Source organism: Medicago sativa, chromosome 4 (genome assembly GCF_051527215.1).
Source record: "Medicago sativa cultivar Bolivia chromosome 4, Bolivia_mono, whole genome shotgun sequence".
NCBI classification, from domain to species: Eukaryota; Viridiplantae; Streptophyta; class Magnoliopsida; order Fabales; family Fabaceae; genus Medicago; species Medicago sativa.
The window spans coordinates 4,611,730-4,683,136 of record NC_140752.1 but is presented as its reverse complement, the minus strand read 5'-3'; the positions used below and the strand labels follow the sequence as shown (position 1 = coordinate 4,683,136).

The window sequence follows — 71,407 nt, the reverse complement described above, 5'->3', positions numbered from 1 at the left end:
AACAAATGTTTCCATAACATCACTATTAAGTCATTAATGTCAACCATAGTAATCAAAAGATTGCACCATATTTGGGCATATAATTCAACAAGTCATTACATAATTATTCAGCAAAATATTAAACAAAATATTGCACCACAGTTGTGCTTATAATTTAGCAATTTTGATACATAAATAAACTAACAAACATCACATAGTTGGCCTCGGACACATAGTTGTGCTTATAATGATTCCATAGTTTAAACTAACAATATCAGACACATTCAGGGACTTGTAAAGTACTAAAACAAAGTCAATTGCAGTTAAAAAACAAATTGTATATCCCTTAAACTATATTTGATTTCATAGAAATATAAGGGATTTTATCTTTAAGATAGTTACAGAGCAGTGTCTTCACTGAGTTCTATGCATCTTTAAGTTTGCTATTAATGCTTATTTGATTTAAGCGAGTCTGCATACCAAGAAATGAGATTTTGGTATAATATATTACTACCTCCAGTATTTGTTATAAAAAAAACATGTTACTTTTTATCCTATGCTTATTAATCCTTAACTACTTATTAGTGCTTATTATATGCTTATTTCATAGAAATATTAATGGTTAAACTATGTGTCCGAGGTCAACTATGTGATGTTTGTTAGTTTATTTACTTTCACTTTAGTCCCTGTGACACGTCATACTCCTTGTCAGCGTGTCACATCATCACTTAACAGTTTTTTTTTTAACGGCAGGGACTAAAGTGATAACGGAAGTGTAGAGTCAGGGACTTGTTTGTATTTAATCCTGAGTCAGGGACCTATGTGATAGCGAGGTGCAAAGTCAGGGACTAAAGTGACTATTTAATCATTTTATCACCATCATTTCTCAATTTGGAGTTTGCTTCCATAGGTATGCATGTTGAGTTGCAACTCAAAATATTGAATCTCTTCAATATGTCGATGATGTACTTCTTTTGATGAACTATCATTCCCTTTCTACTATTAGTAAATTCAAAGCCAAGAAAGTATGTTAATCCTCATAGGTTAGTCATGTAAAAATTTATCTACAATTCAAATTTTTCAATCTCACTATGATTGCTCCTATATATGAGTAAGCCATCTACATATAGGAACACTTTACTGAGATTTCTTAGACTTGAACCTTTGATATATATTCCATGATTTACTATGAACGTGAAATATCCCATGTGCTTAAGGAACTCATTAATCCTCTTATGATAGGCTATAAGGCCTTATTAAGCTTTAGGACATTGTACTCCTCACATTTCACAATGAATCTCCAATGTTTTTTGACACACACTTCCTCCTCAATGCTTCCATTGAAAAATTTGGACTTGACATCTAGTTGAACAAACTCATTTGCAAGTAATTGGCCAAACCTACTACTAATCTGACAGTTTCTATCCTTGCAAATGGTGCAAAGATTCATATGAAGTCAAGGCCAGACTTTTGCAAGAATCCCCTTGCAACAAGTCTTGCCTTGTGTTTTACAACAGATCCATATGGTAGGTACTTCACCTTGTAAATCCATTTGACAACAATTGGTCTATATCTTACTAAGTTACTAGTAATGAAACAAAGTTCCATGTTTGTTTTGTTTCAACTGCTTGAATGTCATCATCCATAGCCTTCCTCCATTCTTATGTCTTAGATGCGTGCTCTATGTCTCCATATTGCCAAGAATAACATCATAATCTTGAAGGCTTATGGTTAGAATGCTTGTCATCACTAATCTTCTTAGTTGCACTTGCTTAGTAACTTCTCCATCATCATTAGTACCTATTTGGTCATCATGAAATTCAAATGTGACACCTAAAGATGGTTTAGCATTCTCATTGTGCCAACTCCAGTACTTCTTCTCAACTAATCACTGGGTGGGACTTCTATTTAACACAAATCATGCATCAATAATTGCTAGCTTCACCCCAAAATCTATGTAGTAACTTCTTTTCTTTTAGCATTCATCTTGTCATGTTAGTAACAATTTTATTCATCCTCTCATCTAAACCATTATGTTGAGGTGTGTAGGGCGCAATAACCTCTTTTGTTGAATGCTCATCTCTTCATAAAATTACTAAAATTTATTTTGTGTACTCACCCCTCCACCAATTTAGAGTATTTTTTTTAAACCGTAAATTTGAACTTTATATTAATATTGAGTAATTCGTAAGTACTAACCAAGGTAGGCATGAATATAGAGGACTGCAATTTGAGATGGTCAATGACCCTTACATGTTTGCAATGCTACAAGGTGATGTGTTCCCCTTCTCAGTGTCCTCATGACTTTCTCATGTTACCTCTTCTCCATCTTCTATCTTCACACCACTTATTCTTTTATTTGAAGTTGTTTTCTCTCAGAACCTACAATGGAAACAAAATAAATTGGAAAATGCATCATGGATAATGGTCTAGACCAGCCCAAATCTCAATCTGCCACCAATAAGGGCCCAATTACACAGAGGTCCCACAAGAAAATCCTTCCTTCGAGCATCAGGTCCTCTCTGAATAACAATAAATCCTTCCTTCGAGCATCAGGTCCTCTCTGAATAACAATAGCTCATAATGGCTCCTAATGGTTTGTAACCCCCGAATGGTCATTCAATCTCAACATTAATGGGTGTCTTCCATAGCAGCTTCACCATTACCCCATAATGGCTCTCCTCGACTCCTATATAGACGAGCATGCAAGGTTATTTTAATATAGGCTAAAATATGGTATTGGTCCCTGCAAAATGGGCCAGTTTTGGTTTTAGTCCCTGCAAAAAAAATTTATAGTTTTTGGTCCCTGCAAAAATAGGCTAGTTTTGGTTTTAGTCCCTGCAATTTTTTTTATAGTTTTTGGTCCCTGCAAAAATTGGCCAGTTTTGGTTTTAGTCCCTGCAAATTTTTTTTTATAGTTTTTGGTCCCTGCAAAAATTTTTGTTTTTGGAAATAGTCCCTGACCCCAATTATGTGATGATTTGTCACTTTTGTGCATATGTGGCATATGTGTTTACTTAATAAAAAGAATATTATTTTTTATAATTTATATAACAATAATTATTATTTAATTAAAAAATAATAATAAAACAGATACAATAATTATTTTTTAATTTATAAAAGTGACAAATCATCACATAACTGGGGTCAGAGACTATTTCCAAAAACAAAATTTTTTGCAGGGACCAAAAACTATAAAAAAAAAAAATTGCAGGGACTAAAACCAAAACTGACCTATTTTTGCAGGGACCAAAAACTATAAAAAAAAATTGCAGGGACTAAAACCAAAACTAGTCTATTTTGCAGGGACCAATACCATATTTTAGCCTTTAATATATCATGCACGGAAGATATATAGATAAAAATAGGATAAATGTATCCTGCCTATTTTTTTTTTTTTTTTGATATGCAGTTTTGAACTTGACATAAAAAAAATTATAACTGATTTGTATTTTTCCAATTATATGTGGTCTTTTTATCTTGGCACCTTTATATGCATGTATGCTAGGTTATTTTAATATATATCATCAAGTGAATGTTTGATAATACTATTGTTTTGTACGAGAAATTATTGTATTTAAAATTGACGATCTCATATCATATGCGCAAAATAACGTGAAGGATTGAATATTCATTGTGAAGAAGATAAGCTATTTTTACATAAAATCTATTATTTTCCTTATATTACGATATGTTGGATTTTACTCTTTTTCTTCTGTTTGATGATGTCAAAAAGGGGAGAAAGTGTAGGTTTGTGTTTTTTTTTTTTTTGAAGTGTTTTGTGCTTAATTATTTATAGGGTATCCTAGTGCAAAACTAAAGGGGAGACATACAAAATAGGGGGAGTACCATTAAAGGATCCATGTCAACGATTTGGTTTGTCAACATCAAAAAGGGGAAATTGTAAAGAAGGTCTCCTTCTGACTTTGGTTGGGATTTGATGATACAAAGGCCACATCACATAAAAAAAATGATCATGGAGGCTCATGTCAAAGAATGAAGATTAAGGCCTAGACTTCTTTGTTATACTCTTTGTAAGTATGGTCTTTATCCTTGACACTATCATTCTTAACATTTAACAAGACTTAGAATGCTCATAAATCATTTGTGAACTTATCACTAACATTTTTCTAAGTCCCCATACGTAGAAATGCCATAAAATCTTTTATAAAATAAATCATACACTCACAATGATTTTCATTTAAATGTAATTTTACATTAAAATATTTTTGCATAAAAAGCAAGAATTAATTTTGAAAACTGCATAATTTTTTTTGACATTAAAAATGTTTTTTAGCATGTATTTTATTTTGCCATAATTGATTATCGGTTATTGATCATTTCTCTTAACCATAATCAAGTATGATAAATAGGAATGATATTTTTTATTGTTAACGATGGCATATGTTTTTGGTAATGGTTAATCATGTTAATTAGCAATCCTTTTTTTTTATGCAACAACTATTTGATTTTGACCAACACTTTTTTTATGCAACAACTATTTGATTTTGACCAACACTATTTGATCATTTCTCCAAACTTTTTGCCGTTGGTTTTTTTAAGAGAAAATATATATGTTGTCTATTTGATCAATTCTCTAACGGCTTGCTAATTGATTTCTAACGGCTAATTTTAATTTAATTGACAACGGTTAGTATTTCCTTAAATGAATTTCATATTATTTTTATGAATAGGTGTCATTTCAAATATGTTTTTATTAATTTGTTATCCTTTTTAAAAAGTAGTATTGCTTCATAAATATTGTTTTAGCCTCTATAAATTTAACTGAGAATCAAAGCAATTAACACAACAACTTTCATTATCTCAATTGACATTCTCAATATCACTTGATTTTTAAAGCTCTCATTCTTGGAATACTTTGTCCATAATTTAACATTCATTAAAATTTTATGAGCACTAAGATTCTTATTGTGTTAAGAGTAATATTGATCAAAGATACAACCATATATTATTATTATTACAGAAATGATAAACAAACACAAATTTTGACACAAATACAACACCATGGGCAATTTTGTAATTTCCAGTTTAAGTGTAAGGACAAAACTGAACTTTCAGCTGAACATGAAGGGCAATTCTGTAAACTCACTCTTCTCTCTGTTTCCTCTACCCGTACGCAAAACACCCTCCTCTTCTCTTCCAATATTCTTTCTTCGGTCACCGCTGCAACCTCCCCCTTTGCCGCCGATTTATCCATCACTACCTCATATCATCTTTCCTTCACTCTCGTTTTCTTATTCATCTGTCTTATTTGATTCCATTTATCTTTATTTGATTTGCGTTTGGTGGTGACAGAGAGTTTAACGACGACGACTTTAACGACGGCAACAGAGAGAGGAGGTGTGAGATCTGATCACAAAAGAGAGCTACAAGGCAGAGTTTAACGACGGTAATGGTGGTGTGAGAGAAAGAAGAGGATGATGGCGGTGGTGTGAGAGATTAGAGAAGATGGGTGGTGGTGGTGGCGCGAACTGAGAAGAAGGCTGATGGTAGTGATTGTCGGTGGTCAATGGCCGGAGAGAGGGAGGAGCAGTGGTTGGTTGGTTGGTGGGTTGGAGATGGGAGAGAAAAGAAGCAGTGGGTGAGGGAGAGAAGAGAGAGAAAGAAGGAAAAAATTAATATAAAATTCTATAAAATACGGTGTCTGTATTGTGTTAGAACACTTGTGTCCAGTTATCATAATTGTTATTATTATTCTTCAATTACTTTTGTAAAATATTTCTCGCCATTGTTGGTGGTGTGAGTATAATGACAATCAAGGACTATTATTTGTCTCCTTAAATATCCATATTCATTCATAGAACGTTACGGAATAAACCATACATTCAATCCATCAATTTCATTGCCATTAATGAATTTTATATTGTTGGGAAATGCTGCAACGGATATGAGGCTATTTATTTTAGTTGTGTCACTTGCATCATATATGCTCTTGTCAAAGCGGCGCGACGCAGCCACCCCAAAAATCAACACGGCGAGGTGTGCGGGCGTGTTGCGGGCGCTATTTCATGACGCGGACTCTAATATATTTAATATTAAAATACCATACTATACAAAAAATATACTAAAATAGCTTAAGTATTACTCAAAAGAACGGAGTTAAAAAAATAAAAAATAAATAAAAGAATGCAAAGTTGTACAGCAGTATCCCACTTTGGTTAAAAGGAAAAGTAACAGCTGTATCCACTAGTAAAATCAGTATTCAGATCTCATTAACGATAGAGATCTTCTTCTCTTTCCTCTTTCCTCTTCTTCTCTTTCCTCTTCCTTCCTTGTCTCTCTCCTGCAACTCCATCTCAAACCAGAAACCACCTTCAAAAGACCAAAACACGGTCGTTTTGGCTCTCTCTCCCTCACGTTTTGTGCTCTGACCCGGAATAGCGGCCGCTTTGACCTGCTATCGACCCGCTTCGCTCCACGTAAAAGCGGCCGCGAAACCCGCTTTTCACAAACGCGCTACGCGTTGGCGTTCTGACGTGGTAGGCTGATTTTGGCCGCTCCGCGCCGCGGTAGCGCGGGAGCGGCCGCGTTTGACAACAGAGCATATATGTACTCAATATAAAAGAGAATGAAGGCACGGAGAGGCATATATATCCAATTCATCAAGCTTGCAATTAACCTCTCTTATTTTCTATTGTTCTTTTGTAATTATGGGCATTGTTTGTGAAACTCCAACGTGTTGGCCTCGAGTGCACGAGTTCAAACACGTAGTTGTGTAAACCTTGGGGAGCAAAACCGGATATTGGGTTGCACCGGAGGTCCACTGAAAATTTGCTTTCAGGGCAGTGATTTTTGTCACGGCACAACAATTCTCTCTTCAATCTTTCCTAACTCTCTCAATTCTAGTTTGATCTTAATATTTCGAACAATCTGAAAGAAAATTTTTATTTATTTAATTTATATTCGGAAATATTAACTTTGTGATTTTTCTATGTTTCATGTTGGTTCGAATTACATGGAAAGTATCACTCTATAACTTCATGAAATGGATGGTTAAGAATGTTGTGGGTGAGAGTTCAAAAGAATCATCATCTAATTTGAGGTAAAAAGATGAGCTTTAAAGTCCAAGTAAGTGCCTTAAACTCAAGGATATGTATGTAGATATATTCTTGAATCTAATGATAAAAGAATTTTTATGTCCATGATTGCCAGAAATTATATAAATATATTTTGGCTCAGTGATAAATTGCGAGAAAATATAAATTGAAATTTCTATGTGATGATAGTTTGACTATAATTTGGGACGTGTTATGAAAGTTTGATACCTGAAATTCTTAATAATGAATCATAGGTTTGAGACCTTCATGCTAAGCTTCTTGGTGTTATGGTTATATTTATACAACTATGAAAAAATATTTGTGGAATTTATATAATAAGTGGAAGCAGAAATTTTATAATTATATGTTAGGAAAATTCTCTTGCAATTTATGGAATTTTCTAACGATATATTGTGGCCTAAACATATGACTATTTTTACGGTTGCTTCAGTACTAAAGTTAAGAACTTTTATGGTTTATTTAATTTTTTAGACTATATGATGATAGCTAAAAATTAAACTAAATTTATGTGTGTGATAATGGATATGTTTCTATATATCCATAAATATGCTATTATCTTTGGAGTATGCATGTTTTAATAAACTTGCAAGGTAATAAATTTTGTTGCATAATATACTAGAAATTTCTTGGAGGCCGGTGATGTATCGTTGATGATTTATATGGTACATGCATGTGGGGGTAAAGACTCATCAAAAAGAAAATTATGAGTAGAAAATTCATTCTCTAAACCTAAATTACTTAAATGTGGGGTTATGAGAAGAAGGACAAAAACAAATTTGTGGATGATGTTTATTCAACTTTTATTCTTGTTATTTTTGAATGTGCGCAAAGTTTTGAAACAAGGGAAAGTAGAAGGATTAGGAGAAGGAAAAATTAAATCTTGTGGACATAGAATGTATAATTTTCCTCTTTTAGAAGGAGTAGAAAAATTTGATAAATTACGAATAAAAAGCTATGCTTAAGATAATTTCACTATCCATGAGTATGTTTGGGTTAACCAATTTTTTTGAAGGAAAGAGTTAACCAATGCTATTTTATTATTTAAATAAAAAAAAGGCATTAGAAGTGAACTAAATTTCATGGTGAATATGGTTTAAAATTAGTGAATATGCCTTAAAGTACCAATCTCATGAATACCAAATGAAATTTTAAAAGATAGTATCTCAATTCGTGTGTGATATAATTGATTGTGTTATGGATTTTATGAATTATAGTATACATGATACTGCATGTGGTATAATGAATAGATGAAGTGTGTGAATTCATAATTTCAATGGTGATCTTTTAAATGATCAATTATTTTTTCTAATCTATTCAAATGATGTTGTTGTCTGGATATCATGTTCTTCTAATAGTTGATCTTAGAAGGATTGAATAGTGTAAATTGGATCTCAAATAAAGACGAGGTAGGTTCCATTGTGAAACACTTATTTATTTTATGATGATATGAAATATCTTGGAAATAAATAAAGAAAAATACACATTGTCAAATTTACTAATGGAATAAAAAATTTAGCTCTTGAATTTGCAGATCAAGAAGCATAATTGTTGAAAGACTCAGGGTGACTGATATACCTTTATGGAGGAGATCAATGCATTCCAAATCTACTGTGATCATAAGCTTCAAGCTATGTGACTAATAATAGTGTCTATTGATGACATGCTGTCATTACGTAATTTTTAGGACTTATTGTGACATTTTGATAGAGTTCTCATGCAATCTATACTGTTCTGGAGTGCAAAAAGCTTAAATATTGAAGTATGTTCGAAGGAAATCGCGCCACGCCAATTTCAAGCCGTGCTGCGATTTTTGAAGCAAAATTACATCCTCCCTGTTTGAGGGAAATCGCGGCACACCTATATACATGGCGCGGCGCGATTTTGACGGGTCAGGGCCATGACTTCTATAAATACTGCACTCAATCTGAAGAACAAGGGTTACGATTTTGGAGAGCAAAGTGCGATTTTGAGACATCGGAGACGGCTAGAAGGGCGATTTCTTCAACCTTTTACCAATTCATGTATGTTTTAATTATTTCATTGATTATGCTATTTGTAAACTCGATTATGAGTAGCTAAATCTCTTAGAGATTAGATCCGAGATGAATCTTTGTAACCCTAATTGACACATGTTGCTGTGAAACTCTATTTTGTTTATGAATTCAATTCTAGTTTATTCAATTCAATTGTTCTTAATGCTTTTTATATCTTGATCACATATAACTTGATTTCGTGAGAACGAATGACCACTGACCATGGCTTTCGACTTAGACCTAATTGAATTGTTCTAATAAACAGGGTTAGTCTAGGAATAGATAATCGTTTGTTAGTGATAATAGGTTAACGTTCGGTAAAACCTTCAAGAATTATTAGACCACCTAAGGAATTAGGGGCTGTAGTTTAAGAAGAGGGTCCTAACTCAAGGGATTGATTAGGGCTATTTTGTTAATCATCGTAAATTAGAAGAGGATTCATAACAAATAGGTGCAGTAGACCAATTAGGGGAACTTAGAGGATTCGACGGATCTGATCTCATCTCTCCCATATTTTCTTAACAAATCTTTATTTTCTGATTCTTGATTTAATTAAAATCAAATCAAATCTACTGCCTAGTGGCAAAACAAAATAAATTTTATACATCCTACTTTTATAACGTAATTGAATTATTGAAGTTAAAAACAGTCCTCGTGGGATCGATATTTTTACTACTTCGATAGTATTTGGTGCACTTGCCAAACATCTATCAAGTTTTTGGCGCCGTTGCCGGGGACTGTTGAATTATTTCAACAAGGCAATTACGTTATTATTTAGGATTTATGTCTTTTATATTTTTGTATATATATTTAAAAAAAATATTATGCTCTTTGTTTTCTTCTCATATTGTACTGTGCTACTGAAAAGTTTATCCAAGTTTTGCAGCTATGATAGACAGGGTACTCCTCTATGACACAGAAGAGATTGCTAAGTTGCAGTATGAAAAATATATGCTATCTTTTAAGATCAAAATTTTGGACAACAAAATCTCGAGTTGTGGTCATTATGAGGCGAATCAACCATGTAGTGATGGTGAAGGGAAGAAAGAGGTGATCAACATCGATTACAATACTCAACTTCAGAATATTTTAGATGACTTCTTGGTGTCAAATCAAGTTTCATTTGAGAAGTTTGATGTTCAGTGTGGTGATCTTGTTGAGAAAGCACATGAGTCTCAGAGGAAGCTGGTTCAGATGGAGATTGAGTGTCACAAGGTTGTGGTGGAAGAAAATCCAAAAGTGAGGAGTGCTGACATTTTCCCGAAGTCTGAACAAACAGGGGTTAAGGAAATCACTCGTGTGCAAATGGATGCATGTCCTTCTCTAAGGTGGGAGAGCTTAAATTCCAAAGGTTTAACTGTGAGCACATGGGAGCATCTACTTCTTTATGCCAAGTTCATGGATTTCCTGCCTAACAAGAGGAAGAAGAAGGGTGATGTGTTCTTTCTGACATATTTGCCACCCTAACAGTGGTTGAAGCGTCAAGCTCAATGACGTAAAAGAAAGCGCTTGGTGGGAGGCAACCCACTAGATTTAATTTCAGGTAGTATTTATTTTTATTGTTTTCAATATAAAAAAAATATATTTTCAACAACAAAACACAAAACAGGCAGGAATTTTTCTTTCAAATTTTTAGTGTGCAAGCCATGCCAAGAAGATTGTGATACAATACTGATGTTGTGTCACAATCTCCTCTTCAAAAACTTTTGTTTCTTAAAAGTGGAAGTCCAGGAAAAAATTGCAAACTTTAAAATTTTTTATTATGTCTTCAAAGTCGCGTTACGATTGTCAAATCATAATACGATTTTGAAGTAAAACTGCCTGGACTTGACCGCTTAAATTGTATTACGATTGGGGGATCGTGGTACGATTTCAGAAAAATTTTGCACCCCTTTCTGCCTCAGCCAAATTGTGTCACGGTGGTGACAATCGTGATACGATCCTTGTGATAATTTGAAAAAGGTAACCGTTACAAACTGCCATCGCACCACGATTTCCCAATCGTAACGCGATTTTGCAAGAGCCTATTAAAGAACCAGCAGTTTCAGCATAAACCTCTTTCCATTTTCCTAGTTAGTCTGCCCAATTTTCTCCAGGAACCCTAACCCACAAAAATCAACCCTTTTTCATCAATTTTTCATCTCCTTAGTATATCCCAACACCAATTCATCCAACATTCTTCATCTTCATCCATTTCAATTAACCAAAACAACCTACCCTTTTTCACACACTCTCAAACTTTCACACAAATGGCACCCAAACCACAAAATGTTTCAAAACCACAAACTAGACAACAAACCAAGCCTAAGACAACTACCACTCAACCTTCATCTAGCCAAAACAAACGCAAAAGAAACGTTGTCCCACCATCAAATGTTAACCGATTTATTTCTGATGACGCAAGAGAATGGTTCGATTATTGCAAGAGTTTGAGGGTGATTTGCATACTCCTACTGTTCAGCCTATCACCGACAAGACCATGGATGTCTTTATGAAGAAGTATGAGGAGTTTATGAGGAAGAAAGGTGGTGCACCTGAAGCACCCCCACAGCAGCAGCCACCTCAAATGGAGAGAGGAGAAGGTAGTCAACATGGTTCTTATCCGCCGGTTCATCCTATGGTTCTGGAATACATGTTTACTTCTTCTAATTGGATGAATGAGACCTCTGATCTTATGTGGGTAAACCGTCCTAGGTTTTCCACTTAGTTTGCTGCAGAGGCACAGATGCATAGGAGGCCGATCACTGGCTCTTTCGAGAGATTTGACAAATCCCGTCAGCCTTCTTTGATGGGTTACCTGAGACTGGTGGTGATGAGGATGTGGACATGGGACTGGACCACTGAGGGTTCAGCTTTGCTTGTTTTAGTGTTTTCGTTGTACTTTTCTTTTTAGTACTTTGTTTCTGTTTAGTACTGTTTTTATATTCTTGTAATGTCAAAAGTCCGTAAACAACTTATTTCCCCTTTTGTGATAAATTTGCACTTGTTTATTATTAATGAATTTGTTTTGTTTCATGTGACCTATTCCAGTTTAGTAACAGTTGTTTGATGAAACGGTATTCCAAAAGTTCTAAAGGAGGGGTGACTTGATTCAAAGGCGAAGTGTACGGCGTTGCTAGGTAGTCACATACTCCCATAAATCTCAGCCATAAGGTTCATTGCCAAATTTGTTTTTCAATTTACTTATATTTAGATTAGTTTTCCATGCAACTACATTTCTAGAACTTGCATTGTTTCTCTATTATTGATTGGTCTTTGTCGATTACAAACTGAGGCAAAAGTGCTTGGTCCTGTGAGCCTTTTTAAAGCCTACCCTGTTTTTAATTTGTTGAAATTATCCTTTCTTAACCAATTGTGAGCCGGTAGGATTAGAACTTTTTGTTCGGTGACAAACTACATTACAAGCCTAGAGACTTTTAGGACTTGTCCCTTAATGTATTATCTGAGTTAAGGCATTGTAGAATGTTGCTAAAGATTAAGTTTGGGGTTGCTTTTGGAATTTGCAACCAACTAAGTTTGGGGTGGGGGTACTAGAGAATAAGAGAACAAAAATGAAAAGAATTATGAAATTGTCATGCAAAATATACACAAAAATGGTGTATTGAAAAAAAAAATGAAAATGAATGCTAAAAAAGGGACAAAACATTGAAAATCCGAGTAACTTCAAACTCGAGTGTCCCTAAATGTTAAAAATATTCTCTAGTACCTTTGCATTGATTGTTATTCCACAAGGTGAATGATTGAAGGATTGAATTTTGTGCTTTAACTTCCGTAGGAATGCCTAACTCAAATTTTGTGTAGCCTACTTATCCAAATATATCCTACCTTTCACCTAAGCCCCGTTATAAACCTAAAGACCTCAAAAGTGTGTAATGATATTGACTTTGATTGATGTTTAGAAACTTTTCAAGCGTATGGTAATATGTAGACCTGCATGTCGACTGGTAGAACCCTATTTTAATTTGATGCGAGGAGTTGTGAATTGGTGGATGCGAACAAGTCAAACTAGCTCATCTTTAGCTAGAAGGAGAATGAACTTTTGGGTACTATCGTTTTGTCAAGTAACTGTTATTTTACTGTCGTTTGTCACTGTTGCAAGCAAATTCCTTGAGGACAAGGAATGGTTTAAGTTTGGGGTTGTGATGACATGCTGTCATTACGTAATTTTTAGGACTTATTGTGACATTTTGATAGAGTTCTCATGCAATCTATACTGTTCTGGAGTGCAAAAAGCTTAAATATTGAAGTCTGTTCGAAGGAAATCGCGCCACGCCAATTTCAAGCCGTGCTGCGATTTTTGAAGCAAAATTACATCCTCCCTGTTTGAGGGAAATCGCGGCACGCCTATATACATGGCGCGGCGCGATTTTGACGGGTCAGGCCCATGACTTCTATAAATACTGCACTCAATCTGAAGAACAAGGGTTACGATTTTGGAGAGCAAAGTGCGATTTTGAGACATCGGAGACGGCTAGAAGGGCGATTTCTTCAACCTTTTACCAATTCATGTATGTTTTAATTATTTCATTGATTATGCTATTTGTAAACTCGATTATGAGTAGCTAAATCTCTTAGAGATTAGATCCGAGATGAATCTTTGTAACCCTAATTGACACATGTTGATGTGAAACTCTATTTTGTTTATGAATTCAATTCTAGTTTATTCAATTCAATTGTTCTTAATGATTTTTATATCTTGATCACATATAACTTGATTTCGTGAGAACGAATGACCACTGACCATGGCTTTCGACTTAGACCTAATTGAATTGTTCTAATAAACAGGGTTAGTCTAGGAATAGATAATCGTTTGTTAGTGATAATAGGTTAACGTTCGGTAAAACCTTCAAGAATTATTAGACCACCTAAGGAATTAGGGGCTGTAGTTTAAGAAGAGGGTCCTAACTCAAGGGATTGATTAGGGCTATTTTGTTAATCATCGTAAATTAGAAGAGGATTCATAACAAATAGGTGCAGTAGACCAATTAGGGGAACTTAGAGGATTCGACGGATCTGATCTCATCTCTCCCATATTTTCTTAACAAATCTTTATTTTCTGTTTCTTGATTTAATTAAAATCAAATCAAATCTACTGCCTAGTGGCAAAACAAAATAAATTTTATACATCCTACTTTTATAACGTAATTGAATTATTGAAGTTAAAAACAGTCCTCGTGGGATCGATATTTTTACTACTTCGATAGTATTTGGTGCACTTGCCAAACATCTATCATCTATAAGAGATAACACAAATCCTTTTTTGAAAGGAGCTAAAAATAATGTTATAGCACTATATGAGAAGTGAGAAAAGGAAAAAGTAAAATAATTTAAGATCCTTATGTGAAAGGATTATTCAGGAAAGTTGTCTTGGATACGTCAAGGGAGGTGAATTTAAAGCCTTGAGTGGAGGAAAGAATATGTGCGGAATGAACTATGTGAACTCTCTATTTATAGATAAAATTCAAAACTAATATGTGCCGATCTTTGGAAACAAGTAATACAAATATTACTTTGAGAACACGTAATTCACATATTAGATCTAGTACACAAATATCTCAAACTGAGTAGCAAAATATATCATATTGAGTACAAAAATATATTATATTATGTACCAAAATATTTTACATTGTGCATCAAAATATTTTAGATTCTATTCCAAAATATTTTTGCAAAACTTTTTTTTAAAGAAGCAAAACTTAAGGGACTAAGAAAGCTTATAATAATGATTAAATTAATTATTTATTTTAACATTTTCGAATTATATATATAAGATAGACATCAGTAAAGCTTTTGACACTTTGGAGTGGAGTTTTTTACTCAAAGTACTCAGGAAATTTGGGTTCAGTGAAAATTTTTGTGATTGGATCAGAGCCATTCTTCACTCTGCAACCATCTCAATCAATATCAATGGCACACAACATGGATATTTCAAATGTTCAAGGGGGGTCAGGCAGGGTGACCCTCTGTCCCCTCTTCTTTTCTGCATAGCAGAAGATGTTCTTAGCAGGAATTTGAGCAAACTTGTGGAGCAAGGCAAGCTGGAACAAATGACTGGAACAAGAATATATAAGGTACCTTCTCATGATTTATATGTTGATGATATTATGGTGTTTTGTAAAGGTAAGAGGTCGTGTGTGGAAGCTCTGGTAGATTTGTTCACTAAATATGCACAATAGTCAGGGCAAACAGTCAATCCAAACAAATCAACTGTTTTTGCAGGTTCAATTTCTGCTTCTAGACTGAATCAACTCATCAACATTATTGGATTCAATCATGGTACTTTACCATTCACATATCTTGGTGTCCCCACTTTCAAAGGCAAACCAAAAGTCAGACATTTGCAGCCAATAGCTGACAAGATTAGAGCAAAGCTATCAGCCTAGAAAGCATCTTTGTTATGTATTGCAGGAAGAGTTCAACTGGTTAAATCAGTCATTCAAAGTATGCTTTCTCATTCCATTACTGTGTATAATTGGCCAACATCACTGCTCAAGGATTTGGAGAAAAGCATCAGGAACTTTATTTGGTCAGGGGATACTTCAAAAAGGAAACTGATGACTGTGGCATGGAAAAAGATATGCAGGCCTTTTCATCAAGGAGGACTAGATCTCTTATCCATTTAAACTAAGCATCAAATTTGAAGTTATGTTGGAACATGTTGCAATCTAAACAAAGTTGGGCCTCCCTTTTAACTAGCAGAGTGATCAGAAATGGGAAAGTTATTAACCACCATATTTTTTCCTCAATTTGGTCAAGCATCAAAACTAAATATGGTGTTATTATGGAAAACTCTTCATGGCTTCTGGGAAATGGTGAAGACATTAGGTTTTGGACTGACTCTTGGTGTGGGGACCCTTTTATTAATCAGGTGCCTGCTGACAACATTGACATCAACACTACAGTTTTAGAATTCATTACTGATTCTCAATGGAATTTTAATCAAGACTTCATCAATAATTTTCCTCAATTGCCCCACATTATTCAACAAGTAACAATTGTTGCTCAAGACAAACAAGATGAATTGGTGTGGAAGGCAACAACATCAGGCTCCTTATCCCTCAAAGAAGCATACCAGTTCAAAGCTCATCAATATCAGCCTTTAAATTGGGCAAAGATTATTTGGTCTCAACACATCCCACCCTCCAAGTCCCTTCTTGTTTGGAGAATGATGAATGACAAATTACCTTGTGATGAAAACCATAAGCACAGAGGTTGTAGTTTGGCTTCCATCTGCAATCTTTGTGGTAAACATGAAGACTCTACTTCTCATTTATTCTTTCAATGCTCCTACTCAATGCAAATTTGGAGATGGTTTGAATCTATCATTCAATTAACAATTCAGTTTTCTGATATTGAGGATGCCTGGAACCTGTGCAATAGAGGTTGGTCTCCTCATTGTCAGTTGACTGTTAATGCTGCTTTAATCTTCATCTTCAATGCTATTTGGTTCTCTAGGAACTCTGCTAGATTTAACAACAAAATTATACCATGGAGAACTGCAATATCAAACATTATCTCTGGTGTTTCTTTATCTACAAGCAAGTCAAGGCTATTTGCTAGTTCATCAATGATTGAGTTTTCAATTTTAAAAGCTCTCAATTGCAGGATCAATCCCCCTCCTTCTTGCATGGTCAAAGAAGTATTTTGGAGCCCCCCTTTTCTGAATTGGATAAAGGCTAATTGTGATGGTGCTGCCACTACAGTTGCATCCTCATGTGGTGGAATATTCAGAAATTGTAAAGGTCAGTTTCTTGGAGGCTTTGCTGAGAATTTGCTTGGTGGCAACTCTCTTTTTGCTGAGCTTTGTGGCATAATGAGAACATTGGAAATGGCTCAACAGAGAAATTACAAATACTTATGGTTGGAAACTGATTCTATGATATCAGTTCTTGCTTTCAAAAACAAAGAGATAGTTCCTTGGCATATATGGAACATATGGTTTAACTGTTTGAAATATATTGAGAGTATTAATTTCATGGTGTCCCACATTTATAGGGAGGGAAATGTCTGTGCAGATAGGTTAGCTCATATAAGTTTATCACTAACCTCTTTTCAGTATTTTTACACTTTGCCTTTGGAAGCTAGAGAAGCTTATGTTCACAACAGACTAGGGTTACCTAGTTACAGATTTTCTTTTGGTTGAGAAGGTCAGGCATGACCCCCTTTCTCTTTTTGTAACAATCTTTTTTGGTATATATTTTGGTGAGTGTGCTACCTGCACCTCACCAGTTTAAAATATATATATATATTTTCTCCGGTGCTTACTTTATTCATATAATTATGTAACCCCTTATAGATACACACCCACTATATAAACATTATTAATGTGTGTGATCCATTTAATGTAGAACTTTCACATTTTCCAATTCACACAACACTAGTTCTATCCAATACGGAAACTTTTGTTTAATCTTTTAACTCAATTTCCACACATGTTTCAATAGGTAATAAACATAACTATCATTGTGCATGATTGACTTGATATTCCATTATGCTCGCAAAACGTGCCTTGTACAATCAGCTAAAAAATAATTGTAGGAGTTATAAACCATCTAGACAAGTACTACTAGCACCAAAAGCTACATCTCTCGTTGTATCTATGCCATATTATCATCCATAGCAAATTGACATAACATACGAGTCTTGGTTGCAACCAGTCCTGTTCCTGACATTTAATGGGTCTTAGGGCAAGTTTTAGAAAAGAACCCCTTGCATAATACATTACATTTTTTTTTTATAAACGGCGAATGAAAATGCATTAATTATAGTGGTTGACATTCCAGTTATGCCAACACCCAAAGTTACTAATGTTTTGAAATCCCTGATATTTGTTTGTAATACGCGATTTCCGCAATCTATATGAGAAATCCAATGAAAAGTTATATGAGTTTGAAAAATCTTTGTTGCTTGATATTATGAGATAGATAATCAAATATCTGTTGTTGAAAACTGTATAGCAGATCCCGAGAAAAAAGTTTATAACAACAAAATCAGAAACTAGAGTATTAAAGAGAGTAAGAATGCAATCGATTGCGAGAATTAATAGCAGAAAAGAATAAATATCAATTTGGATTTGGATGCGACACAAGAAGAGATTATGCATTTTAAAGTTTTGCTTCTTCGTTTTAGGTTTTACTTCTCAATTTTAAGTTTTGGCTAATGAAATGTTTGGGGTGTGAAAATGAAAGTGCTGGACTGGGGGTGTGAAAAGGAAATTTTGCGGAGTTGTGAAAAAAAGATAAAGAGCTATTGGGCTGAATTATAATAAATGTTTCCCTCTTGGTGCTTTTTGGCTATATATACCCCCTATAAAACAAGTCTTGTTATATACACTTCCGCATAAATATTTTTTGGCCCTACTACATGCATGGACCTTAAGTCGTCGCACCCCGAGCCTATACCCAAGGTTGGCCTTGCTTGCAGTACCAACACTTCTAATGCAACATGATTGAAATAGTGCTAGGACTAAACGTCCTCGACACGATTGTCTATTTAGCTGAAATTTCTTGTCAAAAAATGACACTTGTCTACCATTGTCTATATAGGGTTTTAGCCCCACTTTAGAGTCAAAGTAGTGAGTTTGATTGTATTTTAGTTTAGTTTTGTAAAGGACCCGGTAAAAAGTCATGAAAGGTAAACAAAAAGGGGAAATAACCTTAAAACCATGGAAATCCACCAAAAACATAGAATTTTGTGATCGTAGTATGTTTTTCTACAAGTTTATCAAAAAGAAGAAGGTGAAAGAAGAGGAGGAGGAGGAGGAGGTGACAATGATGAGATATCTAAGAAATATTAAAGTGTTGAGTTTTTTTTTTTGATTTGATCCTCCGATTTATAATTTTGTTTTTGGTCATCTGATTTATAACTAAACTAAATTTTTGCCACGGCAACATGTGGCATGTTGGTCTCTACTTGTCACATCAGCTTGTTTCAAACAAAAAATGATACACAACCAAAACTTGCTAATTTACATGGATGAGCTACATATTTAAGTTATTATATTTTAATATTTTATCATTTATTGTTAATAAAAGCGAAAATAGGAAGATTTAGAGCCCGTTTGTTATAGCTTTTTTTTTTTAGAAAAAATCACTTTTTTGAAGAAAATAATCACTTTTCAAAATATTGCATCCGTTTGTTACAAATTTTTAAAAAAAATCAGAATTTAAAAACAACTTCAAATGAGAAGTTGTTGAGAGCAGCTTCTCAAAAAATTTATTTTTTTAGAGGAGAGAGAAAATATGGATATAAAATTGAACTAATTTTGTAACAAAAAATCGCTTTTATATAACTGTAGTCAAACAAACTAAATTATTTTTTTTTAAAAGTGATTTTTTATTACGGTAAACAAACGCAAAATAGATTCTGATTTTTCATAAAATCTCTAAAAAATAATCTCTAAATTATTTTATGTCAAAATCACTTTTATTTTAATCCGTAACAAACGGGCCCTTAGTTTTGACGTTATTATAATATAATAATTATAATATATAATAATAAAATAATAGGAGATAGATAGAAGGGAACACGGGGAGAAATGAAGGAGTATCACAAGATAGGTTTGTGGTATGAGATTGAGACTGAATATATATATATATATAAAAGAGAGATTCGTTGTGTGGAGGGGAGGATAGTAAAGATGATGAACATCTATGGCAGTTCGGGAATTGTAATCATCGCTGTTGTTGTTGTTGTTGTTGTACTTCTTCTTCTTGTACTTTTGAAGAAGAAGCGTGTTAACAGATTCTTCTTCTTCTTCTCCGATTCAACAACAACAACATCCTCTTTCGTCTCCGATTCTACCAATTTAAACCCATCTAGGTACGTACCTATTTCTTCCTTCTTCAATTTCATTTTACTTCATAGGTCATATATTTTGTGAAATTTAGGGCTTACAATAGTTTCACTGGAATATGGAGAATAAGGACTTTACTTTAGGAATAGGAGGAGACAACCTTGTATATCATTCATGTCCATATAACAGTTTTACAATCAAATTCAGTCTCTATTTGCATCATGTTTATATTATTATACTTGTCTTTTGCTACTGTCATCAATTGCAGAACCTCGGAGATTGTGACAAATGAAGATTTGAAGTTTTTAATGATGATTTTGGATGGAAATCTAAATGAGAATGCTAAATGGGAGAATGTCATTGATAAAAGAAACGATCATCTATGCTACAATGCCAAATCCTGCAAACCTAAGGTTACTGATTTTATCCTTCAACTGGGGTATAGACATTATTATAATTTATCTTGGCTACTCTTGGAATGTATTGCTCATAGCTTTTTTGTGTCTGAATAATTTAACCATACCAAGCTTGAATTGTTATATGATGAGTGAAACATCCCCATGTTTTCCCTTTTTCTAACTTGCACAATGTGCTGGGAGGCCTAGTCACTGACATAAATGCAGAGTCAAACCATCCTCTGGCACACTTTGTTCACTATTCAGCATATTCATTATAGTTCACTAGCAATCTATTTTGTCCAAGTTAAGGAAAAATATAAATTTTATTTGACAATTGAACACAGACACAAATGCATGACACACTATATGCATGCATGCATGCGCTCACGTGCATACACAGTGCATGCGCATATGTGTATTATGCGCCATCTGAGCAGCATTTAGTTGAGAGGAGTTAATATCAAATATTTTCGTATTATTGTATGATCAAAGACTATCTCTTTTCACATATTCACTTGATACACCTCCTAAAATACAAGTTTAGGGACAAAGGATGAATAGAGGAAGAACAAAAATTTGAATGAACTATGCTGGATACCTTTAATATCATTCTTGAAATGTTAACTATGTTTATGATCTGTTTATATTTTAATTCAAATTTATTGAAATTTATTTATAAATTAAATGGAAGATATTTTTTGTTGGTGGTGTAAGGGTTGTGTCCTTTAGGTGTTGAGCTATTGTTGAGGCTGTGTGTCTAAGAGGTGTTTGTGTCTCAGCTGTATTTGGTGCATGGCCAAGATGATTAGAAACAATATTTTAACTGGACACCCGGTTAAGAGTGTTTGACACATCATACGAGTTCCAAACATGTTTATTCAAAAAAGAGAAGTGCCCATGCTTGATAGGTTGATTGTCTCTTTCCTACACAAGTCAATTTTTCTTATAATTAGTTATATGTTTTAGGAGTTTAAATTTAATTCTTTGGTGTCCTTCAAGCATGTAATTTTAAATTTGAATTTGGCAGCTTCTAATTTAATATCTTCTAATTTTATTGTTGTTTCTCCCTGGATGTTGCAGAATGGCCCCTTGAGATATTTGAGTGTGACCGTGTTCAATAATATTTCGGCTGAGATGCTAAGAAACTTCTACATGGACAATGACTACAGAAAACAATGGGATAAGACAGTGGTTGAGCACAATCAACTGCAGGTGGACAAATCTGATGGTTCTGAAGTTGGTCGTACAGTTAAAAAGTTCCCTCTTTTGAAACCTAGAGAATACGTGCTAACTTGGAAATTGTGGGAGGGGAAGGATAAAACATTTTACTGTTATATAAAGGTAATACATCCGATTATGGGGTTGCATTGATATAAATAATTGCTTTTTACAACCTTTTAGTGTTAATGCACATGTTATGCCTCATGTGTTCGCGACTGCTTTCTCATATGGATGTTGTTATGGGCTCCATATCCCCGCCCTCTTTCTCTTCCCCTGCACTTTTTGTCCTGTCATTGAACAAGAAGAATTTTCCTAGAAATATATTGATCAAGAAATTAGAGATTAGAACTTGGAAGACACTGTTGTTTGCATGTATCACTATCCACTAGTATATCACTATTATCACCAGTCACCATATTCTCAAATATTTGCACATCAAAACCGTTCTGACTTCTCATTCTGTACATATTTTGGATAGAAGCTCTTAGTCTTTGCATGACATTCATGCCTACCTTTTTTTCAAGCAATGATTGCTTGATTAATTTTTTTCTTTTCATCTTTGGTGAAACCTTGTTAGGAATGTGAACATACTTTGGCTCCACGGCAGAATAAATATGTACGGGTTGAGTTTTTCAGATCTGGCTGGCGAATAAGACAAGGTAGCTTGTTTGACTTGTTTCAGTTTTTCCGTGAATTTTTTATGGGAATATCTATGATATAAATGTTATCTTTTTCTATCCTCATAAAAATGGTGAAGATCTCTTGACTCTATTTGTCATTTCTTCATGAAATTCAAACTAAAATTAATAACATGTCATGACAACTTAATTGTATTTCCGTGCATTTTTATGGAGGTTAATGCATTCTTGTGCTTCCTTTTTATTTATATTTCGTTGTTTGTCAACAATTAGTGAATGATTTCTACCTATGACATGACTGTTTTGTGACTGGCGATTATTATAGTACCTGGTAGAAATGCCTGTGAGATCACAATGTTTCATCAAGAAGATGCTGGTTTGAATGTGGAGATGGCAAAACTGGCATTTTCCAAAGGCATATGGAGCTTTGTATGCAAGATGGATAATGCGCTCAGAAGATACTCTGCTGCAAGCTGGCATTTATCCAGTTCAGTTAACAGTTCAGTCAATTTAATGCAAAAGGTCAGTGCTATTAGTTAGTTTCACATATCAACATTTAATGTATTTTCTGGTTTCAACCTTCCAATTTTCCCATGCTGATGCCTTGTAAATTATAATTACGGGAGTGTTGCTTGAGGCAGATTTGCTCAAGACTTCAAAATAAAATGCTAAAGATGGCTAGTTATAACACCGTTACGTCGTTTACCAATAAACCAACTTTTAAATTTTAATTACTTCCTGTCTACGTTATACATCATGCATTTAACTTGTATTTTGTTCTGAGAGATGTACCGATCTCTTTCATTTCAAGTGCAAAGAATCCGCATTCTTTCATTTAACTTAAATTAGTTTTCTTAAAATAAATAGCCTACCCTATGGAAATTTTTCATTGAGTAGAATATTTTAGTTTCCTGCAACTGTGTTCTTTGGGAACAATCCATTGATTAATTGATTTAATTTTTATCATCTTTTGTGTGTATCATTCTTGGTAAAAGTTGTGACTGTTGTTCTCTCAAAATAGAACCAGCCTAATTGCGATATGTAGCTTAACGACACATCCGATATAACTAACAAACAATCCCTTGTGTATAGGTACCGGCTTGCTTGGAATCTAGTACTAGCTACGCATCTTCATCTCATCCTACTATCATTCATGATCAAACTACTCACGAATCTCAAGTGCGTGTGATATCAAGAAGGCCATCCAAGAAGTTGTTAGCCAATAGTGTGCTGCTTGTAGGGGGTGCAATATGTCTGTCACGTGGTCACTCTAGCCTAGGTGCTAAAGTTGCAATGGGATACATATTGACGAAATTTAGTCAACGTAAAACAAATTCAAACCAAACAAAACAAAGCTGAGTGATAAAGTAAAACATTTGTTGCAAAGTGTAAGATATTTATAAATGTAACAACTTTTATAGAATGTGAAATTTTAACTAATTTTGTACGATTTATGTATACGTGGGTATGTAATTAGTAATAGATTTACTTGTATTCTAAAGTGTCCAGCTCAACGTGACTCAAAAATTTGGTTCAACTCGAAACTTAAGTTCACTAAAAATATTGTTTGGTTGAAACTTGGAATTGATTTAAGCTTGTGAATAGTTTTATATTTTGAGTGTTAGTCATGTATAATTTATGACATGGCATTTCTTTAGATATTGTCTGACATAATATGTTGTTTGCCTTTACATGCGACTTATCAAACAATATGGATGTAAGTTAGTTTTTAGATGACATTTGTTTCATTTCAAAATGACATACTCAACATCTTTCTTCTTACTTTCAAGTCAATTTTATTTCATATAAACTAAAATTAATATATCGTTTAGAAAACACACACATATATGTATATAAACACACTTTCGGGTATAGAGTAACCATCTTGTTAGTTTATCCCACTTATTATAAGGTGAATAAGTGGGGTGTCTGGGGTTCGAACCCTGGCCCCTGCATATAATAATGCATTGTCCTACCAACTGAGCTATGGGTATGAATTATTTTAACAAATATTAAAATAATTTAAAATATATAAATAATTATTTAAGGTTTGGATGAGACGGTGTAGCTTTAATCCTTAACCTTAATAATTAGGTTCAACTCTAGAATCATTAAAACTCTTGAGAAAGAGTTTGTTGTCTAGATTAACTTGAGAGATCTATGCAGTAGCACGAAGAAGATATTAGTTAGTTTTACAACCAAAAAATTCATAAGAAAAGATGGTTTTAATATGTTTTTTTCCTTTACTTTATGTTTCAACAAAACAACACCCCATTTTTCTCTTCATCTCTCTCTTATTATCACATCATCACATCACTATCTTTTTCTCTCTTTTTTTTTTTTTTATCTTAGTTTAAAGGTGTATACACCTTTTTTTTTTATGGAGTAAAATAAATGTATTTAATCATGCAAATATTATAATTTAAAATATATAAATGTATTTTATGGATTAGTTTCAAGTTGAACAAATTATAGAAGAATAAAAAAAAAAATTGTAAACATGAGGGTACAGTGTACAAGTAGTTCCGCAAAAGAGTGGGAGCCTTACGCCAAATACCTGTTTTTCCTTTTCCCTCCTAATTTTAGCCAAAAAACTACTTGTTGCCAACCAACCAACCAATGTTTCTTTTGTTTTGTTTTGTTTCATTCAATGTAATGCTGTTGTATTAAACTTGTTGTTGTTGTATTCATTGTGTTGGATCATCAATACACAAATCAAAACGCGCACTTCCATAATTGATTTGTGCTGCGTTTTGGCATCATCGACGAAGAAGATGCACCTCAACCACAACCTCTCGTGGTTGTGGATTATTGTTTTGATCTCAACCGCCTCAGTACAATGCAAAACCTCCTCCCAAGATGGTTGGTGATGATTGATGAATGCTTTTCTACCTTTCCTCCTCATCTTATCATTTATTTTCATGTTTGTTAATGTTTTAATGTTTCAAATCATATCTCAACAGTTTCAGCCCTTAATGTAATGTACACCAGCTTGAATTCTCCTTCTCAACTCTCTGGCTGGAAATCAAGCGGAGGTGATCCTTGTGGTGAAAATTGGGAAGGAATCAAATGCTCTGGCTCATCTGTCACAGAAATGTAATAATTACATTATCATTATTTTTCGCTGTTATTAATTATTGAATATTAATTGATTGTGTCATCATTTTGAACAGAAATTTATCTGATTTGGGACTTAGTGGATCATTGGGCTACCAGTTATCACAGTTAACATCTGTTACCGACTTGTGAGGACCATATACTCAAATACAAACCTCCTTTCTTTTTCATTTCTCATTTTTCATTAACAATCCCACAACATTACTTAAATGTCATGCATTCATTTTTCATAGTGCAGTGATTTGAGCAACAACAATTTCAAGGGTGACATACCGTATCAACTCCCTCCAAATGCTCGTAACGTGTAAGTAACGTTAATTAACGGGCTCTTCATGCTCTTGTTTAGGAGTTTTTGTGAATTTCAGACTATTTTCTCTTTGGCATGAAAATTTACATATAAATTATTCAATATGATTTGAAGTTTTCAAAAGTTTAAATATCAGTTTTATATTGTTATTCATCATTGTTTGCTTACATTCTTAATCAACCATGTTTGGATTTATCACCTTTATTTTTGAGCAAGATCAAATATCTAATCTGCTATAAACAAAATTTCTTCTATAGGTAATGTTATTACATTTGATTGGCTTCATATGTTTGTCACTAATAATTCTGTTTTCTGGTTATACAGAGATCTTTCTAAGAATGCGTTCACTGGAAACATACCTTACTCCATTGGTCAGATGAAAGAACTAACTTCTCTGTAAGAAAAGTTCATTTCTACTTTTTTTTTTTTTTCTTTTCCAAAAACTTTCTCGGAACTTTTCTTTTAATTTCTCAATATATTATGTGCGCAGAAATCTTGCACATAATAAGCTCAATAACCAGCTGGGGGATATGTTTACGAGCCTCACTAAACTCAAACAATTGTAAGTGTAACCATACTTGTGGTACGGAATTAATATCATGATCTGTACTTCCCTGTATTGCTGATTTTGATATATGCTACTTTTATTTTATATACTATATGAAAATGGTCCTTCTTTGTATTTAGGTATGTATATGTATTTGGAACATCAGTTATAAGCTTTCCTCTTTCTTATTTGGTTTCTTAGTATCATCATACATTAAATTTCTATTGACTGTTAATCATTACAATATAGGGATGTATCATTCAATTCACTGTCAGGAGAACTGCCTCAGAGTTTGAAATCAGCAACAAGCCTCAAGAAGATGTAAGAAATGAATTACTATCACTGTTAAGGAACACAAACACACACCCTAGTTGACAACTGCACTGATAACTTCTATTTGTCTTTGTACAGACATCTGCAAAACAATCAATTATCTGGTTCAATAAATGTCCTTGCCTACCCTCCACTTGACGATGTGTAAGTTTATCTTTACCCACCTTATAATGACTTTCCATCCCACCCATCCCCTCCTTTATGAAATGTTCAAGTACCTCCATATATTTTGACTTGATGATGAGTCAATTTAAATTTTCAAAATGCGAATAGCAATGCATGGTGAGTTGGATTTGCTTATCCTAGGGGCTGAGCATTAACAATTTAATCACTATTATGATTTTTGACAGGAATGTTGAGAACAACAAATTTACTGGTTGGATTCCTGAGGAGTTAAAGGATATAAATAGTTTGCAGTAAGTATTATGTTACACTTATTTTTTTGAAGGATACTGTACTTGGGTTGTATCTCTAAATTTTTGTTGTTAATTACAAAGAACTGGAGGAAACTCTTGGAAAACTGGGCCAGCACCACCTCCTCCTCCCGGTACACCTCCTATCAAGCACCATTCCGAGGAAAAGGAAGGAAAATCATCAAATTCTCTTGTTACTGGATTGATTATAGCTGGTATTGCTTTTGGTGCGCTGGTCGTAATCATACTCGTTGCTGCTCTTTTTAAAAGAAAGACACCGTATGGTTCTTCACGTTTTATTGATGAAGAGAGGCGTAGCCAGCACAGATCCTTTACACCCCTTGCATCTCAGGAGTTGACTAAAGATATAGGTGCTAATGACACAGAATACAAAGGTGGCTTTTTTTCATTCACAAATTTCATAATACTTTCTGTTTTATTCCCGACTTTATGTGATTCATATTTTCCATGTTGTGCTAAAAAATTTCTATATTTATAACAAGGAATATGATCCTCTATAGGACTCTAAAATTTTGAAGTTGCAGAATGCAATTTAAAATCTTGATCTTTATTGTAAAATATAACCGTGGTGTAAAAGGGTAGTCTTGTCGCAATTATTAGATTTGGATTCTTTGCAGCAACTACACCATGCAGCTCAGTGCAGAGCCATCACATCTGTGTTTATAATTTCTCTCTCAGGTCTAATGGCTTCACAACAAGCTACACCGTGTCGCTGCTGCAGAGAATCAATCCATACAAAGAGTGGTTGCTATGTGACTAGACGTCATGAGTTCGAGTTGTTGAATTAGCATCTTTCAAATGTAGAGTAAATACAACTACACTAGAACCACAATGGATCCAACCCTTGTTTGGACACCACTATGTAGATTGCCTAAAGATAAAAATCTATTTTTAGAATTGGACAGATCTTAAATCTTTGGAATAGTTGATCATTGACAAGCTTTTGGTGTTTGTTTATAAAAGAAATTATTACCTCTGTATATAGGTTTTAAAGTCAATTTGGCACATTTTGACAATGGCCAATATGGAGTTGACATTATCATATAACTGTTTTCTGATGTTATATTGGTGACAGGATTTAAGGCAATGGATTCGACTTCAATTGACATAATGGCTTTACAAAAAAATCCATCAGTTAGTGTTAGGTCATCAGTCTCTGATTGTGTCCAAAACTTTAATGACAATGAGTTTGCAAATCGTCTAAATTCCAGAAAAAGCGCATCGATCCGCTGTACTGCTTTTTCATTGGGGGAGTTGCAAACTGGTACTGCTAACTTTGCTTCAGGCCGACTTCTTGGTGAAGGATCCATTGGACCTGTTTATCGTGCCAAATATGCTGATGGAAAGGTACTTTCTGTTATATAAACTAGTCATGGATACACTAGTATTAGTATATGCATATGCATGTCCATGACATATTCGTAAGATGTCCATGACATATGCAAATATGATACCTGTGTTCATGTCTGAATTGTGTTAAAAAATGTCTAAACTAAAATTTAACTCTTATTGGGTTAGGCTGCAGTTAAATTAAAAACGTAAAATTAATTACTTCTGAACTGAGGGAAAACCTAAACCATATATATACTTTTTAAAAAAAAATCAGGTACTGGCTGTAAAAAAATTAAACCCTTCACTTATTGATGAGGGTTCTCCTGAGGAATTCACTCAGATTCTATCAAGCATGTGCAAACTTCGTCATCCAAATATTGCCGAGCTTGTTGGCTATTGTTCAGAACAGGGGCACATGTTGGTATATGAGTATTTCAGAAATGGTTCTCTGCACGACTTTTTACACTTATCAGATGACTTCAGCAAACCACTAACTTGGAACACCAGAGTCAGAATCGCATTGGGCACTGCTCGGGCTGTTGAGTTAGTCTTCTACATCTAGCATATAGTACTTGAATTTTGATATAACTTTTATGACATTATGCATAACCTATTCATGCATGTGAATTTGCATCTATTTTATTAATGCAAGTACCATAACAGTGGTCTACGTAGCAGTGTTACATGCAACATTCTTCCTAAATAGTACTACATTCCTCTTTTAGGGCGTTTCCATTGAAATTCTGACAATACGTCTTTTTGCTTATTACAATCAAGGTTTTAATTTACTTTATTGCATTTAAATATTATTAAAACCATTTTTTATGGTCACAATCTATATATTCAGGTACCTACATGAAGCTTGTTCTCCACCTGTACTTCACAAGAATATCAAATCCGCCAATATTTTGCTTGACACAGATTTGAATCCCCGTCTCTCAGACTATGGTTTGGCATCCTTCCACCAGGTTTTTCTTGTTTCTGTCTCCTAGACTTTGGAATTCTGACATGTTCTTTTTAAAATTCTTAAAAAGGAGAAGCATAAATATGTAAAACAGTTTGTTTTCTGCCAATTATATTGCATGCATATTTTTTAATTGAAAGAAAAAAGTGCCTTAAACTGTATTAGGTGATACATTCCTCAATGGAAATTTGAACTCTGTCCCTTTGGGTAATTTACACAGTCAAAAGTTCCCTTAATTAGCTCATCTAACATACTCATGCTCATCAATAAGCTTTGTGACATCATAAAAATCAATAGTAATGATTGTATTGTTCTCATGCACGCAGCGTACTAGCCAAAATCTTGGGGCAGGATATAATGCACCCGAATGCACAAAACCATCAGCCTATACCCTGAAGAGCGATGTATACAGTTTTGGGGTAGTGATGCTCGAACTTTTTACAGGTCGAATGCCTCTAGACAGGTAAAGTGCTTTGCTTACATACATATATTCTCTTCTCTCTTTCTATGCAAAATACTATTCTATTCCATGTGTTGATGTTTGAGATTAATTCTGGTTCCTTATCTGTCTTTCTTTCTTCAGTTCAAAGCCAAAATCAGAGCAAAACCTCGTTCGTTGGGCTACGCCACAGCTTCGTGACATAAACGCTGTGGAAAAGATGGTAGACCCTGCATTGCGGGGACTTTACCCTCCTAAATCACTCTTTCGATTTGCTGACATCGTCGCCCTTTGTGTTCAGGTGACTTACATTATAAATTCATTATATTTGTTACTCCATTACAAGTCTGTGTGTATATGTACTAATATAGCTGATATGCTTTTTTCTATTAGTCTGAGCCCGAATTTCGGCCATCTGCATCAGAGGTGGTTCAGGCATTGGTGCGATTAGTTCAACGTTCAAGTTTGAAAATGAGAGAGGATCTTGGTGCATGTGGCCGGACAGATGATTATGATGATTGAGTTGAATGAAGCAAAATGAAAACATCTTTGCCATCCACCAAAGTAGAATTTTCAGTTATTTTCCATTATTTGTTTCAATGTTTTTTATTCTATTCTTTCAAAGTAGTCATAGGTTGTCCGAGAGATGTTTGTGCAAGATCATTAAGACTTTTTTGGGGGGACACTAGGGAGATAATTGTTGAGGTTTGTGAAAATAAAAAAAACCATTGTACAGTGTACACCAAAAAAAGTTCAATTTTATGTGACACTGAGACTATGTCAGCAAAAAGATTGTTAATAAAGTATAAGCAACCATTTTGACACAAGAAAACAAACATCCACTCAGCAAAATATGTAATTTCCATATTTATTATAGATTATTCATTCTATCTAGCAGTAGATCAAAGTTTAAGTGTAAGTTGTTTTTCTTTTTTTTTCTTCATTCAAAAGTTTAAAAGAAGGATCAATAACTGAGAATACAAAACCATCAAATATGTTTCTCCATTTTTCACAATTTTTTGGTTTGTTTTAGATCTCATACCTTTATCAAGTATTAGATTAGATATTATATAACATGATATAGGGTTTATAGTATGCATCGGTTGTAAATGCAAGTTTTGGTCTCATGCTGAGTTTGAATGTGCTAATGATGGATAAAAATGTGTACCCACATTTTTTTAGAACAATAAACGATATTCATTCATTCAAATTGATAGAGTACATCGATACAATACAAATCCAAAGTCGCTAAAAACAAAAAGGATGAATCTGCGAACAAACTCACATCATCCATGTTAATAGCATAAAACGGCAAAGTACTTATGCCCACAAATATGATTATATTTAAGTCTATGGAATACTTATGTTTCCCGCAAAAGTCAAAAGTCATTGATCGGATCTGCACTTGCTCAAAGCTAATCTTTCAACCTGAATCAAATAAACACCGTACTAAGACGGAAAATCATAAACACACCGCACAAAGACGGAAAATCAAAACAAACAGAGTCACGACGAAATCACAAAAACAAACGAAAGAAAACTAAAAATATGTGGAAAGCACTTATTTGATTAGGATATTAGGAAAAACAACTCGGAGGAGTGATTTTGGGTAAAAATTAACCCTAAATCACCCCTCTTCGATAGACAGAGAAGAAAGGGCTGACGGCTGGAGTTTGAAAAGGAGAGAAGAGAAGAGAGAGAAAAATTTGTTTTCTTATGTGTACCCACATTTGCAAGCACATAAAATACACATCGGACGCGGTGCAAGTATTTCAAAGGACTTTTGCATATAATTTTTATTTTATTTTATAGAAATACAATAATAATGATGGTGTATTTAAGGTACCTATGAGTGTTCTTCATTTTGTAATATCAACATTATATATCAACTAAAAATCAACAGATTCACACGGATCATTTACTACTACTAGTTATTAGGTAAGATTTGAGAAATTATAAGTTTTTAATATCTTTCCTTCAAAAAAAAAAAAAAATTAATATCTTTTAATTAGTAAATTTTTTATATTCTATAAATCAATAACTTTTATGCTTATTTATGCTTTGAACATCAACGCTAGAGTCTCCCATGTTTTTTTTTAATGAAAAATTTCATTGCAAATCATTCAAAATAGCTTCCAAAATACAAGGGGGAATATGGTTCATATCAAGAATCAAGATAACTAGGTAAAAATATGGTTATATATTTGTTAAGTGGAAAACAATGTTAATTTCCCGTCTAACAAATTTAACTGAAAAGTTAGATCTAATATAAAGGATTTCTCTACACTCATAAAAAGAGAACCATTCACCTTTGAGCTATTAATAGAAATAAGTAATAACCACTACTTCTTTATCAAGTTAAAAAATGACAATATTTAATTTAAACAGACCAAATTAATAACCACTACTTCAGAATCAAGTGGAACACTATTTTTAAACCGACTAATAGACCAAATTAGCCTTTTTTTTAGAAAGGTCAGATCTCCAATCTATTTAAACAAAGTCTGACTCTGTCTGGCCTCTTGCCACCCCTATGTCTTTCCCCTTTGCATCTTCTTACTCAAACCATTAAAAAATTGAATACCAAAATGACGATTCACTCAACGATCAACTCTTTCAGGTTACATCTATCAGCTTTTTAAAATTATAAATCCATGGCACAAGTGAGAATGAGTATGCACCATAAATTCTAGGAAAAGAAACTTTCTGTCCAATTGATGATTTGAGTGTCCACCTTATCTATATGACCCCTTTGAAAGATTTAATACCAACAATATTGTTTTTTTTTTTAATAAAAACAATAGCTTTCATGAAAATCAGGCACCCCAAATATTGACTGAGATCGCATGTGCCATGGAAATGGAAAACTTCACTTATGTGTCTCTTATGAACACGAGTTGTGTTTCTGGAGAATGGAATAGAAAACGAAAACTTGGAAGATTTTTTTTTGTTTGACAATTTTGCAATTTAAACTGAACAGAAAACGAAAAATAAATATGAAAATCAATCAGAGCCTAACAAGCCCAAAATTATTAAACAAAAATTTAAAACATGAAGAAAATCTAACCTACTCAAATATGCAAAGGTGTAATGTATGGGAGGTATAACTTACAGTTCAGTTAACTCACTCTAGAAAACATACGATATATGAAACTCATTCTTTTATGCAAAACCACCTCTTTTGGAAACCCCCAATGACCCTATGATTTTAATGGCATCACAGCACTGCCTTGTTTGAAAAACTACGAAGATAAAGCAAGCATGATCCCGACTTTCATTACCCGATGCATAGCCGGCTGATGTGATCAACAGTCTTGCCACTAACTGGTTTGCGTTGAAGAGGCAGTCACTAAAATGCCTTCACCGGGTTTAAATACATTACTGGTGGGAACATCAGAGGGTAACTTATCTCTGTTGGCAGCAATAACTTCGTTATTGTTGTCGTCCAAGCGGACAACCAGAGAAAAGTTTTTTGACACTTGCTTGATGAAATCACCAGTACTGTCAGAAGAACTCCTATGCTCACTCCCCCCAACTAATCCAGTAGGCATTATGCTACTTTGCTGCCTTGCCTTTCGTTCTTGCATGGCCTTCTGCCGATCTTCATAGAAATCAAAATCATCCAGGATAGACGTATCAGTTTCATAGTTTTTAAAAATGGTTAACATTTCAATCCCTTGTTGCAATTTCACCTGAAACGTTTAATATTCAGAAATAAAGGAATAATTAGCTGCATGTAAATAATTATAATTATTTTACAATCCATTTACAAGAGAATTACAAGTGAAATCAGGTGACAAGTGTAAAGCTATGTAGTCAAAAAAGGATAGCGGGAAATCAGGTGACCAGTGTAAAGCTATGTAGTCAAAGATGGATAGCGGCCGATCCCCAAAGTATGATAGGAGTATAGCAGGCAGCGGTATGGGTGCTACATCGAGTTCAAGGAATTGTACAAGAAATTTATACTCCGGTCCTTAATATAAGAAAAATTTCAAAAAAAGTTTTGGTCCTATTTATAAGCAAATGTCACAACTTTTAAGGGTAGTTATTGCTTAAAAGACTTTTTTTACCCCTCATTTAATGTTTGTCTTTTTAATATTAGTTGATGTATTTAATGTTTCACAATATTCTATAAGGGTATATTTGTAAAAATGTTTAAAAAGTTACAACAATTAATGCTGACATTGGTTTTGATGTTTTTTGGTTTTTCTTCTTATATTAAGGACCGGAGGGAGTATATCATAGTACCATACACATATAAAGCTGAAAAATAGAATACACAAAATTGAAGACATTAATAAAGTAGTCAAAGTTAATTATCACCAATATTCAAACACAACATAAAGCAAAGAATTTTTAGGATTAAAAGACCAAAAGGTCCAAAAAATAAAGGTGGTGACTATAAGTTGAGGACATATTCCGAATTTTTACTGGAGCGACACTGTTCACTACAGCCCCTACCAAAAAACAAAATGCAACCAGGTTTCGAGGTGTAATGTCTAGCCGATAACATACTTTAAAAGACAGGAAATAAATAGATATTAGGTTCGGGTTGTTATTATAAGTTTAAGGCCAAATACCTCTCTGGGTCCTTTAAGTTTCACGTTTGTAACAGATAGGTCCTTTAAGTTTCAAAGGTTACAGATAGGTCCTTTAAGTTTCTAAGGTTTCAGATAGGTCCTTTAAGTTTCGAGTTTGTTTCATATAGGTCCTTTCTATCAACCTTCGTTAAGGACCTATCTGAAACCTTAGAAACTTAAAGGACCTATCTGTAACCTTTGAAACTTAAAGGACCTATCTGTTACAAACGTGAAACTTAAAGGACTCAGGGAGGTATTTAGCCTAAGTTTAACAAAGATTCTGAAGACAATAAGCAATATAAAAGGATCCACAGATTCCTACCTCCTGAGTATCTCGACTGTTGGTAACGGGCTTGTTATCATTATTTTCAAGAACAATGTGACGAAACTGACTGTTCGGAACATCTTTTATTATGTGCCACTTCACAGGAAACTGCCCACTCCACTTATCTTGCTGCCAGAAGTCCACGCTCTTGTCAAAATTGACAGGTCCAACCATTTCAGCTACTCCGCAGAACTGAGCACTAGCATTTACCTGGAAATAGTTGTAACATTAGGTCATTGCAGATTACCTACCCAATGAGCACTAGCACTAGCATTCACCTACCCAATTAAATCAGTGCTAAAGCAATATGTGATAAATATTAGGTTACTTGACAGCATCTGTTCTCATAAACACATTTAACCCTTGTTGGAAAAATCCCTGTCATGTATATTTCTGTTGATGCCATAAATCCCTGTCCTGCATTTAGTCCAAAAATACACCATTTACTTCAAAATTCCTATCAATGATTTGGCTTATAGCTTCCCTTGGTCTCTCTCGACCTCTAACTGTTGGACTATCCTCTATTTGATCAACATTTCTTGAAAGTGTTTCTACAAGACTTTATGCATGCTCAAACTACCTAAGATGAGACCCCAGTATATTTTCTACAATGGGGGCTACCCTAGTATTCTCTCTAACGATCTTATTTCTAATTCTATCTTGTCTCATGTGACCACTCATCTAGCATAATATTCTCATCTCTATATACTAGGCTTGTTTTCTGTCTTTCAACCACCCAACATTTAGTTTTATACAAAATTGTAGTTGAACAAAATATTCTGAACCAAGGTTTGTTACAGGAAACAGATACCTATTTACAGCTATTATAGGACGATGAATACGGTAGTGCAACATTTGTGTTTACACAAAGATACAGAAATTAGATTACCGAGAAAAAGAGAAAAATTCGGCAGGCATCTTGTTTCTCCTTTGCTTGGCAATATGCAGCATCTAACTTCCTGTTTCCATTTGGTGTACTAGCCCAGACACCATATTTAATGCTCTTATGAACGTTATCTTCGCTATAAGATTTGATGACAAAAAACTTGGCATCCTTGAAATCAGTGGCAAAATCTGGCCGGTTGAGTGATTCATCTTGGAACTTGGCAGTAGATACATTACTTTTACTACCATCAATAGCGTTATTTTCAGAGGATATATGATTTTTCAGCTTTGAAGCCCTTGGTCCTCGGTTTTGCTCACTGAGGATATCAAGAGTACCATTACATCTGCAAAAAGAAGAAGTTTCCCTGCCGTGCCGTCTGCTATTTTCAAGAGAAAGGAAGCTCCTATCATTAGCACTAAGGCCAGAAATGGCCGACCCTCCAAAGCTAGAACCGGGGTTAGAGAGATAGCCTCTACCATAAGGGTTTGAACCGGATCCAAACCCATACAAAGATCGCTGTTGATGAGAAGCCTGCAAAGAAGGGTATAGTCCACACTGTCAAACCCATAATTTTGTTTTCTGACTAGTTCTGCAGTTTCACACTGTTAGATGGATATGTTCTACAGTTTCACACTGCTGGATGGATATTATTACACTATATAAAACATGGATATAAACAATGGCTCATGTAGAACCGCAATTTTAGAAATTTCTTCTGAAAATGGTAATATAACTTTTTTGGGACTTTGGACTCGAGATGCACTAAGAAAGAGATAGGAGAACAAACTTTTTCCAATTAATTGATCAAGACAAAAATGACCAATTTTTTTTTGCATTGCAAGTCAAACTACTTTCCAACAGATAAAAAAGAAAAACCAATTGCTTTAAAACTCTTGCCAGGGCGGGGGGCAGGTAAGGAGTGAAAACTGAATAATTTAATTCAAGTTATGAATAATGTACAAGCACTAATCTGTCGATATATGCTATTCTAATCTATGTGTTATTATTTTTTACTATTTTGTTTATCCAAAAAGCTTGTATAGCAATCTCTCTTTTGACAATGAAACTCAGCAGTGTCGGAACAAGAGATAAACGTTGTTGTTCACTTTTGGGTTTATCTCTTACATTAATATAGTTCAAAACTTAATTAATAGAAAAATATAACATATTGCATGATATGCACAAGTAATAGAACAAACCATTCCAGCACTCAGCCCAAATGACCTGACAGAGCCAATTGGCTGTTGAGGAACAGAAGGAGATAGAGGCATAAAAGACCTCTGCCTTTCTGAAGGTTTGGAGGAATCCGACCAGAGTCCACCAGATCTTGATCCATCAAATCCTTGTTGAGATTCATGAAAGCTGAAGGAACCAGGGGCTACAGGAAAGCTTCCTCTAGCAAAAGATCCAACGGAAGGATAGCTTGCTCTTGGTCCAAAAAAATTACTTTCAACTTGCTGGTCAATGCCTAGCAGGTTAGTAAGCTCTGGCTGAGAAACTGGAGTCGGTGAATTAAGATATGGTAAGTTTGGAGGAGGAACCAGATGGTTGTAATAAGGTGGGGTGTATGGAAATTGCTGAGGGGAGTATAACTGTGCGTCTCCCCCTACAGAAGGCAAAGGCGAGGTAACCGGGGAATATGGTCCATATGGCATTTGTGGGTTGAAGCCATATCCAGAATGGAAAACAAGGGATTGATTTTCATTGTAGACACCCTAATATAAAAGTTGGAAAAAAAAATGAAGTTAGCCTTACAAACAGAAACTATACATAAAAATAAGATATGCCAAATTCTCACAGGAGATCCAATTTCGATTCCCCCATTATTGACATATGAAGGATACTCATCCCATTCGCCATTGCCATTGTCAAAACCTGAAATCAGTTTCACAAAAGATTAAAAAGCTAGCAATAGCAACCCCACACAACCATTGCACAAATTAAGATATGCCTGATTTTAAGAGAAACACCTAAAGACAATTGATATTGTAATTGTCAATATTGACTTTGTAATTTAAAGATTCTCTGGCAATAATATGTAGTTTTAATGAATGGGGAAAAAAACAAGCATCAACAATAACAGGATAAAAGGATCCTAAAGCATGTAACAAAATTAGGTGCATAAAAAGAAGAAAAACAAACTTCTGGGCATAAATATTTGTTTGAACTCACTTTTTGGCAAACTCAAATTGATAATAAAAATACAAACTTCATTATCTCCAAAATGAATTAAAATTTAGCAATATTAAACTTTAAGAATTATATATAAAAATGAGGAGGGATTGAATTACACAAGTGTTGCACCGTCCAATAATGTTTTACTAGGTAAATATATTACAAAATTTATTGTTGGATTTAAAGTTTATATCATACAGATCATCTCTATAAATAGGGGTAAAAAGCATCATCTTTGAAAACAACCCAGATACTTCTAATCCATGATGATCGTGTTCCATGTTTTATTTTTTTGGAGATTTTTGGGGCATTTGAATGACCTGAGTTGGGCTTATATTGTTGCATGTTGTCACCTCATTGCTTTCGGTCCATTTGTTTGGTTCATAAACCCATGCCTAATCTTCATAAATTTTCTACTCTTATGTCCAATTGTCTTTCCTTGTTACAGTCGATCCTAAAAGGGACGTTGTTACTTTCCCTCCTTTAACAAGTTTGTTGTTACTGCTCTTCAATATGTTGTTCAAGTCTGTTCCTTTTGTGATATTGATTGGGCATAAATATCAACCTCAAATACTTTGCTTGTTCCTTGATGGTTGAAGAAACAAACTTTGGTGGCCAGATCTAGTGTAGAGGAGAAGTAAGAAAGTTTAGCAGCTACTGTAGCATAAATTCTTTGGGTTCAATCTCTATAGAGATTCAGGTTCCTTTCTCCCTACTCCTATCATTTATTTTGACAATCAACACATAGTTGCTTTGAGTTACGGTCCTGTTTTGCATATTTGAACAAAACATGTGGAGTTGGATATCTTCTTTTTTTGTGAGAAGGTGCCGAATCATTATCTTGTTGTCTCTTATACCAGCTCAAGATCATCTCGTTGACATCCCAACCAAACTCCAATCTAAGATTAGGTTTTGCAATCTTCATGACAAACTTGGTGTTCTGCAGTTCTGATTGCAGTGATCCTGATTTTTTAGGATATGATAGAGTATTGCATATAGCTGTTTTCTGTGTTTCTAGTATCTTCCATTGGTGTCTCTGCTATGTGTATTACATTAAAATGTTCTCTGTTGTTTTCTGTCACTTGTATTGTTATGCGTGTCTCCTGGTAATACTAGAGTATTCTAAGTTACTTCAATTATAAGACTGTTAAATAACAACCAGATCTACAGTTATCATCGGTTTATTAGAAGCTTGCATCATGTATAAATACAGTTTGTGGTCTCTCAATATAAAGGAAACATGTAAGTTAAGTTCTGATTATATTTTCAGTTTGACTCTTTTCCCTCAAATCTGAAATTCAATCACAATTGCCGAACTTCCTAGGGTGGTCTATTGCGCATAACAGTAGAGAGAATGAAAATTCCTTCAAAAAATTAAGACTTACAGAAATGAAGAAATAAAGACTAACCTCCATAGTAGAAAGCCTGGGCCTGGGGTGCATACACATTGGGAGGGTACAGAGGTTGATCTGCACCTGAACCAAAAGATCCTGACTGACTTGTGATATCCCGTGAATGACCTATAGTTGTTGTACCCTGGGAAGAGTTAGAAAATTTTGAACTCTCAGGTATTGATGGATGAAGCCCGAAAAAGATGACAAACACATGCAGATAGATAAATGATAGCAATGTATCTATCTTTGCACACACACACACACACACACACATATTGTGTGTGTGTTTGTGTGTGTGTGTGTGTGTGTGTGTGTGTGTGTGTGTGTGTGTGTGTGTGTAGAGAGAGAGGATGTGTAAGTTTTGACATAGATATACCTTTCAACCATTTTTTTAATGTATATGTACGTTACTTAGAAAATGAGTGAATATCTACTCTTAAAATTATGTGCCTTAGAATGTTTAAATTAGCTGTTCGAAATATGAAAATATATTGAAAATGTTCAAGAGTGTTCATATTTTCTACTCCATTGTGTCATCTTCTAGAAATATTTAAAGTCTCTCCTTCGTTGTGTCATCTCTGACGTGTTCAAATTCTCTTCCCCGCCATGTGATCTCTTATGGTTTCCAATGTCCACTGTAGAGTTCCATTGTTTCTGATGTTTTCTCCATTCCACATCCACCACCACCGCAACGACTGAGCCTTATCCCAGTAGATGGGCTCGGCTACTTGGATAGCACCATAATGCTCTATCATATATTGTATATCTTTATCCAAATCATCGACTTTCAGGTTTATCTTGATAGTTTCGCTTATAGTTTTTATTGCCCTCCCCAGCCTCCGATTGGCTACTATCTATCTGATCTTCTCTCCTTACTACAGAATCTACCCGTCTCCTCCACACAAACACCCAAGGCGACATTCAACCAACTTTTCTACACTATATCTCTGATACTATCACTCTTAATCCTTATCTTGTCTAGTATTTTCGCACACAGCACAGCGTTCTCATCTTGGCTACACTGATCATACTCTCATGATGACATTTTGCTGCCCAACGGTCCTTCCCATACAACATCGTTGATCTTACAGTTGTATGATTAAATTTTCTCTACAACTTGAGTGGTACTACTCGAGTCTTGAATATAAGCAAAAAAGAAGTCATTTTTGTTTGTCCAAAATATAAGAAAAACCTAACTCATGTCACTCAATTAAATGTTATTGTTCTCAAAATACCATTTAATTGAACAAGTTTCTAGACAAAATAAAATAAAAAGCAAGGGTAATTTAGAAAATGCAATTTTTTTTTATTAATCAACAAAATTAAATGAGCTTAATTAATATTCTTACTGTGTGTGTAGTTAGTTAGTTTTGGTTATAACTAAGACCAGAGGGATTAAATTTTATCACCCAAGACCCTCAAGCCATTCATCCATCTTGCTTGAATTTGATGGTTTATATCTCTATCTATTTCTCCATCATTTTGTATAAGGAAGGTCATGGTTTAGCTCAATAAAGATAATTGAAATGAACCGAACTAATCCGGAAATTGGTTCTGATGAACCCTAACCAAACTAGTTTAACTTTAAATATGTTCCAAAATGAACTAAATTGTGTTCTTGGTTGAATGCACTGGTTTTTAATATTTCGAACTGAATATGTTTGACTTTAAGAACCAAACTCAGTTTTAATTTCAAGAAGTGACTTCGTTAGGTAAACTAAATTGATTCTTGAGCTTTTCACGTAATGGTTTTCACAGCATTCAAATACCTTCAAGTTTCAACAAGCACTCAAAAATACCATGAAGTTTCAACAAGCACTCAAAAATACCATCAAGTTTCAACAAGAACTCAAAAATATCCTCCGCGCGCAATTGCGGAGACTAAGCCCTTCAAGGTAACTGAGATTCATTTATGAGGTTGATCTTTTCCAACAAATATTTTTCCATACGCGCCGGTCAGAGATCGAACCCTGGACCAAATGGTTAAGGGACTCAAGTATCTACCACTTGTGCCACACTTTCCATTAAAATTTGATGTGTTCTCATTTTTGTAATCCTATTAATAAAGAGGAGGAATACATTGACTCCAAGAGTAACTCTTTGTAGTTACTCCAAATCTTAACCTTTAATTTAAATATCAATTAATGGATATGATTATCACCGCTAATCCCTACTGTAATTTTTTTTTCCTTTTCTTCTACTTCTTACTAAACAATACATGAGACTCCATTAGTGAGAGTATAGTCTCAAAGAACCTGAGTGTATGACTGTGAGTGTCTCGTATGCTTTAATCTCTGAACAATTGATGTTCAATATGCTTATGCCCTCTCAATTTTGCATTGATTCACCTTTCATCACTAACTAAACGCATGCGTAACACGAATGTGGATTTGCTCCATTTATCTACCCTCCATTTACTGTCCATTTATGAGTGTGTGTGTGAGAGAGAGAGAGAGAGAGAGAGAAAGAGGCGTAATAGATTAGTGAGACCCATTTTAACAAGTAGACTCCACTAATGGGACCACAGATCTTCCACTTGTGTCTATCTCTCTTATAAAATTGTATTTTTAACAAGCTTAAATTTAGTAAGCTTTAGCTTGAAGAAAGGTGTTAGAAGACTTGAAAAAATGATTAATATCTTGATAATATGTTAGAGTATCTTAAGTTACCTCATAGAGTAAGACAATTGGTTTCCTTTTTAGAGTACCTCTTAATATTAGTCTCCATATAACTTTATTAATTTCATTATATTTCACAATTTAATTAGAGTATTGTATTGTATAGTAGATTAAGGGTTAAATAAGTTTTTGATCCCTATAAAAAATCTCAAAATTCATTTGTAGTCCCTCTAAACTTTTTCAACAAGCTATGGTTCCCCAAATGTTTTCCATCATGACTTTTGGTCCTTGCTTTTAAGTAAACTACTGATGTGTATTCTTGAAATTGAAATTTTGAATTCTTTTTTGCAGTCATGTTTATTACACTATATAAATCTTTTGTACTTAATTTTTTTTAACAAGAGATGAATTAAATATGAATTTTCAATTTTGTAAATTGTAACGCTTAAATATTCATATTTTATTAAAAAATTCTAAATTTTTGTGAGAAATTGTTAAAATATCTTAAACATCTCTAAAACAATCCATTAAAAATTGTAAGAGGTACACATGAATCGACTAAAAAACAGAGACCAAAAGTGTGTTATCAAATCTATTCATAATTCAAATTCTTGTAAGGTGAACCCTATCAGTAAAAAAAGTTAGTTAGGGATTAACTTACCACAATCTGATCCTTCATGTTATCTGGTTGAGTTGATATATCTCCTGCATCACAGTGACTCGTATGGTTTTAAAGATACAAATACAAATTATTGACCAACAAAGCTAATTTGAAGACAGATTAAAAACTGCATACACATAAATCACACGTATGGTTCTAACTTATATCAGATCAACACCGCCGATTATTGTCTTAATTAGATCCAAGATTAAATCAAGTAATTCGAAAAAACAAGTGCAATCTAACAAGAAATTATTGAATTGAATCAGATCAAGATTCAAAAGAATTTGAATTACGTACCTGTGGTGGGACGATCAAGAGGAGGCTGTGATGGTGGTTGGGTTGCCGCCATGAAACTGAAATTGTAATTGAATCTGAATAGTTTCAAAGATCTTCTTCTAAGCACTCACTCGTATCCCATTCATTCACATCGATTCTTTATAGAATCAGAGTTTCAACAATTTGACATACACCAATTCTTTATAGAAAAATAAAAACAAACAATTTCATGATGCGTAAACGGTTTTTTTATGTTTTTTTTTTATTTTATACAAAAAAAAAACAACTTAATTTTAGATAAATAGTTTTGTTTTCTATCTTGTTTTCACTTATTTCTGTTCTTTTCTTTATTTTGTATATTGATTTACAATTATGAAATTTAAAATTCATGTGAAAACACGAGTGAAAAATTATAAATTAAAAGACAAAATTATTAGCTGAAATTAAATTAAAAATATCACCTAAATTGATCGAAGGTAACCTTCATATTGAGAACTTATCTCTGGCCCATTTACAAAATAATTCATCATCATCACCCCTATATATTAAAAAAAAAACTCTAAAATTATTTTTGTATCAAACTCGTCTGTCAATAGACGATGATACTCAATATGAATCATCCTTTTGGCATCATCAAATTTGAGAAGATTGTTTAATTGTCTTTTCAAAGTCAGAAAGTATGTCACCATTGTGACCTTAAATAAATATGGTTTGCAACTGTTTGTGCAACTTATCTCTGGCCCATTTACAAAATAATTCATCATCATCACCCCTATATATTAAAAAAAAAACTCTAAAATTATTTTTGTATCAAACTCGTCTGTCAATAGACGATGATACTCAATATGAATCATCCTTTTGGCATCATCAAATTTGAGAAGATTGTTTAATTGTCTTTTCAAAGTCAGAAAGTATGTCACCATTGTGACCTTAAATAAATATGGTTTGCAACTGTTTGTGCTAAGAACGATTACCTTGTCGACAATATGTTGGGGGTCAAGATATGAGAGTATAGTAATTATAAGATTAAGAGTGATTCTCATTATGGTTTTTAAAACTACCCTTAAATATCGGGTGATGGTGCCCCATTTTTGCTAGTTGAATTGTGACCACCTTTCTTGGAAAATCATCAAATGCTCTCCCTTGACTCTTATTTGATTCTAACATATCCTTCCCCGAGTTAATTAACACATTTTCCCTTTTTATTTATTTAACTTAAGGTACTCAAATACGAGTTGGTCTTACTTAGGTTATGGGGCTTGTAGTTCAACAATAGGCCCATGGGTGTTTACTCGGGGAAGAGCAGCTCACTTGGTTGAGTTAAAAGATTCAAGGAGTTATAAAGTTCATAATTGAACCCTCGAAATATATGGAAGTGTTAACTGATCAGGACATTTTAAGGAAGTGTTTTTTTTTTTTATGAAATTTTGATTACCATGATTATCTATTTCAATGACATCAACAATATAAAAAAAAATCTAAATTCTTTTTTTTAATGACACCAACAACAATCTTTATTATAGAAAAAGTTGTTTAAGGGTATAATTGGGATAGTGAAAAAATAAGTATAAATATATTTATCTAGTTTGTTACACTTTTTAAATGATAAAGGAAAAAAATTCGGACATATATGTGTTGGAACAAAATGTGTTTAACAATAAACCTTAAAGAGTTTTGATGATAACAAGGTATTAAAAATTGTAAATTGGATTAGCTAATATTTGTTCAAGTGTACAGGACCATAATTATAAAGTTACATCATCATTGGTTCTGAATGAGCAAATAAAGAGCTATGGAAACAACAAAAATTTGAAGCTTGGACGCTCCTGAAGGCAACTTACTCCTGAAGAAATAGCGCTCCTGAAGTAAGCTGCTCCTGAAGAATAGTGCTCCTGAAGACAAGAGGTCCAGAAGTCACATCATCAGAAGCTGCATCATCAGAAGCTGCAGAAGTCATCTCATCAGAAGCTGCATCATCAGAAGCTGCATCATCAGAAGCTGCCTCATCAGAAGCCATTTCACCAAGAAGCTGAATATCAACTGGATTTGCAAAGAATCAAGAATTGAAGAATTATCAATGCAAAAGCTGTCTATTGGATTCGAAAACACAAACAAAGGATTAGTGGAGTTTGCAACGGTCATTTCAAAGGTGTTTGAAGGCATGTGTTTGCAATTTGGACAAAAGCGTTGACATTGTACTTTGTACGAATTGTACAACCACGTTCTCCACTACTCTGTTTTGTGTCTGCACTTCAAGACAAGAAAACAGCTCCAGAATACGGTCTCGCCTGCATAGATGTTCCTTTGGATAAGGAATGGATTTCAAATTTGTTCTTCATAGGACAACAACCAAATCAGGCAAAAGATCATTGGTGAAAGATCAAGCTTCAACAACGACTCTTTGGTGTGCTGGCAATTTCACAACGTCTCTTTCACACCTCTATATAAAGGAGTGAAGACCTAGAGAATTGGTAATGCAAGAACGCTGAACGAAAGACTCACAAAGATTTTCACAAGTACCAAACCTCTGCTGAAATTGTTCTGCATTCACTTAGAATTTCTGTGTCTCAAAGTCATATCTTAGAAATTCTTAAGTCCATTGAGTCTGTATCTGATTTGTATTGTGAGCACCTCTGATTGTATATCAAGTGTTCAACCTTAAACAATTTTCTGTGTAATTTTGTTTAGTTAGGAAGTCTCTTACAGTTGTGCTTGAGCAGGAAGTCTCTTGATTGTGTTCTTGAGCAAAGGAAGTCTCTTGCTTGTGTGCTTGAGCATTGGAAGTCTCTTGCTTGTGTGCTTGAGCATTTGTAATCAGATATTACTCATAGTGAAATCTCCTTGGAAGTGCAAGGGGGACTGGACTACTTCCGGATTGTGGAAGGAACCAGTATAATTGCTTTGTGTCGTTCTTCTTCTCTCTCTCTGTTTTATTCCGCTGCATTTAGATTCTGATTATCACTTCAGAAGCTGTCTCACTTAGCTTCTGATCAGTGTGTTCAGTTTTTAGGAGAAACGAAGAATTTTTCTAAAACACAATTCAACCCCCCTTCTTGTGTTTTTCTCACCTTCAATTGGTATCTAGAGCCTTGGTCTGTTGTGTATCACTTAACCGTGCAACAGTCAAAGATCTGAGAAAAACATGACTACTCCTCCTCCTGATGGTGATACTAGCTATAAAAATGTCTCACATGATTATAGTGATAGTAAGAAAACCAGTGTTGGAAAAGTTCCAAAGTTCAATGGAGATGCTGAAGAGTTCTCTTGGTGGAAGACCAATTTTTACAGTTACATCATGAGCCTAGATGAAGAATTGTGGGATATTCTGGAAGACGGCGTTGGTGGTTTAGTCCTTGATGAAGAAGGAGCTGCTGTGGATAGAAAGAAACATACTCCAGAACTGAGGAAACTTTACAAGAAGCATCATATTATCAGAGGAGCTCTTGTCACTGCCATACCCAAAGCAGAATACATGAAGATGAGTGACAAATCCACTGCTAAAGCTATGTTTGCTTCTCTCTGTTCAAATTATGAAGGGAGCAAGAAGGTCAAAGAAGCAAAGGCTCTCCTGCTTGTACATCAGTATGAGTTATTCAAAATGAAGGATGATGAAACTATTGAGGAGATGTACTCAAGGTTTCAAACCTTAGTTTCTGGTCTACAGATTCTAAAGAAGAGCTATGTTGCTTCTGATCATGTAAGCAAGATACTCAGAAGCTTACCTGCCAGATGGAGACCAAAAGTGACTGCCATTGAGGAAGCTAAAGATTTAAACACTTTAAGTGTCGAAGATCTTGTTAGTTCTCTCAAAGTTCATGAGTTAAGTCTTAATGAACATGAGTCTACTAAGAAGAGTAAATCAATAGCTCTTCCATCCAAAGGCAAGTCATCAAAAGCTCTCAAAGTGGTTGAATCTGAAGAGGAAGAACAGTCAAGTTCAGACTCTGAACCAGATGCTGCTGAAATGGCCATGCTCTCAAACAGACTTCAATATCTGGCCAAGAAGAACAGAAAGTTTCTCTCCAGAAGGGGTAACTCCAGAAGCTCAAGGAAAGAAGATCAGAAGGGATGCTTCAACTGTAAGAAGCCAGGTCACTTCATTGCTGAATGCCCTGATCTTCAAAGAGAAAAGTCAAAGGACAAGTCAAAGAGGTCTACATTCAAACCAAGCAAATTCAAGAAGCAGATTAAGCAGAGCTTAATGGCAACCTGGGATGATTTGGGTAGTGAATCTGGATCTGATAAAGAGGAAGCTGATGAAGATGCAAAGGTAGCTGTTGGGTTGGTAGCAACAGCAACTTCAGAAGCTGGATCAGATTCAGACTCAGAAGATGAAAATGAGGTATATTCCAAAATTCCCAGAGATGAACTTGTTGAGTCACTTAAAGAACTTCTTACACATTTTGAAGTAAGAACCAATGAGTTGAAGGATTTAAAAGAAAAATATGCTGATTTGGTACAACAGCAAAAATCAACTCTATTGGATCTGAAAGCTTCTGAACAGGGACTTAGGGGCTTTGACTTCATGTGTAAAACATATGAAGACCAGCTCAGGTTCTTATGTCAGAAGCTACAAGAAAAGTGTAATGAAAAACCTTTAAGTAATCATGAAATTGCTCTTGAAGACTTCATTATATCTGGCATTGACAGAAGCAGAGTGGCTTCTATGATTTATAGCATTTACAAGAACAATGGCAGAGGAATTGGTTTTCCAGAAGTGAAACTGGAGAAAACCAATCTAAAGTCTTGTTGTGAATGCATCAAGGAAGGTCTGAAAACATTCTTTGTACCAGAAGGGGCTGAGTTGGAAACTGTTGTTCAATCAGAACCTGAAGCTTCTAGTTCTAAGGCTAAGATTACTTCAAAGCCAAAGAACTCTAAGTCAAAGGCTATGATCAAATCTGATTCCAAAACTTCAAAGGTTAGGATCCTGAAAAGATCAGAACCTATTCCTCAGAGTCTGGTGAAACCAAAATCTGGGGTTCTGAAGTCTAAGTTTCAGAAGAAGACAGTTACTGCTTCTGAAGTACCAAAACCTAAGGTGATGGCTAATCAGAAGCAACCCAACTCACAGCACAAGGTACAAGAAGTGAAGAGTAAAGCCTTAAGTACTAACCTTCCAGGACCCATAGAACAATGGGTACCTAAATCTAAAAATGTCAATGATGCAGGTATGTCTAAGAGCAGTGCCAAAGCAAAGATCATGGTACCTAGACAGCGGTTGCTCAAGACACATGACAGGAGACAAGTCCATGTTCCTCAGCCTAACAATGAAAGAGGGAGGAAATGTGAAATTTGGAGGGAACCAGTCAGGCAGGATCATAGGTACAGGAACTATTGGTAATTCCTCTACCTCAATTAATAATGTATGGTTGGTAGATGGTCTTGAACATAACCTTTTGAGCATTAGTCAATTTTGTGATAATGGTTATGATGTGCTTTTTGAAAAACCCAACTGTACAGTAATCAACAAGGAAGACAAATCCATTGTGTTCAAGGGAAAGAGAGTTGACAATGTCTATAAAATCAATTTTTCTGAACTGGCTGATCAGAAGGTGATTTGCCTACTATCAGTGAATGATAAGAAATGGATGTGGCACAGAAGGTTGGGACATGCTAACTGGAGGTTAATCTCTAAGCTTAGTAAGTTACAACTTGTGAAAGGGCTACCAGACATTGACTATCATTCAGATGCACTTTGTGGTGCATGTCAGAGAGGGAAAATTGTGAAGTCATCTTTTAAAACCAAAGACATTGTCTCAACCTCAAGACCTTTAGAATTACTCCATATTGATTTATTTGGACCAGTGAGTACTGCATCCTTATATGGAAGTAGATATGGATTAGTCATTGTTGATGATTACAGCAGATGGACTTGGGTGAAATTCATAAAGAGTAAAGATGTTGCGTGTGATGTATTCAGTAGCTTCTGCACTCAAATTCAATCTGAAAAAGAATCAAAAATTTTGAAAGTCAGAAGTGATCATGGTGGAGAATTTGAAAATGAGCCATTTGAAGCTTTTTGTGAAAAACATGGAATTTTCCATGAATTCTCTTCTCCTAGAACACCACAACAAAATGGAGTTGTAGAGAGAAAGAATAGAACTTTACAAGAAATGGCCAGAACCATGATTCATGAAAACAATTTACCAAAACATTTTTGGGCAGAAGCAGTGAATACAGCATGCTATGTTCAAAACAGGATCTATATTAGACCTATTTTGGAGAAAACAGCATATGAACTCTTTAAAGGAAGAAAACCCAATATCTCTTACTTTCATCAATTTGGATGTACTTGTTACATTCTGAACAACAAGCTCTACCTAAAGAAATTTGATGCCAAGGCCCAAAGAGGAATCTTTTTAGGTTACTCTGAAAGGTCAAAGGCATACAGAGTGTATAATTCAGAAACACTCTGTGTTGAAGAATCTATGCACGTTAAATTTGATGACAAGGAGCTTGAAGATAAAACTTCAAAGCAAGGTGAAAGTTTTGCAGAGATACAGGTTCCTGAAGCTACTCCAGAACCTGATCAGATAGCTGAGTCTGAAGATAGTCCAGAAGCTGAACCCACATCAGAAGCGCAAAATGAAACTGCTTCTGATGAAGCACAAGATGGCTCACATCAAGAAGATCCTCCCAGAAACACATTCAAACACAAGTCTTCACATCCTGAGGAGCTAATCATTGGAAACAAAGATAGTCCAAGAAGAACAAGATCACATTTCAGACAAGAAGAGTCAATGATTGGACTAATCTCAATGATTGAACCTACAACAGTTGATGAAGCACTTTCAGATGATGGATGGATCCTAGCTATGCAAGAAGAGTTGAATCAATTTCAAAGAAATGATGTGTGGGATCTGGTACCCAAACCTCAGCACAAGAACATTATTGGAACAAAATGGGTATTCAGAAACAAGCTGAATGAGCAAGGTGAAGTAACAAGAAACAAAGCAAGGCTTGTTGCACAAGGGTATAGTCAACAAGAAGGCATTGATTACACTGAAACGTTTGCTCCAGTTGCAAGATTGGAAGCAATCAGGTTACTTCTTTCCTATGCAGTTAATCATGGCATAATATTATATCAGATGGATGTCAAGAGTGCATTTCTCAATGGTGTCATAGAAGAAGAAGTGTATGTTAAGCAACCTCCTGGATTTGAGGATATTAAATATCCTGACCATGTTTTTAAACTGAAGAAATCACTATATGGCTTGAAACAAGCTCCCAGAGCTTGGTATGATAGACTAAGTAATTTCTTAATCAAAAATGATTTTAAGAGAGGACAGGTTGACACTACACTCTTCAGAAGGACCCTTGGGAAAGATATTCTTGTTGTGCAAATATATGTTGATGATATAATATTTGGTTCTACTAGTGCATCTCTTTGCAAGGAATTCTCTGAGTTAATGCAGGATGAATTTGAAATGAGCATGATGGGAGAGCTGAAGTTCTTCCTTGGCATTCAAGTCAATCAATGCAAAGATGGAGTCTATGTTCATCAATCAAAGTACACAAAGGAGCTTCTGAAGAAGTTCAAACTTGAAGATTGTAAAGTGATAAACACTCCAATGCATCCTACGTGCAACCTGAGCAAAGAAGATGAAGGAGCTAAAGTAGATCAGAAGCTGTATAGAGGTATGATTGGTTCTTTGTTATACCTCACTGCATCTAGGCCAGATATTTTATTCAGTGTATGCTTGTGTGCAAGATTCCAATCAGATCCTAGAGAATCTCATATGACTGCTGTCAAGAGAATCTTCAGGTATTTGAAGGGAACAACTAATCTTGGACTCCTTTATAGGAAATCCTTAGATTATAAGCTAATTGGATTCTGTGATGCTGATTATGCTGGTGATAGGATTGAAAGAAAATCAACCAGTGGCAATTGTCAATTTCTGGGTGATAATCTTATATCCTGGGCTAGCAAAAGACAAACAACTATTGCTATGTCTACAGCAGAAGCAGAATACATTTCAGCTGCAAGTTGTTGTACACAACTACTTTGGATGAAACATCAGTTGGAAGATTATCAGATAACTGCTAACAGTATTCCCATTTATTGTGATAATACTGCTGCTATTTGTTTGTCTAAAAATCCAATTTTGCATTCAAGAGCTAAGCACATTGAAATCAAACACCATTTTATCAGAGATTATGTTCAAAAAGGAATTTTAGATATACAATTCATTGATACTGAAAATCAATGGGCTGATATATTTACTAAGCCTTTAACTGTTGAAAGATTTGATTTTATAAAGAAAAATTTGAACATGCACTTCGTGTCTGATTAAATGTTTGCTTGCTCCTGAATAGGATTTTAGGCTCTGAAGTTAGTTCAGAAGCAGTAGTCCATCAGAAGCTCTTTATTGAGGTTCTGAGGAAAACTCGCTTCTGATGATGACATCAGCATCTGAAGTCCAGAAGCTGGATTTGTTGCTTCTGAATAGTTGGATTAGTGGAAACGTTGGGAGTTACTTTTTAAAGTAACTTCTGGCCCACTAACTTGGTAGTTACTCTGTGAACTTCTTACGTGGCCTGTATGTGTTGGCGTATAACTAAAAAGGGCAATGATGATTTAATAGCTATGAAAGTACTTTTCACGCGCCCCCAATTTTGTCATTAATGTTATGTTTGTTTGTCTCTTTTGAATTGCAATCGTTTTACTTTTAACACTTTGTCAATTCACACACTACTCACTCACAACAAACACATTTGCTCTCAAACCGTTTGCGAAGTAAGCGCATTCTCTCAACCTTAGAACCCTAAAAATCTTCATCTTCTTCAAATCTTCGTCAATCATCAAATGGCATCATCAAGCTCGCAACGAAAAGATTCAGTATCTACTTCAAGAATGGTCCCTGAATATGACTACAGAGGAAGAAGCATGAAATTGGAAGAATGGGATTTGCAAGTTCAGATAGAGAATCCAGTGGACTTTGATTCTCTGAATTTTCATAGGTGTTCAATCAGAAGCTACTATGAAGAGCAAGGACTCATGGATTATTTCAGAATGTTGAATGGACCAACATATGAAGCTCTGGTTAGACACTTCTGGGTAAGAGCAAAATTTTACAACAAAGCGGCATCCTTATCTGAGGAAAGTCAAATGGTGCTAATGTATCCTGAATTAGAAGGGAAAACAAGAGAAGAAATGGGTCTTGCGCCATTTGTTGAAGATGAAATCAGGTCCAGCATCTGTGGTATTCCAATAAGAATTGCACAATGGCACATAGAGTATGTTCTCAAGGCTGCAGCCTCTGGATACTACTCTGGAATTGATCTTTCAGATGCTGCTGAAAAACGCATTTGGAAAAAGCAAGCCAACTTGGTGATTTACAATTCTGAGAAGGAGAAGAAATATGCTGAATTGAGCATGGAAACCAAGATGCTTCTGAAGATTCAGAATGAGACCCTGTTTCCAAGTGGTGACTGTGTGAAGCCAAATCTAGCTCAGAAGGTCCTTCTCCAGCACTTCATCAAGAAGGAAAAGGTGAATGTGCCCAAATACATGTTCAAGTACTTGGTAGAGTGTTTGAATCAGAGTCAGCTACTGGATAAACCCTTGGTTCCTTATGGAAGACTCCTCTCAGAGATATTCTATCAAGGAGGTATCTTGGACAGTCTCAGTCAATCTCAAGGCTTCACAGATCAGCTACTTGACACAAAAACTGGAAAATTCATTAATGCTCATACTCTCTTGAATATGAAGCTAGTCAGTGAAGTCACCAAACTTCAAACTGATTTAAGTGAATCATTTGTTAAGTCTGATCTTATGAAGGACTTTCCACCCATCTGCAAGAAGGATCCCATTGAAGTGCAGATGTACTATATCAAGGAACATTTTGAGGCAACCAATGAGAGAATCAGATTGGAAGATATTCCAGAGGAAATGTATGGTGGTGCTCTGCCACGAGCCAGAGGCAGAAAGTCAAAAAGGAAGATGACTGCAGAGCAATATCTAGAGGTTGAACAACCTACTAAAAAGGCAAAAGTTGCTGCTGACAAGCTCAAAATTGGAAGTTCATCAGTACCTTCTATTGAAGAAGCCATTGAAGACATGGACTCCAGGATGATCATGGGTGTTGACATTTCTCTTGATCAACCTGCTATACCAAAGAGGAAGAGAAAGCCAGCCTTGAGGAGAACCAAGGATTTTCCTCATATCACCTTAAGAGCTCAAGCTGCTTCTGATTTGAAGTTAAAAGAGTTACAAGAGAAGAAAGCAGCCGCTGAAAAGGTTCTGGAAATTGCTGCTGAGCTACGAGAGTCTGTAGTTTCAGAAGCCAAGCAACTGTTGCAGGTGTCCAGTGAATCTGCTAAAGAGGATTCTGATCCTGAACCAGAAAAGGTAATTAATATATCTTCAGATTCCGCATCCGCATCATTATCAGATTCTGATGATTCTGATGATGATATACCCTTAGCTCAACTGTTTCGAAAACCAGTAAAAAGCCAATCAACATCATCCAAAACCAACGATAAGCCCTCTCAGTCAACTACTTATGAACCAGTTGGTCACATAATTATTGAGAAGTTGGCTGAACTGGCTGAGCAGAGAGAAAGAGTCATTGACACTATTTTTCGCCTTCACCCTCAACCTCTTAACATTCAACCTCTCAACATGATTCCTCCTGAAAATGTTGAGTCCACCTCAGAAAAAGCCTCTGAAACAACTCCAGAAGCAGCTGCTTCTGAAAATGTTGTTTCAGAAAACCCTCATCAACAAACACCTGAACCACATAAACCCACAACACCCCCACAATCACCAATAGCCATCACTGACCCCCAACTCAACACTCAAACAACAACTTCACCACAACAACCACCATCTGAAACTGAATTTCAACCTTTATCTGAACACTCTCCTGAACCAACTCCCATGGATGTTGACATCTCTCTAGTCAATGTTCAAGCCTCAACCTCCACCACACACATTGATTCTGACCAGCCCTCATCTTCTAACACACAAACACACCTTACCATTCCAGTTCCTAACCCTATTCAAGATTTAGAAATCAGTGATTCTGATCTTGAAATCCTTGAACATCCACCCACAAACATCCTGGAATCTGGATATATCGATTCTGAGTTTCTGACAATCTTGAGTCAGATGCACAATCTGGTGGATCAAAGAAGGACGATTGATCTCACAGGTGCATATGAAGACTCCTGGGCATCACTTCAGAACAGGGCAGCTGAGCTTATTGAAGAGATCAAGGCTAAATGCATCAGAGTCAAGCAAGCTTCAGTCAGAAGGCTAATGGAAAATCTGAATCAGAGTCTTAGAGTAAGAAGTTCTACACTGCTCCTGGCAAACCAGCCTTTCTTCTTTGAAACGGATTACTTGACCAGAGAAGCAAGGCTGTGTAAGCTTCTGAAGAAACAGATGGCACAGCAGCAGCAAGAAGCTAAAGAAAGGGAACAAGCTCTTCTTCAGAGGCAACAACAACTTGAAGAATTGTTGAAGAAGAAGATTGAAGAAATGGAAGAGATGAAGAAACAACAACAAACCAACCCTTAGTTGCACACCCTTGTGTTTTTCTTTGTTTGTTGTTTGTTTTATTTTCTTAGTCCTTGCTTCTGAAATCATCTTGTCTTATTTCTTTTGCTTCTGAATGCTTACTGATTCTGACTGTTTAGCTGCTTCTGACAATTGAATATACATGATTTTTTGCTCTGATTTATTTAGTTCATTGCTTAGTATACTCTCTCACGTTTGAGTTTTTCTCATATCTTTTTGTCTTTTGTGCTTAGATTTATTTTAATTTTTTTTTTTGATAATGACAAAAGGGGGAGTATATGTGACAAGTATTTAAAGGCTCTGAGCCCCATTAATGGCATTTGAAATTTTTGAAAAACTTCTATCTTTTTACCTTATTGGTATAAGCTATGAATGAACGAAGGAGTATCAAAATTCAAGTAAAGTTAATTGAACCATTCTTCTTATCTATAAGTTAATTCTTTCAATGATTCAATTTTGCTTTTAAGCTCTGATAATAATTATTGCGCGCAAAATGAATTTAATTAACCTGGATAGAACTTAGGGGGAGCTTACAAACCTCACCTTAAAGACTATCAGACTCAGGGGGAGTTTGAGCTTACAAACCTCAGATTCTGAGCTTACAAACCTCAGAACCCCAAAGTCAACTTGTTAATTAGATTAACAACAATTGATCAATTTTAAATACTTTTGTTTGTCATCATCAAAAAGGGGGAGATTGTTGGAACAAAATGTGTTTAACAATAAACCTTAAAGAGTTTTGATGATAACAAGGTATTAAAAATTGTAAATTGGATTAGCTAATATTTGTTCAAGTGTACAGGACCATAATTATAAAGTTACATCATCATTGGTTCTGAATGAGCAAATAAAGAGCTATGGAAACAACAAAAATTTGAAGCTTGGACGCTCCTGAAGGCAACTTACTCCTGAAGAAATAGCGCTCCTGAAGTAAGCTGCTCCTGAAGAATAGTGCTCCTGAAGACAAGAGGTCCAGAAGTCACATCATCAGAAGCTGCATCATCAGAAGCTGCAGAAGTCATCTCATCAGAAGCTGCATCATCAGAAGCTGCCTCATCAGAAGCCATTTCACCAAGAAGCTGAATATCAACTGGATTTGCAAAGAATCAAGAATTGAAGAATTATCAATGCAAAAGCTGTCTATTGGATTCGAAAACACAAACAAAGGATTAGTGGAGTTTGCAACGGTCATTTCAAAGGTGTTTGAAGGCATGTGTTTGCAATTTGGACAAAAGCGTTGACATTGTACTTTGTACGAATTGTACAACCACGTTCTCCACTACTCTGTTTTGTGTCTGCACTTCAAGACAAGAAAACAGCTCCAGAATACGGTCTCGCCTGCATAGATGTTCCTTTGGATAAGGAATGGATTTCAAATTTGTTCTTCATAGGACAACAACCAAATCAGGCAAAAGATCATTGGTGAAAGATCAAGCTTCAACAACGACTCTTTGGTGTGCTGGCAATTTCACAACGTCTCTTTCACACCTCTATATAAAGGAGTGAAGACCTAGAGAATTGGTAATGCAAGAACGCTGAACGAAAGACTCACAAAGATTTTCACAAGTACCAAACCTCTGCTGAAATTGTTCTGCATTCACTTAGAATTTCTGTGTCTCAAAGTCATATCTTAGAAATTCTTAAGTCCATTGAGTCTGTATCTGATTTGTATTGTGAGCACCTCTGATTGTATATCAAGTGTTCAACCTTAAACAATTTTCTGTGTAATTTTGTTTAGTTAGGAAGTCTCTTGCAGTTGTGCTTGAGCAGGAAGTCTCTTGATTGTGTTCTTGAGCAAAGGAAGTCTCTTGCTTGTGTGCTTGAGCATTGGAAGTCTCTTGCTTGTGTGCTTGAGCATTTGTAATCAGATATTACTCATAGTGAAATCTCCTTGGAAGTGCAAGGGGGACTGGACTACTTCCGGATTGTGGAAGGAACCAGTATAATTGCTTTGTGTCGTTCTTCTTCTCTCTCTCTGTTTTATTCCGCTGCATTTAGATTCTGATTATCACTTCAGAAGCTGTCTCACTTAGCTTCTGATCAGTGTGTTCAGTTTTTAGGAGAAACGAAGAATTTTTCTAAAACACAATTCAACCCCCCTTCTTGTGTTTTTCTCACCTTCAATATGTATTCTTATCGTGTTTGTTACATTTTTTTTTAATATTTAAACTAGATTTTTGACCCGTGCTCCGCTCGAGTTTACTGTAAAGAAATTGACATACGAATAATAAAATGCAATATATAATTGGTAACGATGAAAAAAATTACACGTGATAATTTATAGTAGACAAAATAAAACACTTCATAAAATGTATGAAATCTGAAAATATTATAAAAGAAAATTCGGTAATCCTATCAATAATTCGGTAAAAGAAATATGAAATTTTTAGTACATTGGCATGTAGTTTCATCACACATTGTGAAATACTTCCTCATATACGACATTAGACGTCACATTGGTATCTTCACCATCTTCATCAGTGATCAATATCTTTAGTCCTTCTCTGGATGTAACTCTTGAAACAGCAACATACAACAATTGTCCGTGAGAAAATACATGTTAAGTTGCTGCACACTTAACAAAATTAATAAATAAGGATTTGTTAGGTTAAATAATTGCAAACCTAAAAGTGTAGAAAATATTTGCTTCAAAAAAAAGGCAAAAGGATAGGAATGAAATTGGTGCGATGCATTTTTTTAGATGGAATTTGTTAGGTTAAATAATTGCAAACCTAATTTGCAAATGAGCAGGAAAAAATTAGGTTAAGTTGTTGCAGACTTAACAAAATTAATAAATAAGGATATATAGTAAAACCCGATGGACTAGATTACTAACTTAGAAACCTAAAAGGCACAACAATAGAGCTTTATTTAAACATTACGATTTAGTTTACAAGTTTACTCATGAAGTGTATGCTCTTGCACATTCTGCTACGCTCGAGCGTGTTATCAAGAATCGGGACGCTACTATAGTGAAAATATTGTAAAAAAAAGGCATGAAATTAGTTAAAAAAAAAAAGTGTACAAAATATTGTCAAAAAAAAAGGCATGAAATCAGTGCGATGAATTTTTCTAGTATTGTATACAAAATATTGTCAAAAAAAAGGCAAAAGGATAGCAAAAAAAAAACGGAAGAGGATAAGAATGAAATTGGAGCGTTGCATTTTTTTCAGATGGAATTTGTTAGATTAAATTAGTGCTAACCTAATACAGCAAATGAACGGGAAAAAAATTAGGTTAAATTGCTGCAGACTTAACAAAATTAATAAATAAGGATTTATTCTTATCTATTTGTTACATGTGCTGTTTGTATTGAAAATTGAGGACATTTTTGGAAAGAAAAATTCAGTCCAAAAGAGATGTTGAAAGGGATTGTTTTCTTTATATATAGTATAAATAATTATCTTATAGTTTAGTTTTATTTTTTGTTATCAATGTTATTAACAAGTAGTTTTCATCGCCGTTTAAGGGTGACTAATCTCCATCAAAGAATATATAGGTCCACAAAGTAGATTCTTCCATTCCGACCAAATTCTACCCATACACAAAACCTATGAAGCCCCGATACGGATACGGATACGGGTACGATACGATACGGGTACGCGAATACGTCAAAAATTTCAAATTTAGGATACGATACGGCTTGGATACGTTTACAATTTTTTTTAATATATATATATATATATATATATTAGACATAAACACACAAAAAATAAATAGCGTGAAATCTTAAAACTAATTACACCAAGTCAAAATACAATGGACCATTCACCAACTAAGATATCCTTTAAACCAAAACATACCATATAAACAACCTGCACTATGATGATACCAAGGTAGTATGAAGATAGTCACCCTTTTCAAGTAATGGCCAATATAATGATCCCAATTTACAAAAATTAATACTTGTGATCAAAATACAAATAAAAATTTTAAATAAAAATTAAATTAAATCATTCGGATACTTCTGGGATACGTATCCGGGAGTATCCTTAACGTATCCTTAAGGTATCCAATATATTTTTAAATAAAAATTAAATTAAATCATTCGGATACTTCTGGGATACGTATCCGGGAGTATCCGCGGAGTATCGGTATTCGATACGTATCCGACACGGGTACGGCACCATTTTGGAGTATCCGGGCTTCATAGCACAAAACCAAGGATCAAATCCTAAATCACCTAAATCATTTTAAACAATAAATAAAAAATTCACAATCAACCACATTTGCAGCTTCAATTGTCATGTTTGCTTAGTGTCTTCATTTAGTATGAATATGGATCCTCTTATTCTCTCTCCTTCTCCATTTGGTGCTTTCTCTCTCTAAATTTTAGAGATAAGAACAAGAGAAAGAAAAAATAAAAAAATAAGATTGAGAGACGTAAAATTTAGAGAAAGATAAACATAAAATGGAAAAGGAGAGAATAGGAGGAGAGGATCCAAGTTCTGAATTGTATGGACTGATTGAAAAAGTTTGGTGTTACCTCGAAGTTACCTTTGATGATTTGGCTACTTGCCCTCCTTAAATTAACCATGTTCATTTTATTTTCATTGACAATGATCCCCTCTACAATTTACTAAAAAAAATGCTTCCAAACACATAAAAAGAATGTGTGCGAACGAATAATTGGAGATAGTTCATATATTCATATAATAATGAAATGAGAAATATGTCAGAAGACCGAACTTCTTCCCTCTCCTTTTCTTCCTCAAGAACTGTGCACTAGTAATTTGTTCTGGTCATGTTTTCATGATTTAAAGTCCGAGGTATATAAAACGTCATCATGTCTACACATCGTCGGTCTGCTTTATACTTGACACAGTATCTTGCAGTTCTTGGCCCATGGTCTCAAACGGAAAGAACATAACACATATTCCTGAAACAAGAGCTACAATTACAAACAGAAGGACAGCTGCAGTTTGATGACATCCGTGTACTAAACCCACTGCTACCAATGGACATAACATTCCACCAATTCTACCCACTGAGCTTGCGACTCCGACACCGGTGGTTCTGACTGATGTGGGATATATCTGCAGTTCATATAAATCTTGCACATGTTAACTTCCACCATTTATAAAGAAGAATTAGACCGAAAAACATTGCTGTGAAACCATGTCTTATACATGACGAAAGTATATAAACGAATAGTTCCTATCTAATAACTGGTGAGACCTTTTTTCTTTGTGGTAACTTATTAGTTTTAACAGTTAATTCAAAAACAATGAGGTAGGGAGTAATTTAAAGCCAGGTATAGTTTGCATTTGTTTTGACAATTCTTAAAGAGGACTAGTTCATCCATAATTTGCTTTATTTTTTCTAGGAGCACTTCTATGTAACAAACACAGAGAACTAACTTTGTAAGGAAATAATGCAAATGCTAACAAATTCCGTAAAAGAATTGGTTAAGAAATAAAACACATAAATGTTTCACGAAAAATACACCATTTGAAGTTAATAATGCTGTACTTTTTAATTGATACTTTGCATTATATGCTCTTAAGACACGTGTTAGCAACCCCTTAAGATAATAACATTCTTCTTATTGATGCAGAAGCTTCATATTTTAGTAGTCTTATTGGATTGGACTTTTACCAATTGCTATACAATAGTACTTATCTTAATATTCAACAACAGTATAGAATAGGTTTAGCTTCTTTCTACCGAAGAATGCACAAGATTTCTCTCAAAAACTCTGCTTCAACCAGATCATTCAAAATTAATTAAAATATATTGCATAAAGACATTACCTCTGGGGCATAAATATACACGATTGTGAAGGTTACTGTGATGCATATGCGAGCTCCAAATAAAAGGCCCGTTGTTAGGTCTTCAGGCAGATAGAATGTTAATGGGAGAAGGAAAATACAACACATGAAGAACATGATCGACATTGATAGCTTACGACCAAGTTTATCCACTGCTACGGCTGACAAGAGGAGCCCAGGTAGCTCTGTGCACAAAATTTGGCATCAATCATACATTTCCCGGGAATGGTATAGTAAAACAATTCTGAAATCAGTAGTAAACATACCTGCAAAACTAGCAATAAAAACACCTTTGTAACTTACATCCTGGGACTTCTCTGTCTGCAATTTATCTGGGATACATTTACTATTTCTTTTCAACTCAGAGGTCAGCAAAACAAGGCCATAATATGAAAAAGCATTACCGAAAAACACTGCCCATAATAGAAGGGTTGACCTTGATAATTTGGGTGAAAGGAGCACTCGAAGTGATGAGATACCACCTAAATTAGAAATCATTCCTTTAGGAGATTCAACTTCACTTTTTCTTGGGGAGAGTAAAACCGTGTCTTCTGAAGGGTTGTCAATTTTTTGTAGCTCAATTTGATTGTCAGAAATAAGGACACCGGAAGGAAGTTTTTTGCCATTTAGTCTTGCTATTGTCTCCAAAACGTTAGTTGCTTCAGTTGTTCTACCTTTCAAGCATAGGTATCTTGGTGACTCTGGTGTCATTTTGTAAAACAGAAGAAGGAAAGATGTGGGAAGGGAAGATAGTGCAAGAAGCCATCTCCAACCCAGTCTTGGCATCACAATCTGCAAGGAACATTGCATTGGGTGAACCCATCATCTCTATGATTTGTCAGGTATTCAACAGAGATAGAAACGTTACATTGCATTGACAGAACATTAGCAAGATTAGTAAAAGTTTAGATATATTCCTTAAGACAAGTAAAGCCATAACAGTTTCCTAGGCTAAATGATGAAAGTAAATGGTTCTTTAGCGATTGTATTTTCGTAATAAAAAGAAAATTTACAATTTCTGTCATGTTATACATTACTTAAGTCTTTTGGCAGTTAATTGTTGGCTACACATAGGAAGGAAGTGGCAAAATGCTTTTTGTAATTAATTTAGCCGTTTACAACTATTTAAATTGAGGGATCACAATAAAATTCTTTCTTGCATGAAGGAATGATAGGAAGGAAATAATAAATAACATCTGAAATTAGAACTAAATTAAATCAAGGAGATTTGGGATATCTCCTGATTCTCCTACACTTAGACCTTGAATCCTAGGTAAGTTCAAAATTTGAAATAAAGGCTTAAGCAAATTGGAAATATACATAGCTCTCGCAACAAACAAATAGAGTTAACATTATAACTACTAGTTTAACTGCAAACTGGCTGAGATTTGAATCATCTAGGCTTTGTTTGAGTGTTAGGAGGGAAAGGAGGGGAGCATCTTTCACCTTACTTTGAAGAGTACTTTTGGAGAGGATGAGAGCATGCATATTGCTAATATTTTCTTTGATTTGAGAGTATTATAAAGAGATGAAAATGATTTATAGATTTATTCAAAACCCTCAAAATCCTCCTTCAACACGTTTCCTACATATTGAAGGGTTTTGGTCCAATGAAAAAAGAAAAACCTCCACACAAGATGGGGATCTACTCCCCTTTCCCCTTCCTTTCCAAACACCCAGACAAAGCCTTAATATCAAGGCGATATTGCACTCACCTTCCTTTGGTGTTCTAAAATGGCACATACACCCCTTTGTTAAGTAAAACACATTGACCTTTCCTTGATTCAAGAGATCCGTATTCTTTCCTTACATACTTTTTCTGTTTCTACCTATCTCACTACTCACTATATTAACCTCATCTAAATACTAACCAACTCCTCTTATGTCTCATTTTGTTACATTTGCGGAGGTGTCAGTTATCCTCTTTTCTCTCCTAGTGTAGACACTCTTAAGTACTGGTTTACAATCAATATGTATGTCTATCGTGTATCATTGTAACAGAGGAAAGCTAGGAAAACAGATCATGAACTGCGTGCAAAGCTAGGAAAGAAAGAAGAACAATCAAGTTTTATCGCACCAAGTGGAGTCGGCTACATGGATCAAGTTATGCTATAATGTTCTATCATAAACCATATTTCTATCTTTTCTTATACTTTTTCTTGGTCTTCCTCTGTAAATAGTGATTTGACTATTCTCCATCAGAACTGCTCTCTTTGCTACAGAATCTATAATTCTTTTCTACATGCCCAAACCACTTAACCCTAATTTCCACCATCTTTTCAATTATATATATAAAAAAAAAAAAAAAAAACATTAACATAGATTTTAATCTTTGAATGCAATGAATGAAGAAACAGACAAAGATAATGAATTTACCCAAGCAAGTGATGCTTCAAAAATTGTACCAACAGTCCAAAAACCGGAAAACACAACCATCCAGGTACCTCTATTAGGAGCGGGAACAAATTCAAGAAACCACGAGGACAAGACAGGACCGCCTCCCAAACCAAGACCAACAAGGGAACGAAAAACAAGCAAGGAGACATAATTTGGGGACAGAGAACTAAAAAAACCGGCAGTAGCAGTAACAGTAGCAGTAATAAGAAATCCTTTTCTCCTTCCATGTTGATCAGAAACAATGCCCCATGAGTAAGCACCAATTAACATTCCGGCAAAAACAACACTTGTTATGAAACTTTCTTGATGAGAGGAAAGGTTCCATGCAGATTGAACTGCAGGACCTACAAATGAGAGTAACATCATTTCCATTGCTTCTGAAATCCAACCAATGCCGGCGTAAACGAGAACGAGTATTTGAAAATTTCCAAAACCTAATGTTATAAGAGCTTCATCTACTGTATAGCTGCTGCTACTGCTTGAGCCTTCAACTTCTTCCCCTGTCATCTATAATAATGTATTCATTTCATTTAGTTTATCTCAAATCGAATCGAAGATGGCATAATGAATGAATAAATAAATAAATAAATTGAATTGAATTGATTTGATTGATTCGTACGTACCATTCAAGTATATGGAATATGGATCTTGTTTGAGAAAGCTAAGTCAATGAATGAATGAATGATGTATACAAATTACAAATACAACAAACAAAGAAAAGAATACCAGAAAGTTGAATGAATCTAAACGCAATGCTATTTAGATTTATTTATTTGAATATTCATTGATTCATTCCAGTTTGGTAAGTTGACGACGACCGACATACAATACTCTCCTATCGGTGATGAACACGTGTTATAAGGGATTGCTAACAACACCCCCACTTTTTCTTACTCTCCTATCCGTGATGAACACGTATTATAAGGGGTTGCCAACAACACCCCCACTTTTTCTTATACAATCTCTCTCCCATGTTATTAGAATGTGTAATACTGTAATAACAAAGTGAAAAAAAATTATACGATCGAGTAATTTTTTTATTGTTTTTCAAAAAGATATTTTTTTTTATCCTCCATTTTCAAAACCATTTTTTTTAATCCAAGAACGTCTAGTCTTTTAGCTTAACCAATGTCTCGTTTGAATCCAATCTTAGACATACATCAACGTTAAAACTCTTAGGAGAGCTTGCTGCTCAGTTGAGAGTCCCATGATGCTCGAGACAAAAACTATATTTTTGTCTCGAATTTACTTTTTTTTTCTCTCTCTTTCTCTCCCTTTCTCAAATTTTGGTATTTCATCTTATTTTTCAATGAAGTTGTCTATCTATTTATGACGGGACGTTGTTTATTGACCATATTTTTTTGTAACACAAGGATATTTTAGTATAGTCTAAAAAGTGCTACCACGTCAAATGAATAATTTACATTATAAATAATGACTCAGAAACAAAAGGAGAAACTAAAATTCCGAAGAAAAAAAAAATGAAATTGGGGACAACAAATTAAATTTTAAATTAGGGATTAAAGTCATTGAGATAAGAAGGATTGCCCCTTATTTATTGATGAAAAACTGATCAAAGAAATCGTGAGATGCTTTGTTCTAAGTCACAACTACCTCATATGATGCAACCTAGGGTACTCAAATACAGTTAATAGAACTTCATGTGTCACTTAGAGGCGATGGAACATTTTCGTACAAGTCACTTTGAAAGATTCGTGTGCTTTCGAGAACGTCTCTTCAATTTTGAAATTCAAAACTTCCTATTAAAGATCTTAATGGAAGACATGTCATCAAAGTTCAATTTTTACAAAGATACCGAATAAAAGCAAAAGGAAATTGGGATAGCAATTCGGTTCTCAAACTTCATCAAGTTCAACTTAACAAATGGGGGCAAGCTCGAAGATAAACCTCGGCCATTAACATGTTGAAAAAGACACATTGTTTTGCAAATCATCTTGTCATCACGAGCTAACGATTTGGGAGACAACTATTTTGAATTGGGCTCGGACCTAATCCTTAGTCAACCTTACTTTAAGGCACATGCTAGAACATTAGTGAGCTCACCTAAGCATAATATCCTTCTAGTAATCGATCACTGCATGATCAACATCAAAGGACAATCCGTTAATTACGTTGATAATCTCTCAACAACATCAACGAGATTTATCCCAATTCACCCGAGACTTCACTTATAAAAGGAGAACTACTCTTAGAGAAAGATACACATTGTATTATAACATGTCTACCACTCTCATCAGAATGTTTGCAATGCATCACCCCCTCCGAGGAACACCACTTCCATCCGCCGTTGTACACTACAAACTCCAGCTACCATCTCCTATCCACCTTAGATCAGTTTCTTTTTGCACTACTCTAGATTAGACATCAAAGGATGTCATGCCTAATGGAAGCCTTATTCAGCTCATAGACCGTATTGTTCATTTTAAGACGTCTCTCTATATTCAAGATGGGTAAGATAGAGTGCACTAATGCATGCACACTTACCAGAGATGGTGTTACGCCAGTCCTAGATCCTTATGAGGTCACTAGAGTGATCACATATTCTGATGCTATGGACGAAATGTGGTTGCATTACCCAGATCATGTGGTTCATGACACCACCAGAGAGCATGTTGTGATGCATCAAGGATGATACTTTGATGGATTCTCCTAAGAGTTTAGCACCAATGGCACTCATACTTCGAGGGTTAGCTTATAATCCTTCATTTGAGATTATTTATTATCCATTACACACTTGTAGGAATACTTTACATGTATTCTTACATTGTTGTTTGCTGGCGAAGTTTAAGAGGATTTCTCACTGTTGTATTTCATGAACACTTGTTTATGTAATTACTCAATTTTAAAGACTATTTTATCACTTCATAGATGCTTCAGTCGATGCTTGAAAAAGTGCAAGTAAAGAGGAGAGATTCGGACCTAGTCTTTATGTACCAAAGTGTAATTACTATGATTTAAATAATTAGAAACATATCATTTGAATATAATAATCATAATAACAAACGCTGTAACAAGTCCAATTAGTCCCCTGTAATATCTACATTTTCTTTTTTGGTTCTTTTTGTACAAATTATAAACAAATAATGCAATTAACATATTCTAATAGACGAGCATCGCCATCCTTGAAAAGACCTGTAAATGAGTCAATGTTCAACAAAGTCAATCAACCACCACAATTTAAATGAATACTTAATTTAAATATTTTTCAATATATTATAGATGCACCAAGTGACAGTAGTATACACAAATTGAATGGAAATAATACGGTGACAAGACTAAGATGTTGATAGACAGACCACCTCTAAGAGGGATAAATGGATCATGGCCACATTATATTTTGATATATGTATCATCCCTTGGTTGGGTCTCCATAGAGTATTATTGACTGCACTCACTCACCGATCAGTCCTAAAGAGATTGACGTAGTCAATGTTTCCTACTTCAACAACTGGAAGAAATGAGATTATACTGAGTCAAAACAGATTCTCTACCATCCCCTATCCTTCCGGCTCAAGAAGAGTGATTCCAGCATGCAACTCCAAAGGTATTTTTAGAGAAACAAGCCAAAATTCGGTATTTTTACACTGATTTTTTTATATTTGTACAATTGTTTGCCTAATGCAATTTATTTATTGATATCAATATTTTTGTATTATTTCAATTTTTCAAAAATCAAAGGAAGAGTTTGTAAATTTATGTAATTTAACTGTGCAGATTTTAGGTTGCCTGTGAATATATACAGAAAAATAGTTACATTCCATTTGATGCAGCTATGTAGAAGTAGAAGCAATTTGACGGAACCTTACTTGTAGGAGGTATGTTCTCCAGGCCAGGGATGTTCAGGTATTCTTCTCCAAGACAGAGAGAGCTGGTGTCAGATAGTTATTTGCTTTGTCCGGCAAGTGGGCAACCTGATTAGACACAAAAATAATCAGTTTCCCTGAATGCAGATTAGATCAAAAGGAAATGAGTTTTAATATTGTTTTTCACATACCAGCTCATACAGCTCATTCCCATCCTCAGCAACGTACTCGTAACATACCTAGACAAGGTTGAAAATGTTAAGTTTCTTTTGGTTTCAAGTTATCTTTTGTTTTCATAGCCAAGCAGTTTACTCACATCAAAGCTTTTGTTTCTTGCAGTTGAATCATGGAGTGCCTTCACACATATATCGGCCACATCAGCACAACTGATGCCCTATAAATTATGACATTTGGCATTATAGTCAGACCAGTTATTCCAATAATCAAAATTGTTTACGGGTATTTGAAACATAGTATTAAAAATAAGTAAAGATCCGAAGAAACCTAAAAACAAGAAACGTGTATGATAGCAAATGTTGGGGGAAATAGGCTTTCCTCAGTGACAGTAAAGAATAGAAAACACTTACCCGAGATATTCTGTCTCCTTGATCAAATATTAGAGCACGCTGCCCACCAGGTTCTTCCTGTCAGCAAAACATTCAAGTCAGTACATAAGATTAATACACTATATTAAATTTGCATACTAACATAGTACTCCCTCCGTCCCGGTATATCTGAGCCAGTTTGGTTTTTCACACAGATTAAGAAAAATGTATAAATAAAGGGGAAAGTGGAATATATTGAATTGGGAATGATGAAAGTAGTATTAATTAGAGTTATATTGTATTGGGAATGATGAAAGTTGTATTGAAAATTGAAATGGCTCAGCTATTTTGGGACACTTTTTTTTAGTAAATGGGTCAGATATTCCGGGACGGAGGGAGTATTTGGTTTAGGGTATATGGAGGGGAAGGAAGGAAAATCTCTTCTCACTCTCTGCTCCCCTCTAATATTGAGTGGATTTAGAGGGAAAGAAGATGGGTGAGTGGATTTAGAGGGAAAGAAGATGGGTTCATAAAATTTTAAATACATTCACAAAATTGGTGCAACTAAGTCACAGCATTTAATATGATCAAAATTGTACCAATCTTAAGCCATTAATAATTAATCCAATGCACATTCAAAAACATATTCTACCGGCACACTACAAAAGAAACTGTACCTGCAATGGACCCGGACGAACTATTGTGTATCCAAGCCCAGATCTTCTCAAGGAATCTTCACCTGCCTGGAGAATTCGGGATTAAGGTGACCAAACATAACAAAAAGGAAAACATAAGACAAAAAAAAAAAAAAATCGATTCTCAACTATGTCAAAGAAATTAAACAAATGAACCTACCCTCTTGGCTTTAAGAACTTGCTCCCGCCTGGAAGGCTCAATACCAAGGCCAGAACATGAAACTAAGACAAAATCGGTTTCTTGTCCAGTCTGCGGCATATTCACATGCAAAACTTACATTAGGATGATAAGTACTATGAACACTACAGCAGAACAATAGAATATACATCTTCCAGGTGCCTAGTTATGCATTCTTCTTTTCTATTTTCAGATTACTAGAATCAAGCAGGCAAGCAAGAAGTGAAAGAATGCTTGCTGCAGAAGTATTTTCACACTGTCGACAAACAGAAAAAGACATAATAGTATTATTTGAATAAATAATTTAGATATGACAATGATGACAATAATTCCCTTCATGATTTTCTCCAAAATATCAATCAATATACCTAAATGAAAGAGTGTCAATAAGTGATTATTGCGGAGAGCCAGTTTTACTAAAAGCTTGTCCAAGTTGTCAGCAATTGGACAAGAATTGCAAGAATTACACAGTTTCCAGACCCAAGTATTTTAAATTGAAAACTATCAGCAGGAAAAGTTGAGTGTTTTATATTCCAAATCAATAAAGATAAATAATTATGATAAAGAAATATAGTATGCCAAAGAAAAAAGTCATACGAAAAGTAGTACATTTCAAAGAGCATCATGTAACATAACAGCATCAAAGGACTTCAAAGATTTCTAAGAGTTGAAGTTTATAAGACATGGCTAAATTTATAAGAATAACCACATCTTCAAGAAGATAGAAAAAAATTAATGATCTTAATAAAGTAAACACGTGACATTCTTTATTTCCCACACTATAGTTGCCTTGTTGGTATCCTTGCATTTTATTATAAGAAAAAATTTGTATAAGTATTTTATCCTTATCATCGCTCTGAACATTTTTGATTGTAATCTACACATGAACTAGTCACTTTATAATACATATAGACCATGAACATTAGACAAGCATATGATCTACATTGTTTTAGTTTATGCAAGAATAATAGAAAAATGTATGAAAACACCTACAGGCAAGGCTTTTATATATTCCAATATTAGCTGAAAGCTTCTCGAATCCTGGTTCTTTGACGCATTTACTATATCAGACCTCTGAAACAAGAGTGAATATAGGATCAGCACATTGTAACTATACACTACTTTAATTTAAATAAAATAATAACACAAGTCTGCGCAGAAAAAAAGAGGGGGGGGAATGTAGTGTAACAAAAGCAAGTAAATAGGGGGGAACTTCATAACTTATTGCCTAACTATTGCTTGGTTTCTAAGCAGGAGCAGTTAGAATGGTCCTAAGTAAAACAGGTTTGTGGTGGGAAGAATAGACGGGGTTAGTAAGGTTTTAGAATTCAAATTCTATAATTCTGTTACTAATGGACGTAATGGTCCACTGGAGGACTCTAAGTGATACTTGTAAGGAAAAATAAAAGGGGGGAAGGGGTATTATGTAGGAAATTAAAAGTTGTTACTAGACAGAGGAGCAAGGAATCAGGGACCTTGAATGTCCTAAAACAACATTTTTTTATCTTTTATACTATGAGGCCCTATTACAAAGGTTCGGAAAGCAAAGCCAGTTATTGAACTAATGGAGCCACTGCCTCGAGGTTCAAATGTTCAACCGGAGTTCAACTGCGATCTTACCAGTGGTGATTAAACACTATTTTTTAACCTTCTAATGTAATTTATTAAATAATATTATTAGTGATAGATATTACAAAAATGTTATTTATATCACAAAGTCAGAGACAAGACAAATGCAAGGTCCAAAAACAGAAGACAAATTTAAGTAAAAGATTCGGAAACAATAAGGTATTGGACATTACCTGTCTTCTAGGCTCAAACCGTATTGTTAATGTATGTACAAGAAAAGGGTCTAAAACTGGATGATCTGGTTTCACCGGACGAAATGATGAAAATGGCACTCTAACCTGTCATGGTAATACAGATAGGAAAGATGAAAGCTATGACTTGATCTGTCATCAGTAGTAACAAAAAAATATAAAAAATTAAGAGCGTGTTAGTCAGAATAATTAAACCATAGAGCCACTAAAATGAGAATGATTCTTACCCTACAAAATCCCACTTTTGTACTAATTCTTGCAAAATACAATTTACTCTGACTTGGATCCCCTGAAGGACCAGCTTCTAGAATTAATACATAAGGTCTTCCATTGCCGCCAACAGAGAGAACCAAGCCCTCATACCTATCATGACAGATGAACTCATTATGCTTGAATGCATGATAGAAGTTCATATTTATACAAAATATCAGCAAAACTATCTAATACCTGTCAAGAGTACTACCCAAAGGTAGAGAAAGCTTTTTTGACAGTTCTACATAGCCACCTCTATTGAAGACATACCCTAAAATTAAAAATAAAATATAGGGGTAAAATCAGAATTTCAGGACTACAATAATCTTGCAAAAAATGTTGGTGTTCATTAATATCCTCTCCATATACCTGAGAAAACAGCAGCTCCATTCTCAGTGAACTCAAATTTGGCATCCATCCCTCCATCATATTTTGAGGTAACTACATCTTCGAAGTAAGTTCCTTGACGAACTTCCCATCCATCCAGTGAAGATTCAGATTTAAATTTAGCAATTGTAAGCTTACTTTTGCTGCTTTTCCCAGCGCGCAACTGAGCCAATTGATTGTTGTGATCCTGAAATGCTTTAGATAGATTATAAACTCCTTGCTGATCAACCCTGAAGAGATCACCAGTGATAGTTGAGCGGGCAGTGGCACAATATATGATTTTGTTGCAGCCTTCTACAGCAGCCTTGACTGTGTTTGGATCACCAACATCCCCAATCACTATCTCTACTGACCTTGGAAGCAGCTCTACCACCTCTTCATCTGCCTTCCTTACCAAAGCCTTCATTGCAGAAAAAGTTGATTTAATATCTTATACCAGTTTATGTTTTGAAACTGTCAAATCATTTCTGACAAATCGGTGAGAACATTTCTAATCTCTGTAATATCCAATAACATAATTAAGGTGAATTGTCTTCTAAACCAAGGAAAATTAACCATTTTATTTTATACATACATATTGAATTGAATAGAATGAATGTGAAATTGCTAAATATGGTGGTGTTTGATTGGCTAAAAAACATGGGACTGGCTGGACAACCTTTTTTGTACCCCAGATTGATTTAGAAACTAACTGGTCATCAATTATGGTTGATAGAGAGTAGTTTAAAAAGAATAGAATAGAATAGAATAGAGAAGAACCTTGACAGAGTAACCCCTGAGCATGAGTTTACGGACAACAATTCGACCTATACGGCTAGTAGCACCAACAACAAGTACAGTAGTATTCTGAGCACCAGGGATGGCAAACTCACACATAGGACCTTCACGAACAAGAAGAGCATCTAGTGCCTCCACATCATCAGTACGTATAGTCCTAGAGATCTGACCCAGTCCAGAGAATTTTCTCCAAACCTCATCGAATATCTGCCGCGATCTTCGACCAAGTCCCACAGGGTTGACGTCGTCGAGACTAAGAGAAACAGATTGTTTGTCATCGTTGTTGTCGTCGTCGTTTTGGGTGTTGTTCTTGCTGTCTTTGCCATCCCTGGTGTTTGGAGCAGCGGCTATAGGAGGCAGTCGTTGTACAGAGGAGCGGGTATGCTGCTTTTTGGTGTATGAGAGGAAAGTAGTGTTGATTTGTGAGGAGGCTCCTGAAAGTGAAAGTGTTGTATTAATATTATGATACTTTGAGTACACAGCAGCAGCAGCAATTGTTGTTGCTGAAGGTGAGGTACTCATTGTTTGTAAAAATGTTCTAAATTCACACTAAACTAGTAGCATAATGAATTGAAAATGCAGTGGCTCGTGTGTGATCGCTCGCAATTGCCAATTGGAGGACTTGTGTCAACTTCAAATCTGAATTGGACTGACAACTGACAGGAATCGGATGGATAATTTCGAACATGTAACTTTACAA

General features: G+C 34.8%; 5 protein-coding genes across 9 annotated transcripts; 2 read left to right on the top strand and 3 right to left on the bottom strand.

Moving 5' to 3' along the window:
- The first annotated feature begins 19,638 nt into the window (after positions 1-19,638).
- Positions 19,639-23,720, top strand: LOC146925647 (uncharacterized). Its single transcript, XM_085706801.1, has 6 exons — positions 19,639-19,912; positions 20,155-20,299; positions 21,365-21,625; positions 22,083-22,164; positions 22,469-22,665; positions 23,236-23,720. Exons 1-6 carry the CDS (start codon positions 19,731-19,733, stop codon positions 23,500-23,502), a joined length of 1,134 nt encoding a protein of 377 aa, XP_085562927.1. The 5' UTR covers positions 19,639-19,730; the 3' UTR covers positions 23,503-23,720.
- A 1,058-nt stretch (positions 23,721-24,778) lies between these two features.
- On the top strand, positions 24,779-30,510 carry LOC146925646 (protein STRUBBELIG-RECEPTOR FAMILY 5-like). Of its 3 annotated transcripts, none has more exons than XM_085706797.1 (16): positions 24,779-25,005; positions 25,107-25,239; positions 25,317-25,388; positions 25,499-25,564; positions 25,892-25,963; positions 26,058-26,129; positions 26,364-26,435; positions 26,526-26,591; positions 26,798-26,863; positions 26,945-27,255; positions 27,957-28,228; positions 28,488-28,756; positions 29,061-29,181; positions 29,504-29,640; positions 29,761-29,917; positions 30,010-30,510. In XM_085706797.1, exons 1-16 carry the CDS (start codon positions 24,918-24,920, stop codon positions 30,136-30,138), a joined length of 2,103 nt encoding a protein of 700 aa, XP_085562923.1. In that variant the 5' UTR covers positions 24,779-24,917; the 3' UTR covers positions 30,139-30,510. The 3 variants fall into 3 exon arrangements, with proteins under 3 accessions (XP_085562923.1, XP_085562921.1, XP_085562924.1); XM_085706795.1 differs by having other exon boundaries at positions 24,786-25,005; positions 26,945-27,231; XM_085706798.1 differs by lacking the exons at positions 24,779-25,005; positions 25,107-25,239 and having other exon boundaries at positions 25,311-25,388; positions 25,494-25,564.
- Positions 30,511-32,589: 2,079 nt separating this feature from the next.
- On the bottom strand, positions 32,590-42,710 carry ECT5 (evolutionarily conserved C-terminal region 5). 2 transcript variants are annotated; one of them, XM_085706799.1, is made up of 8 exons: positions 42,556-42,710; positions 42,256-42,299; positions 38,992-39,118; positions 37,206-37,282; positions 36,607-37,122; positions 35,411-35,938; positions 34,519-34,731; positions 32,590-33,308 (listed from the first exon to the last, which is right to left on the bottom strand). In XM_085706799.1, the coding sequence occupies exons 1-8, from the start codon at positions 42,605-42,607 to the stop codon at positions 32,937-32,939; spliced, it is 1,929 nt and encodes a 642-aa protein (XP_085562925.1). In that variant the 5' UTR covers positions 42,608-42,710; the 3' UTR covers positions 32,590-32,936. The 2 variants fall into 2 exon arrangements, with proteins under 2 accessions (XP_085562925.1, XP_085562926.1); XM_085706800.1 differs by having other exon boundaries at positions 38,992-39,102.
- A 15,875-nt stretch (positions 42,711-58,585) lies between these two features.
- On the bottom strand, positions 58,586-62,968 carry NIAP (Major facilitator superfamily protein). The gene is made up of 5 exons (XM_085706794.1): positions 62,853-62,968; positions 62,209-62,736; positions 60,099-60,624; positions 59,815-60,017; positions 58,586-59,097 (listed from the first exon to the last, which is right to left on the bottom strand). The coding sequence occupies exons 1-5, from the start codon at positions 62,853-62,855 to the stop codon at positions 58,852-58,854; spliced, it is 1,506 nt and encodes a 501-aa protein (XP_085562920.1). The 5' UTR covers positions 62,856-62,968; the 3' UTR covers positions 58,586-58,851.
- A 2,207-nt stretch (positions 62,969-65,175) lies between these two features.
- HCF173 (high chlorophyll fluorescence phenotype 173) lies at positions 65,176-71,315 on the bottom strand. 2 transcript variants are annotated; one of them, XM_085706793.1, is made up of 13 exons: positions 70,690-71,315; positions 69,913-70,330; positions 69,739-69,814; positions 69,519-69,654; positions 69,274-69,378; positions 68,465-68,545; positions 67,454-67,543; positions 67,276-67,341; positions 66,641-66,697; positions 66,370-66,447; positions 66,245-66,292; positions 66,052-66,161; positions 65,176-65,382 (listed from the first exon to the last, which is right to left on the bottom strand). In XM_085706793.1, exons 1-12 carry the CDS (start codon positions 71,227-71,229, stop codon positions 66,090-66,092), a joined length of 1,767 nt encoding a protein of 588 aa, XP_085562919.1. In that variant the 5' UTR covers positions 71,230-71,315; the 3' UTR covers positions 65,176-65,382; positions 66,052-66,089. The 2 variants fall into 2 exon arrangements, with proteins under 2 accessions (XP_085562919.1, XP_085562918.1); XM_085706792.1 differs by having other exon boundaries at positions 66,057-66,161.
- Between the last annotated feature and the right edge of the window lie 92 nt (positions 71,316-71,407).

Excerpts from the sequence above, each read along its gene's own strand:
- LOC146925647 (XM_085706801.1), top strand. The coding sequence starts at position 19,731 with ATGATGAACATCTATGGCAGTTCGGGAATTGTAATCATCGCTGTTGTT. Across the intron at positions 19,913-20,154 it reads ACCAATTTAAACCCATCTAG|AACCTCGGAGATTGTGACAA; the intron begins GTACGTACCTAT and ends CATCAATTGCAG. Across the intron at positions 22,666-23,235 it reads CAGTCAATTTAATGCAAAAG|GTACCGGCTTGCTTGGAATC; the intron begins GTCAGTGCTATT and ends CCTTGTGTATAG.
- LOC146925646 (XM_085706797.1), top strand. The coding sequence starts at position 24,918 with ATGCACCTCAACCACAACCTCTCGTGGTTGTGGATTATTGTTTTGATC. Across the intron at positions 25,389-25,498 it reads TTAACATCTGTTACCGACTT|TGATTTGAGCAACAACAATT; the intron begins GTGAGGACCATA and ends TTCATAGTGCAG. Across the intron at positions 25,565-25,891 it reads CCTCCAAATGCTCGTAACGT|AGATCTTTCTAAGAATGCGT; the intron begins GTAAGTAACGTT and ends CTGGTTATACAG.
- ECT5 (XM_085706799.1), bottom strand. The coding sequence starts at position 42,607 with ATGGCGGCAACCCAACCACCATCACAGCCTCCTCTTGATCGTCCCACC. Across the intron at positions 42,300-42,555 it reads TCTTGATCGTCCCACCACAG|GAGATATATCAACTCAACCA; the intron begins GTACGTAATTCA and ends ACTGTGATGCAG. Across the intron at positions 39,119-42,255 it reads ACATGAAGGATCAGATTGTG|GGTACAACAACTATAGGTCA; the intron begins GTAAGTTAATCC and ends AACTCTTCCCAG.
- NIAP (XM_085706794.1), bottom strand. Across the intron at positions 60,625-62,208 it reads TTGAAGCATCACTTGCTTGG|ATTGTGATGCCAAGACTGGG; the intron begins GTAAATTCATTA and ends TGTTCCTTGCAG. Across the intron at positions 60,018-60,098 it reads TTTTATTGCTAGTTTTGCAG|AGCTACCTGGGCTCCTCTTG; the intron begins GTATGTTTACTA and ends TTTTGTGCACAG.
- HCF173 (XM_085706793.1), bottom strand. The coding sequence starts at position 71,229 with ATGAGTACCTCACCTTCAGCAACAACAATTGCTGCTGCTGCTGTGTAC. Across the intron at positions 69,815-69,912 it reads TGGAGCTGCTGTTTTCTCAG|GGTATGTCTTCAATAGAGGT; the intron begins GTATATGGAGAG and ends TTTTAATTTTAG. Across the intron at positions 66,448-66,640 it reads AAGGAGACAGAATATCTCGG|GGCATCAGTTGTGCTGATGT; the intron begins GTAAGTGTTTTC and ends CATAATTTATAG.